Source organism: Pan troglodytes, chromosome 9 (genome assembly GCF_028858775.2).
Source record: "Pan troglodytes isolate AG18354 chromosome 9, NHGRI_mPanTro3-v2.0_pri, whole genome shotgun sequence".
In the NCBI taxonomy this organism is placed as follows: Eukaryota; Metazoa; Chordata; class Mammalia; order Primates; family Hominidae; genus Pan; species Pan troglodytes.
In genome coordinates this window covers 132,311,278-132,375,000 of record NC_072407.2, presented here as the reverse complement: position 1 = coordinate 132,375,000, position 63,723 = coordinate 132,311,278, and the positions used below count along the sequence as shown (strand labels likewise).

At 49.6% G+C, this 63,723-nt stretch overlaps 1 protein-coding gene and 1 long non-coding RNA gene across 3 annotated transcripts; one reads left to right on the top strand and one right to left on the bottom strand.

Annotated features, from left to right (window-relative positions):
• The first annotated feature begins 16,042 nt into the window (after positions 1 to 16,042).
• Positions 16,043 to 39,769, top strand: ADAMTS8 (ADAM metallopeptidase with thrombospondin type 1 motif 8). 2 transcript variants are annotated; one of them, XM_522252.7, is made up of 9 exons: positions 16,043 to 17,082; positions 25,419 to 25,658; positions 27,625 to 27,760; positions 28,345 to 28,512; positions 29,853 to 30,154; positions 33,099 to 33,282; positions 35,745 to 35,917; positions 36,046 to 36,221; positions 38,564 to 39,769. In XM_522252.7, exons 1-9 carry the CDS (start codon positions 16,366 to 16,368, stop codon positions 39,132 to 39,134), a joined length of 2,667 nt encoding a protein of 888 aa, XP_522252.6. In that variant the 5' UTR covers positions 16,043 to 16,365; the 3' UTR covers positions 39,135 to 39,769. The 2 variants fall into 2 exon arrangements, with proteins under 2 accessions (XP_522252.6, XP_009422778.5); XM_009424503.5 differs by lacking the exon at positions 28,345 to 28,512 and having other exon boundaries at positions 16,280 to 17,082.
• On the bottom strand, positions 19,974 to 25,084 carry LOC104001380 (uncharacterized). The gene is made up of 5 exons (XR_008538183.2): positions 24,895 to 25,084; positions 24,269 to 24,450; positions 22,709 to 23,063; positions 21,753 to 22,125; positions 19,974 to 20,567 (listed from the first exon to the last, which is right to left on the bottom strand). It is a non-coding gene; the product is annotated as an uncharacterized LOC104001380 (long non-coding RNA).
• Positions 39,770 to 63,723: the final 23,954 nt, after the last annotated feature.

Sequence of the window (63,723 nt, the reverse complement as noted above, 5' to 3'; positions counted from 1 at the left end):
TGTTATATCTCCCAGGGCCTGACACAGTGCTGGGCTCACAGGGGCGCTCCAAAGATACTGAGCAAATGAATCAACCCAGTTCTAATCCAGCTTGGTCCCTTACAGTCTGTAAAATATTGGACAAGATACTTCATCTCCACAATGAAAATGTGGCTCTCTCATAGAGCGAGTGCCTGACATACTTCTCTCATAATTATGTATTTCTACATCTCTCTGACAAAAACCTTAGCCTGGCACCCTAGTTACCTAGCCCAGTACCCTAGTCACCTAACCCAATACCCCAGTCACCTAGCCTAGTACCCTAGTCACCTAGCCCACTACCTTCATCCCATAGGTGTGGCAGCTGAGGTCCAGAGAAAGGAAGTTACTTGCCTAAGGCTACCCAGCCAGTTTCTCTACTCATCTCATGAAATCGTTTCTCTTTACTCTTCATCTGAAAGCCTGGCCCTAGCTAAATTCATTAGCTTGAGTGCTCCTGCTCAGAAAGTGTTCTTTCAGCATGCGTATTTATGTGAGCCTTTCCTCCCATACAGAATGGCCTCTCAGCCTCATCCATGCCTGCCTATATAATCCTCACTTCCTATAGGAAGCCCCTTGACTTAACTCACACAGCTCCGGTTGCTCTTTTTTGTTAGTTCCTCTGGCATATATGCATCCCATTTCCAGCATAGGCAGAGTCCATTTGAACTTGCTTGCCCTTTGCTAATTGTGTGTTCATCCCTTTTCCCGAGACTGGGCTGCAGCCACACTTGTCTGGAAACTCATCAAAAGCAGGGCTTCCTTTCTTATTATACCAGTCTCCATGACAGTCCCCAGAGGAGGTGTTAACTTCCTGGTCAAGCCAGCTGGATGTGGCAGGTTCCAGGTAGAAGATCAGCTCAAAAAGGTAACTCGCAGAGGCCAGAAGGAGGCAGCCACAAGGATTAGGTTTGGATTTCACTTTTTTTTTTTTTTTTTTTTTTTTTTTTGAGACAGAGTCTTGCTCTGTCGCCCAGGCTAGAGTGCAGTGGCGCAATCTCAGCTCACTGCAACCTCCGCCCCCTGGGTTCAAGCGATTCTTCTGCCTCAGCCTCTCAAGTAGCTGGGATTACAGGTGCCCGCCACCATGCCCAGCTAATTTTTGTATTTTTAGTAAAGACGGGGTTTCACCATCTTGGCCAGGCTGGTCTCGAACTCCTAACCTTGTGATCCACCCGCCTTGGCCTCCCAAAGTGCTGGGATTACAGGCGTGAGCCATCGCGCCTGGCAGATTTCTTCATCACGGGATAAAGTCATCACAGGAGTCATCACAGGATGACTTCTGCCTACCTGTGAAATTGGGCATCCTGCAGGATCTCTTCAAAACAGGAGAAAATAATTAAGGAGAAAAACGGGGTGGAGGGACAAGCACTATGATCTGGGCAAGATTTTAATGGGCAGGGAAATGACTTAGGAAAGTCTCCCAATTCCCCAGATTAGCTATTCTAAATCATTGGCCTACCATGTTAGGACTTAAATCGGTTTTTACACAGCAGCATGAAAACAGATGTACAAATTTATCATGTTTTGAGCTTAGGACTTCATCATTCTTTACCAAAGATCCCTAAAAATCCCAGATGCGTTTAATCTGCTCCTCTTGGAATCTGTGCCACAGAGGTGGGCAAAGCAGGCAAAGTATAGAAAGGCACAGGCTTCAGGAAGCCCCCGGGAAGGCCCAGCGAGTGTTAAATGACTGAGCTGCCATCATCCACTGGCTTCCACAACTGCTGGAGCTCTTGGCTGGTCTTCTCCCAGATGCAGAGACAGCTGAAGCAGCTGGAGATTCATCTAAGGCCCCATCAATTATAGCCATGGCCTGAGTTCATTCTTCATTACTCAGAGGAAATATTTAACTCTGTTTTTTCCCTCTCAGCCACCCACTCTGTTTTTGACTCTGGGGCTAAGCGTTTAAGTAGAAGTCTCTCTGGTGCTAACTCCTGTATTTGTTCTCTTGGATGCTAGGAAATTAGAGCAAAGGGTCTTGATGTGGCTTGGACAAACTCAACAAACAATAGTTCCAGGCTGCCTCCTTTCACCCTGAATCCCCCTTAGACAGTCTTAAATAACAGCTACCCCCCTGAAATCTAGGGCTCCCTGATTCAATCATTTATTTTATAGATTTACACACACGCCCCAGGACAAATTACTTTGGAGCTCTTGGCTATTCTGCATATAGCTGCACTTTTAGCTTTTAGGCTGGTTGAAGGAGAATACCTAAAATAGAGATGAGATGGATGCTAAATCCTCAACTCCTATCCAGGGATTTAGAAAGCAATTAGTTTTTCCTGCCAAAAAGCTTCTATCTCCTCTACTCTTCCCAGTATGCCCCTTTTCCCACCGTCAACAAAGAGTAGCTTCAAGATTGAGCTTGACCTTGAGCCTCAGGCCTCCACCCCATCTCCAGCAAAGGACCACCTCCAGGCTCCTGCAAGCCAGACGAGGTCCCAACACAAAACTGATTGCTCTCCCAGGTAGCATGGTTTCTTCCATTAGCTCATCCTCCCTCCTAATAAAAATACTTGACGTATACAAAATACCATATGATTTGTAAATAAGTTGATATATATTATCATTCCATCCTTACAAAAATACTCGGGGAGGGGAGCGATGGGACAGGAGTTCTTAACATCTCCTTTTTGAGTAAGAAGAACTAAGACTCAGAGTTTAAGTGACTCAACAAAGATCACCTTATCCCTGAGCAGCAGATGTATAGCTGAAACACTCCTCTCCTGTTAAATTCCAGCCCTGGGGACTCCTCTGACCTCAGCTGCCTTTCTTCTGGTAAGACCATCCTATTTCCATTTTTCATTTTCCCATTCTGACTCATACCATGGGTGTACCCCAGTATCATACACTTCCAGCCACACTCAGCTCTCCCCCATCTTCCTCCCCTACACATACTCCTTCTCACACTCCTTGAACACATGCTCACAAGCTAGTTGAAATAGAATTCATGAGAATCCAATGAGTTGCCTTTAAGCTGAGCCTACTCTGGGTCAACAATTAGCTTAATGGCCCTAAAGTGACTTGGCCCACTGTCTTTGGAGCTTCAACAAGAAGCCACGGAAAACACCCATGGAGTATTTTTCCCACTGCGTTCATTTTTACTTTGCTGCCTGTGCACTATGGCATGGATAGGGTTTGGATCTCTGTCCCCACCCAAATCTCATGTCAAATGGTAATTCCCAGTGTTGCAGGTGGGGCCTTGTGGGAGGTGATTGAATCACGGGGGCGGGTTTCCCACTTGGGCTGATCTTGTGACAGTGAGTGAGTTCCTGTGAGAGCTGGCTGTTTGAAAGTGCCTGGCACCTCCCACTTCTCTGTCCCTTGCTCCTGCTCTGGCCACATGATGTATGTGCTTCCCTTTCACATTCCACCATGAGTGTAAGTTTTCTGAGGCCTCCCCAGAAGCAGAGCAGATGCCAGCATCATACTTCCTGTATATTCTGTGGGACCGTGAGCCAATTAAACCTCTTTTTCTTTATAAATTACCCAGTCTCAGGTATTTCTTTACAGCAATGAGAGAACAGACTAATACAGACACTAAAGGAACTCAGCTCACTGGATATTAACATAGATCACGTGGGCTCTAATGCAGCAATCCTTAACCATCCGGATCCTTGGAGAATGCCACAAACACTGTGAAACCTCATCCCTGACAAACACCCAGGCACACGCACACGCAAAATTCTGCCCACAATTTTGGGAGATTTGCAGCCTCTCTGAAGTTCATTCTTTAACTCCCAGAGGCTTAGAAAGACCTGCCCATGCCCAAAGAGGAGGAAAAGTTTCTTCTCTCACTGGGAGTAAGTTGTGAAAACACTTGAAAATCAAAAAGACCATGCCAGGACCTGAGCCTTGTATGACTGAGAGGTCAAGAGCAAGGATCAGTCTAACTCACTGCCAGAATTGCAGGTCAGCAAGCCAGGGCCCAGTCCCGGCCCTATTTGAGGTTGCTTTATTTTGGGGTGCTAGTTAAATGCTTCCTGGAGTTTTGAATCCCCTACTTACAGAAAGAGAAAGAATGGTCTCATTATCATTAGTAATGACACATTGAGCCCACAGAGTGAATAACATTATTTAGGACTCTTGTAATCAGAAAGTATGATACAGTTCCCGTTGCAGGAGCCTGCAATTTATTTGATTTGTTCTGCCAAGAAAAACTGAGGGGAGCTGCAGGCTCTTACTTTCTTCATCTAGGTGAATTTAGGGGGTAGGCAAGTAGCCTGTGGAAACCCAGAGGCAGCAGCCCCTTGTGGTTTACACCCTACTGTCAATTCTCTCCCCCAGCATGCCCGTCTCCCCTGCACCCTCTCCAGTCCCTGTCTGGCCTCCCCCACGCCATGCTTTCTGCTGCTCTCTCTAATTCTTCTCATGCGTCCTCACTCCCATCTCTCAAAATTTGCTACCAGCGTCTTCATTTATCCTAAGGTGAAAATAGCTGATAAAAAGCACATGCACATCAACTGATTCCGTGTACTCACCCTGCTGTCATCCACCAGGCTTCTTTCTGAGCCCAACAGAGCCAGGATGGGAGGACTTCCATTCAGCAAGCTCTCAACCTCAAATTTTTCATCTGGCATCTCATTTAGAAATGTTGTGTGGAATGCTTAGCTCATCTGGCCCTCTCTTTTACCAATGGTCAATGCACATCGCCTCACTTCAGACAGAATGTGTTTCACTCCAGCAGTGGGAGGTGAGTAGGCAATGGGAATGAGCATCACGGCCAGTCAACAAGGCAGCATGGGCCCAAGAGGCAGGTGCACTTTACAACTGAGCCTCCAGGAACCTGATATGCACGAGGCTTATAGATGTGAGTTTTCTCCGATCCTCAAGAACATTGGAAATTAAAGGGCAGACAACTCTGGTATTTAACTAAAGAAGAACATAAAACTAGTGTTTGAGCCTGGCCAGTCACAGAAGAAATCTGCTTCCGGCTGCCCTGGCTCAGGCCCACCTCCCACCTGTACACAGTTCCCAGAGCAGAGCCTGAGGTGCCCAGCAGACCCTGCTGTTCTCCCACCATGGGTTCCCCAGTGCTCTACTGAGGAAACAGATGTTGTCTCCTCCATAAAGGCTTTCCACGCCATGCTTCCCCTCACTCTCTCCTCTCTGCACCTTTGTGCAGCCTCTCATCATCATTGAGAGCCAAGAGATGATAGGGTCCAGTAATGTCACTTCTTAGCCAAGCTGGCAAAAGTGGCCCAGCAACTTGCCCAATGCTTTCAAGCTGTGGTTGGTGAGACTCCAAAAGCCAAGTCACTCCAAGTGAAGATTCTACCCTCCCTCTCCTTTTTCTCCCTCAACTAGCCAGGAACCTCCTCCTTCATGTCGGTACCTCCCACCTTGACATTTTGAATCAGCCAACAGGCCAACCGGAAGACACTTGACCACAGAACCCAACTGAGTAAAAGTCACTGCAATCAGCAAAGGAAAACCAGGGGTGCTTCTTGCTTCCGGAAAGGCCCCAGTTGTGGGGGGAGAGGAGACAGCAAGGAGGGTAACTGACAGGCAGATGTCACCTGTGCTCTAGGAAATGTGGAAAAGGAGAGAAATGGAGGAATGGGGAAAAAAGTCTGTTTCAGGCTAGGTAAGGACCCTCTGGATATCAAGGTGGCAGTGAATATGTGTGATGAAGCTCAGGCAGTGATGGGGACCAGAAAGGCAGATTTGGGAGTCAAGTGCAGACATGTGCAGTTGAAGTGGGAGTGAAAGCATATTGCTCAGCCGGATGCGGTGGCTCACCCCTGTAATCCCAGCACTTCGGGAGGCCAAGGCAGGTGGGTCACTTGAGGTCAGGAGTCCGAGATCAGCCTGGCCAACATGGTGAAACCCTGTATCTACTAAAAATACAAAATTTAGCTGGGCGTGGTGGCACAGGCCTGTAGTCCCAGTTCCTCCGGAAGCTGAGGCAGGAGAATCACTTGAACCCGGGAGGCAGCGGTTGCAGTGAGCCAAGATCTCGTCACTGCACTCCAGCCTGGCGACAGAGCAAGACTCTGTCAAAAAAGAAAGGAAGAAAATGAAAGAAATAAAGAAGAAAGAAAGAGAGAGGGAGAAAGGGAGAAAGAGAGGGAGACAGAGAGGGAGAAAGAAAGAAAGAAAGAGAGAGAGAAAGAAAGAAGGAAAGAAAGAAAGAAAGGGGAAGGGGAATTGAAGGGAAGGGAAGGGGACAAGGAAGGAAGGAAAAGGAAGGAAGGAAGGAAGGAAGAAAGGGAGGGAGGGAGGGAGGGAGGAAGGCAGGCAGGCAGGCAGGCAGGCAGGCAGGCAGGCAAGCACATTGCTCTATGAATATTTGTGAAATTTGGGGTTGTCTTTGTTTCCTTTCAAAATTGTACCAGACTTCTTCCTGCCCCATGCACACACCCAAAGCAATGAGCATGTCCACCTACACCTCTTCCCTGCTGTGTTCCCAGCTAGGCCAGTGGCATATCTCTTCACCTCAGGCCTCCGCTAGGCAGCCTCATCTCTCTCCCCGTGACCACCGCGTTCCTCCCTGCCGCCACTTCTTAGCTGAGGCTACTGCCATCTCCTGAAGTCATGTCCTGACAGGTCTCCATTATCCAATCTCTCCACTAATGCAATCCTGATTCTACATAATTGCTAGAGCTGTCTTTCCAAAGACAAATACGGTCATGTCACTTCCCTGAGTACAAGGCTTCAATGAACCTGCATTGCCCTCTGGGAGAAAGCCCAAAGTCCCCAGGGTGATGAATACCCCCCTTCACATACCGGCCCTGCTGACTGTCCCAGCTGCAAGTCCTGCCATGCCTCAGCAGCCCCTTACACCGCAGACTCAGGGAACTCCTCACTTTCTCAAACATGGCAGACTCTTTAATGTCTTCATGTTTGTGTGTCTGTGTGTGTGCGTGCCTGTGTGTGTGTCCGTGTGTGTGTTGGCGGGGGGCGGGTTTCTCCCTCTAGTGCCTGGTGAACTCCTACTCATTCATTAAAGTCCAACAAAAATATCACTCAAATGGAATCCTTCCCAACCTGCTGCCTGCCCATCAAAACACAGCTATCACTACTTTTTCTAGGTTCTCATAATGTATTACTTCCAACATAATGTATTACTTCCAACAATAGACGTCTACTGAACTACTATTCCGTATACCACGTTTTGTGGCTATAGCTTTATTCTTGTACTTGCAGCATTATATTATATTTATTTGGCTATTTAACTTTCTCTTTTGCCAGACAAAGAGCTGTCATGATGAAAGAGGTGATCAGAACACGGGAACTATCTTTTGCATTTCTTTGCCTCTGGTGTCTAGCACCATTTGTGACATAGAGTAGGTTAATGGAATTACTTACTGGAAATGAAGATACAGAGAATGGGGAGCTGAGGAAGGAAAGGAGGAAAGAAGAAAATCTGGTAAAGTCCAAGGAGAAGAGAGAAGACTAGGGTGGGAGCCCAGAGATGTGAGCAAAAGAGGAAAAATGAGAAAGAGGAGAAACAGAAAGGTGTACCACTTCTCCCAGCACCACCAAAATACATGTGTGTGCACATGTGTGTAGGTGGGTGGGCAGGTTTGATGTGAGTTGGTGTCCATACATACACACAAGGCAAGCTGTGGAAAAAAAGCTTTCAACATTTGAAGCTTCAATGCTAATTAAAATGCTTTTCCATGTACGTGCACAAGGCTACATCTATCCCCTTCCCCTCTTCCTCTCCCACCATGTGGCTGCTCTAAACCTCACCCTCTTCCTAAGTCCTCAGCCCTTCTTACTTTCAACATCATCTTTTGAAGCAATCAGAGGATACCTTCACATTCTTAAATAGTTTTACACAGGGTAAAACACTCCTTTCTAAGTCACTAAATATGGCTAAATTATAGACATTTTGAATTCCTCCATAATAGAAGGCTCTTTTCGTGAAGAAAAAAACAAACATCCCAAAAGAGAGCAGTCTGAATGAATATAACATGGTCCATTGGGTTAGGGAAGATGCCGAACTGTATCAGCACATCCCACCCCACTCCATGGACCCAGATTGAACTGTCAGCCCTGCCTCCAGACAGCCCCGGGACTTGGTCATGTCATGCCCAGATCCTGCTCTTCAGGAGACAGTGGCATTCGAAGTGACATAAAGAGAACAGTGGCTGAGAACCTACATTCTGGCCCTGAATCTCCTGCCAACCAGTTGTGTGACTTTGGTCAAATGACATTTGACCAACAAGGTCTCAATTTCCCCATCAGAAAAGTAAAAGGTTAGAGACAGGGATCTCCTAGGTTCCATTCCCCTCTACTGTCTACGTCTCTCTTTAAAGTTCTCTAATGCCAGTGAGCATGAGGAGACTCCAGACAGAGCGCCTGCCAGAGAGAATGCTCTGACAAAAAGAAAGAACTCCTGTAACCTCAGGAAGTGGGATCAACAGACAGCTGCACAATTTGCAATGGGGGTAGATATCTAAAAGTCAAAACAAAAACAAAACTCTGTGTTTCTTATCCAGAATCCAAATAATCCTCCACTACTCAAGACTATTTGAAGATTAGGCCCAGCAAGGTGGCACGTGCCTGTAGTCCCAGCTACTCCCAGTGTCTGTAGGCTGAGGCAGGAGGATCACTTGAGCCCAGGAGGGCAAGACCAGTCAGGGCAACGCAGTAAGACCCTTTCTTTAAATCAAGGATAAGTTTTAATTTTTTTTTAATTTTAAAGAACATTTTAAAATTAGAAGGGATGGGTCCTTCAAGGACCTATAATCTCCTGCCCAGTCCTGGTATTCTCTTTTATCACCCTGCAGGTACCCGTGACATTGCTTAAACACTTCCAGGAATGAAAAATATCTCCCTGCGCAAAGTTCTGCAGAGATGCAAGCAGGGACGGGTAGCATAGTTACTTAGGGGCCCTGGCATGTGTCACTGGACCCCAGCCAGATTGCTCCCTCATGCTGGAGCCACAGTGTCTGAAATTCTACTATTAGTCGTTTATTTCTTTTGCTTCCCTTTCCTCGGATCTCTTAAAATTCAAACATTTCTAGTAGTACTTGCTACCAAAACAAAGCGTTCATGACTTATTGGCTTCCCTCCTGTTCATGAGAACAGAAGGTCAGAGGAGAGCCCTAGGTGATTCTAAAAGAAGAGAGACCCTGAGGATGAGGCGAAAGGTGACAAGATACATTTTAAATACTTTGCACCAGGCCAGATGGGAATATATATGATGAGGATAGGATGATGATGATAGAAAACAATAAACATGCCTACTGTGTGCCAGGCAGGCTTCTTAGCACTTCAACTCTAACTCACTGTAAGCACATTTATAAGAACTGGGTAGTTTTTACAAGTTCCTTGTAAAAGGGACTTGTTACAATGGGACTTACATTGGGACTTGCTACAGTGACTTTCAATAAGCAGCTTATCTGCTCGGAGAATGATTTCTCTGAGCACCCCAGATCCTGAAGATCCTGGCTCCTTTCCTGCATTTCTCTTTTCTTTCCTTCTAAAACAAAGATAAATAAGTGTAGTTTTGCAAGTTTGTATAATACATTTACACATATTACATGTATATATAAACTCCGAAGTGGTTAAGTGGCTAGTGAGATGCATTGTTGAGGGCGTTTTCAGACCCTCTCCTTCCAGGACCCATAAAAGGTAAATATGCCAACACTCCCACCTGCTGGTTACAATCAATAGTGAAGATTTGGGAGAAATACATGTTTGCATTAATTAATCGGGGTGTACAGAAACCAAGCCGTCCTCATGATTAAGGTTGACCCCGGCCCTGGAGACATCTCAGCTTTGCAAGCTCTCCCAGCCTGTGAGATAATTAGAGTTGAGAGGCACTGGTGTCATGAAGAGCAGAAATCAAAGTGAAGAAACAAGAATAAATAGGAAGGAGAGACGCACGACTCACGCTAAACAAAGGAACAGGACAGCGCCTCCTTCAACTGGCTCCGGTGATTGGCTATGAGGAATTGCTCTGTGCTTAGATTTTTTGAACAACGTTGAAGGACTGTTTCCTTAGACTGGCATGACACGGTAGTGATGCCTAATTTTTTAGAAAGTTGCGAGACAGAGAGAGAGAGAGCGACCGAGAGCGAGCGACCGAGAGCGAGCGAGAGCGCAAGTTCCAACAGTGCCACCTCCTGGCCATAATGTGGTGAGACAGGCATGACCTATGTCGGTTCTCATGGTGGCAATTGTTACTGCTTATAATACTAAAATGTACAAGTAACTCTTACTGGCCAGGTACTGTAGTAAGCACAGATTATAATCATGGATGCATTCCACATGGAGTCTTGGGCAACCTTTTACGAGTTTCTTGCTAGACTCCTCCACAAGACTGTATCTTGGGAGAACGGGAACCATCTCTTTTGCAACTTTGGGAACCCAATACTTGGCAGTTAGTCACTAAAAATACAAATGGCAGGAACAGAAAGGGCTGTTTGTGAATTTGTTTCTCAGTGTATTAAAATCAATTAAAATCTCATTAGCAAGCAATACAATGTCAATATCGCAGTAAAGTTTCTGCTAAATCTGGCTTTCCCTGATATAGATCACAGAATTGGGAGCATGCCTGTTGAGACTGTGAACACCAGATGAAGGCAGGAAAAATAATCAGAGTAGCTAGCACTTTACAGGGAATTGAACTTAAAGTGGCCTCAGGGATATGATTTAATGATTTCCAGCCAGGCGTGGTGGCTCACATCTGTAATCCTAGCACTTTGGGAGGCGGAGGGCAGGAGTTCAAGACCAGCCTGGCCAACAGGGTGAAACCCCAACTCAACTAAAATTACAAAAATTAGCCAGGCATAGTGGTGGGTGCCTATAATCCCAGCTACTCAGGAGGCTGAGGCAGGAGTATTGCTTGAACCTGGGAGGCGGAGATTGCAGTGAGCCAAGACCATGCCACTGCACTCCAGCCTGGGTGACAGAGTAAGACTCTGTCTCAAAAAAAAAAAAAAAAAAAAAAAAAAAAAAGATTTTCTAAATACTGAAAAACTTTAAAGGTTCCAAAAAGAGAGACTATCTAGGACTAAGGAAGAATTAAGCAGCACAGACATGCTTCCACACATGCAGGTGGCAGTCACAGAAACCTGCAGGCCAAAGGGAATACAAGGCGACTGTCAGCACAAAAGTGATGCCAAAAATCAGACATTGCCTGCCTGGGATGTGTGCTCAGTGATATGATAGAGGAGGACAAGGAAATCCTTTATTACAGGCAATGTGGAGTCACAGCCATTGCACAATAGCCACACTTACAGAAAATGGACGTGAATTGTAGCACAAATGGTATTACTTTGTTTAGAAAGAAAGAACTCTGTTTATATTTAAGTGCTAGCACAGGCTTTTGAGAGAAGCTGTTTATTCCCTTCTTTGAGATTTTTAAAGGAGGGCCATTCTCCCAAGAAATCTCCAACGACAGGCCCAATGAACACCTGGAGTCTCTTCCAGCTCTGTAATACCATGATGTAATCCTTGGTTCTGCTCAAAGGAACACTAATTCAGTGTACCACAATCTCACCAGAAAACTGTCGTATTCAATTTCCAGTTTATGATTTCCACCTTGGTTAAGAATTCTGTCTCTGCTGCTTATTAGCTAGGTGACCATAAGCAAGTTCTCTAACCTCTCCAGCCTATTTCTTTACCTGTCTGTAAGATGTCTTTTTCAGAGGATGTCATGATGATTAAATGAGATAAGAGTTGTGAGCTGCTCAGCACAGTGCCTAGTGCACAGCAAGCACTCAAAAGATGGAAGCTATTATTACTGAGGATTGAACGAAAATTAAATTAAAATAAGTGCGTTCAGGCGCGGTGGCTCACGCCTGTAACCCCAGCACTTTGGGAGACCGAGGCGGGCAGATCACGAAGTCAAGAGATCGAGACCATCCTGGCTAACATGGTAAAACCCTGTCTCTACTAAAAATACAAAAATTAGCTGGGCGTGGTGGCATGCGCCTGTAGTCCCAGCTACTCGGGAGGCTGAGGCAGGGGAAGCACTTGAACCCAGGAGGCAGAGGTTGCAGTGAACCGAGATGGCGCCATTGCACTTCAGCCTGGCGACAGAGCAAGACTCTGTCTTAAAAAAAAAAAAAAAAAAAAAAAGTGCTCAGAACAATGCCCAGGCCCATAGTAAACACTAAACTTTACTGAAAATGTACGAATTGTAAATGAAGTTCTAAAGCAAAACAATTTTTTTATCTTCATGTACAGGATACGATAGTATTTTGGGAAAAAAAATTCATCACTAGTTATGTCATTTTGGGTAAGTCACTGAAACCTCTGAATTTCTGTTTCTTCTCTGCAAAATGTGAGTGGCAGTGGATTAGATGATCACCACTGTTTCTTCCCATTTTAAGGAGTCTGGAATTCTAAAGAATACCAGAACTTATATACACTAAAAATGTATCATATATACCATATAAAACTGTAGTTATAAACTAAGAAATAAGCAGTCACTAATAATGTAAGTTGATTAAAAACTTAAAAATCACTATAGGCCTACAGTATAACATAAAAATCTTTTAATTATTAAGGATGGATTAAATAATAAGCAACTATTAGATACAGAATTAAAGACAAAACAAAGATATTTTCATTTTTTATATAATTTCCTTTTCACATTCAGAGCAAGCAATTATTTTGAGCTTCCTATTCCATAAGAATGGCATATAGCGAGCTTAAGTAATCCCAGATTCCAAATTTAAGGAATCCAAATTAATGCTCTTTTACATTCAGGAGGCAGCAAACTTTTCTGCAAAGAGCCAGATAGCAAATATTTTAGGCTTACTCAACCCTTCCCTCGCAGCTCAAGAGCAAAGAATGCGTACATGAATGGCTGTGGCTGCCTTCCAATAAACTTTATTTATGGACACAAATTTGAATTTCATACCATTTTCAAGTGTCAAGAAATTTTAATATTCTTTCTAATTTTTTTAATTTACCACTTAAACATATAAAAACTATTCTTAGCTTGTAGAGTGCAAAAAAACAAGCAGTGTGCAGCAATTAGCCCACGGGCCGTAGTTTGGCAACCCTGCCGTAATTATATATTTTGGGAAATAAAGTAGTAATGTAAGAAATCCGGAATTGGCAGAATGCCGTTATGGGATTTTCACGGGTTGGTTTGTTGATGTTTGTTTTGCTGTACTGTTTTCACCTGCCACTCCTCTAAGAGCCGCCACTACAAACCACCCACCCTTTCTCTCTCCCTGTGGCAAGGGTCCTGGGTTTAACATAGCCAAGGTAAGCCTGACACCTTGTGGTTGCATTGCGAACGGCAGGAGCTACCTTGGAAGTTAGCAGCACTGCACATCTGGGGAAGGGGAAATCCAGGAGGGAGCGGGGACTGCGGGGCCAGTCAATGACCCAGTCAGCAGGTGGTGGCGGCGGCGGCGGCGGCGGTGGGTGGTGGGGGTGGTGGTGATGTTGTTGTTGTTGAAATGAGGAAGGATAAGGTCCAGAACTCACTATCTGACTTCTCTCTCCAAAGAGAACTTCCAAAATGCTACCTATGGGGGCACTTCATCCTATTTAAAAAATGAAGCAGCAGTGGCTGGGCTCGGTGGCTCACGCCTGTAATCCCAGTACTTTGGGAGGCCAAGGTGGGAGAATCACCTGACGTCAGGAGTTCAAGACCAGCCTGACCAACATGGTGAAACCCTGTCTCCACTAAAAAAAAAAACAAACAAACATTAGCCGGGCATGGTGGCGGGAGCCTGTAATCCCAGCTGCTTGGGAGGCTGAGGCAAGAGAATCACTTGAACTCTGGAGGCGGTTTCAGTGAGCCGAGATCTCGCCATTGCACTCCAGCCTGGGTAACAAGAGCGAAAAGCCATCTCAAAAAATTAAAAAATAAAATAAAAATGAAGCAGCAACTTCCAGAGCCTTCACAACCAAAGTCTCCATGGACACTCAAGACTTTCCTTGGTTCAGCTAAATCTCCCACTTCTAGCCCTTAGCATTCGGGCGGGAGAAAGGGAAACTGGGCACGCTCCTCACTCCCACTCCTCCCAGATGCTTACACTCGAGAAAGAAGGAAAACCCACAGGACCTAACTGCTACTGAAAATCAGGAGTTAGCTGGCGCAGTAGCTCACACCTATAATCCCAGCACTTTGGGAGGTTGAGGCAGGCGGATCACCTGAGGTCAGGAGTTGGAGACCAGCCTGGCCAAAATGGTGAAACCCCATCTCTACTGAAAGTACAAAAGTTAGCCAGGTGTGGCGGTGCCTGCCTGCAGTCTCAGCTACTTGAGAGGCTGAGGCAGGAGAATCTCTTGAACCTGAGAGGGAGAAGTTGCTGTGAGCCAAGACCGCACCATTGCACTCCAGCCTGGGTGACAAACTGAGACTGTGTCTCAAAAAGAGAAAATCAGGAGTTGTACTCTGGGAAACAGCAAATAAGGGGCTTCAAGGAGGTAAAAACCAATCATTGAACTGTTACAACAGCCCTGAGGCAACACAGAGTTGTATTCATTGCTTGCCCAGGTCAGACTGTCCCAAGCACTGTACAGGATGTCCCAAGCACTGTACACTGTGCTAGGACGAAGTGTTTTGCTTGTTTTGAGAAAAGGGTTGAAGAGACCATTCTTTCCATTGTCCTTCCTCTAGAAGTGTTTCCCCAAAACATTCTAGACTCAAGTTATTCCTATCCTATAAATTATGCAGGAAAGGAGGTTCTGCACCATGCTAGGTTGGGAAGTTCATCCTTGCATCTAATTCACAGCTGTCCCTCTGTGTTCCTGAGAAAGCAAACAGAGGGGGGATACTTAGAGGGAATTTGGCAGCACTTTACCCTGGGCAAGAGCCTCCTCTTTGGAGGTAACAAGCCCTAAGAGTCTCAGATGCATGCTGAACCACCACAGCTGCAGGAGGGGGTCAGATGGGCTGAAAAGAATCAGCGATGACCTCGACTGTCAACATCCCCAGCATAAGCACAGAGCTGGGTACCTGGGGCAGGTGAATTGGCAAAGGATTTAAAGGCCCTGATCCCAGCGGTTCCTAATGCATCACCCACATTGACAACTCAGAGAAAGGCACAGTTGGTGGATGAGTCTAGAGTTTGTAGGTAGAGAACAGGGCCCTCCACCCAATCCAGACCTGTGTCATTGAGACTGGGATGGGATGCAGTTTTGTGGTCTTGAGACCATGTCATCCCTCTCTTCCTGAATACTACCCCCTTCCCTAGGGGGCAGTGGTGACATGGGACAGAATGAATTCACCTCATACACATTTGTTCCTGGGGCTGTGGCAACGCAGTGAAACGGCCTGCCACCTTACTTGAAGTCCCGGGCAACTAGCAGTATCCAGAAGAGAAGACCTTTTTCAGGGACTGGAGGTCTGTTTCCCTCTTGGGGAAATGCTAACTTCCAACCTCAGTGCTGGTAACTTACCACTGTGCTGGCCTCTGCCCCACCTGCCCTCTAACATGACAGTGAGAGTCCCTCTTAGGGTTAACCAGGTGGGTTGTTTTTTGTTTTGTTTTTGTTTTCCCCATCTTCAGTTTGGAGTGAAAGTTAGGAAGGCTGTGCAGTAGTGATGAGAGGAGGGCATGATTTTAGCATGACCTTTTCCCCCTCTCCCTTTAAGCTTTACAGTGAAAAGCTCTGGAACCTTCTCCCCACACAGTCGGATCTCCGGAGGCATCTGCAGCGATCCCAACAGTGTCGGGCTCTGCAGACGGACTCTGCAGGGATATGAACAGGGTCGCTGAGACCAGTGCACGAGCCTCTTCGGAAGATGCATCCTGGACTCTTGGCCGCAGAGGAGGAAGCGGTTGGGGTCTCCCAGGGACTCTTTCTAAAGGGTCAGTCCAGCATGGTAGGGGTTAACGTGGGTCCACGCGTAAAGGGAAAGGAAAGAAGTTGTAGTTGACACTTCAGGGGGGCGGGTGGCGGACGGGTCTCGCTGCCTGATTGGTTTTGCATCTCATCCCAATTTTTTTTTCTCCACTCTCTCTCCCTCTTTTCAGTTTCTCTCTCTGATCCCAGGGGAGGGGAAACGGGAATAGTGAGAGATCAAAAATAAACCTCTTATGTCAAGCCGGGAAGGAAGTATAAATAAGAAGGGCTCGGCAGCCCACTCGGTGCTTCCCGGGGCGGGGAGGAGGCAGGAGGCGGCTGCGCGGGGCTGGCGCGGGCAGGGACGGAGGACGGGCGCACGCGGGCCGGGGCCAGCTGCTCGCGCTCGGCTCGGGGGCGGCGGCGCGGGAGGAGCGGGCTGCGCCAGCCAGAGGGGCCGCCGGGGGAGCGCTCCCGCCGCCGGGCCCCGCGGGCCGAGTCGGCCTCGCATCCGATTGATTCCGCTTTTCCTGGAGAGAGCGGCCGGGCCGCGCTCGGGCCGCCAGCACCTGCCCGCGCCTGGCGGGCTTCTTCCCTCTCCTGCGCGCAGTCACCGCCGCAGCCCCCATGCTCCCCGCCCCCGCCGCCCCCCGGTGGCCTCCGCTCCTGCTGCTGCTGCTGCTGCTGCCGCTGGCCCGCGGCGCCCCGGCCCGGCCCGCAGCTGGGGGGCAGGCCTCGGAGCTGGTGGTGCCCACGCGGTTGCCCGGCAGCGCGGGCGAGCTCGCGCTCCACCTGTCCGCCTTCGGCAAGGGCTTCGTGCTGCGCCTGGCGCCCGACGACAGCTTCCTGGCGCCCGAGTTCAAGATCGAGCGCCTCGGGGGCTCCGGCCGGGCGACCGGGGGCGAGCGGGGGCTGCGCGGCTGCTTCTTCTCCGGCACCGTGAATGGGGAGCCCGAGTCGCTGGCGGCGGTCAGCCTGTGCCGCGGGCTGAGCGGCTCCTTCCTGCTGGACGGCGAGGAGTTCACCATCCAGCCGCAGGGCGCGGGGGGCTCCCTGGGTCAGCCGCACCGCCTGCAGCGCTGGGGTCCCGCCGGAGCCCGCCCCCTCCCGCGAGGACCCGAGTGGGAGGTGGAGACGGGAGAGGGTCAGAGGCAGGAGAGAGGAGACAACGAGGAGGACAGCGAGGAGGAGAGCCAAGAAGAGGAGGCAGAAGGCGCTAGCGAGCTGCCACCGCCCCTGGGGGCCACGAGTAGGACCAAGCGGTTTGTGTCTGAGGCGCGCTTCGTGGAGACGCTGCTGGTGGCCGATGCGTCCATGGCTGCCTTCTACGGGGCCGACCTGCAGGTAGGACTGAGAGCCTCCTCCAGCCGCCGTGCCCGGAGGCCCCCCAGACGCCTCCCAGCGTCTCTAAAATCTCCCCTTCCAATCCCTCTGAGAAAAAAAAAAAAAAAAAAAAAGCCCTCCCCACTCATCTTCTCCAGCCTTACCCCAAACGAGATTCTCTCCTGTCTGAGAAAGAGCAGTAACTCTTTTCTGAACTTCTGCCACCCTGGCTCCCTGCGCCGCCACCCCCAGGTCCCTTCCAGTTTAGAGTGGGGCTGCCGACGCCCATCCCTCTCATCCGAATCTCCCGCGGCACGTGGCGCACTGACCCGAAAGTGGGTATCAACGCATTCCCCGGCACCTGCCTCTCCCAGCAGAGATGAAAATTGAGCGTTTACGAATAGCTCCCACTCCCACCCCTCAGCCCTCTGCTGCCTCCAGATCTGAGAGGCTCCCAGGGAAAGGCAGATGGGATGGAAAGAGATGGCTGTCTGATTCCCTTGGGTATGGAGGTCGCCATAAGCAAAAGACATTGTTTGAAAGGAGCTGAACCTGGAGAGGGGCTGCCCAACTTCTGTGCAGCCAGCTGGTTGTGATCAATGGGGCATGGACTACCTTGCCAACCTGGCGCTCGGCCCCGGCAGAACTTGGCAATGCCAGCACAAGAGGGAGGGGCAGAGAACTTCTGCCTGGGGGCTCAGCCCAGGAACTGAAGCTTTGGTGGAAACGCGAGGGGCGCAGGGGCTGGAACGAGCTCTTTGGGTGAATGTCTCTAGTAAAGCCAGACCCACACCTGGTCCACCCAGCTGCCCTTAGCCCAGACACAGCTCTTACCTAAACAGGGGAGAAAAACAGAGTCCAGGGGATGGCTACCTAACCAGACCATTTCTAACCAGATGCAAAGATGGTGCTGACTCAGCAGGAGGTGTCTGTGTTGCCCTAAACCCCAATTTCTCCCCTAAAGACCAGGTGAAGGCTTTTCCAGGAGGAAAAGAGGGTAAGGCTTCCAGGAGAAGGGTGCTCTTTGCCCCTAGGGAGCACAGAACCAGAGATGTGCCAGGGAAGGAAGAACTGACCTGCCCAGACGTCATAGTTCCCTGAAACAGGGATCCTGGCAATGCAGCAGCTAAGCTGACACTTTGTGGTGATGGCATCCTTGGCCGGGACCCAATACTAGGCTCAGTCTGTGCCCGACTGCTGGGGGCCCCAAGGGCATAGGCATTCCCTGTGCAGAATAGTCCAGACAAGGAGGCAATCAGCCTTCTGTTTCTCACCCCATCTTTCCCACCCTCTATCACTGGGAAAGGCAGGGTAGGAAAGACCCAGGGAGAAACAGATGCATAGGATGGGAAGTGCTGTGGATGAGAGTCCACGTGGCTGCCCCTCTGGCTACTGCAGGTGCTGACTTCACCCCAGGGACGCACCCCTGCAAGCCCTTGTGGTATTTGCTTCCCCAAAAGCAGGGCAGAGCAGCTTTGGGTCACGCTGATTTAACACCTGTTTCCCTGCCTGTCCTGAGAGCAGGGAGCGGTGGGAGCACCAGCCCTCTCCTCTGACTCCTTTCTTTAAGCAAGTACTAGAGAGTGTGGCAGGAGAGGGGTGAGAAGAGGGCTTCTCCCATCTCTTTAGGACCCCCACACCTGGCTCCTAGGGGGCTCCACCAGAAAGAAGCTAAGATGGCCGGGCACGGTGGCTCACGCCTGTAATCCCAGCACTTTAGGAGGCCGAGGTGGGCAGATCGCAAGCTCAGGAGATCAAGACCATCCTGGCTAACACGGTGAAACCCCGTCTCTACTAAAAATACAAAAAAAATAGCCAGGCGTGGTGGTGGGCGCCTGTAGTCCCAGCTACTCGGGAGGCTGAGGCAGGAGAATGGTGTCAACTCAGGAGGCGGAGCTTGCAGTGAGCGGAGACCGCGCCACTGCACTCCAGCCTGGGTGACAGAGCAAGACTCCATCTTAAAAAAAAAAAAAAAAGAAAAAAGAAACAAAAAAAAAGTAAGAAGCTAAGATGCACCCATTGCAAACCCAGAGCGGGGTGCTACACCCCTCTACCCCCACACATGGAACAGATTCTGACATCTACCTAAGAACCAAAACATAGGAAAGCCAAGAGAACTCCGTGCCAGCAGAGAAAGTCCGTTTTTCAGCCTTCAGGGCCAGACTGTCTCACTCTCTCAGCTGATTACCTGGACGCTGGAGATAACTGAGTATTTGCCTCAGGGACATACTCGCATCTCCAGACATCCTAGCTATCTAGAGGCAGACATGCTCTGAGGCCCGACCCCAGGATGCCCGGGCTGCTGAAGCAGGAGACTCTGCTTGGGTTTGCACCCGATTTTGTTCCCTTCAGCTTAAAGTCCAGGTTTGCTGCCCCAGACAATTCGGCTTTCTCTGTGCCGGAGACACCCAGGCATTGCCATCCTCATGAGACTCCTGACCAGGCGGTCTGGCTCCTGCTTGCCCCGCTCCCCATCCCCCACAAACATGCATTTCTGGACCTTTCCCAGCTGCACATTGGCACCTGCACACCCAGCCAGCCCACCTGGACCAGGAGAGCGCAGCAAAACAGGCATCGGGCACCTCTGAAGGCTGAGTTCCTCTCCCTAGGGGGTTGACTTCTGAGTCTCACCTGGAAGAAAAGTCTTCCCTCAGGGAGACTAGCCCCGCCACCTCCACCCTGGGTCTCATGTCCCATCCCACCTGTGCTCCTGCTGCCACCGTGGCGGGTGGGGGAGGGGCTGAGGTACAGCTGTGTCCAGGACCACCCTCAGGCCCCTCTGCTATGATAAGCTGACCAGCCTCGGAGATGCTGCAGGACAGGCGTGACTGTCTCAGCTCAGTCCCCTGCGCTTCCGAAAACAGATCCATGAGCCCAGCTGAGAGAAGAATGAAAATCAAGTTCCCGTGCCTCAAGACCTTGGCTGCCCACACCCACCTCCTGCAAATGGAAGCCAGTCCTTTATGTGGAGACCTCGTTCACACAGAGGGAAGGCACTCTGGGGTGATTACTCTTGGTAATCAGGGGTGTGGAGGATGAGAAGAGCCTTTACCTCTCTAGGGCTTAGAGTTCCTCATCTGTGAAGCAGGACACCTGGACTAGGTGATCAATCCCGGTCTGAGCACCTCTGTGGCTGCTTCATGATGAGCCGGTCTTCTGGAAGGTTTAGCCACTCTCTGAGCGTGTTCAATTCACAGCGTGGTTGTACACACATCACCTCCATGAAAATACCAGTGAGGGGGGCGAGGGAGACTGCACAGCTCACAGAGGACATGTGGCTTCCTCAGGATCAGACAGCACCGATCAGGATCAGTAAGTGGCAGGGCTGGGCCTGCAGACCAAGTCTCCCAAAGCCGAATCCTGTGCACTGTTATCCCACCAGGCGGCCTCTGTCTCAGGACTAGGGTCTGTGGCTCTGCCGACCCTCTGACGCTTGCTTATGTTGTGAGAGTGGGACTTTAAATCCAGCAGTTCAAAGCCGTCCAGGCCCACCGTGAGGCCCTGTCCTGCAAAGAAACCACCGTGGAGCAGTTCAAAGCCGCCCAGGCCCACCGTGAGGCCCTGTCCTGCAGAGAAACCACCGTGGAGGCTGAGAGAAAGAACGCACCACTGCCAAGGCTGGTCTCACTATGTTAAGCGACAATGAAGTTTTCCAGAGCTCTGTCAATTGAGTTCATTTAATCCCATGACAAAAGGGGCCCCTGTCTCCCACCTTCTTATCTGGTTTCGGAGTTAAGGAGCTCAGACAGAGGGGCCTTTCTGAAAGGAGGGACCACCTGGGAAGACTCCATTAGCTCTGTCTACATCCAGCTGCTGCTCACTGTCCCCTGTGTGAACCCGGGGCGAGATGGAGTGAGGGGCAGCATGGCAGTGCCCACTCTCGCCAGCCTGGGACGCCTGTCCCGCCAGTGCTTCTGCAGTGAGCAGAGTTTTCGAGTCCTCTTCTTAGCAGAGAGGGTCCGAAAAGTGGCACTCATCTTCCCAAAGTCCAGCAGAACACTCGCAGGAGGTCAGATTCTGGGGACTGACTTCAGGGACGGCTGTCACAGCCATCTCCATGCCCCCTTACCTGCATGCTGTGGGGAAAATGTCTTCCACAAGACACTAAAGCGGGCATGCAGCCTAGGTTGTCCAGCAGCATCCCAGTTTCTACCTGTTCTGGCATAATTATTAATACTACCGTCTTTCCCTCTCAAGGGTGTCCCGGTTTGGATGACAACAGAAACAGATTCATGTCCCCCCCTGCTCTGTGGCTACCAGGGAGAAAGACAAGTGTTATATGTGCGTGATGTCCTTCCCATTGGCAAAAGAATGCATCTTTTCCATCCCTTATGTCTGCTGCAGTCAGAATGATCAAAGATATGGAGTATTTCCCAAAGAAAATGTCTCAGTGTCCAAAGATCGCCCCTTCCCCATCTCCCAGGAGGTGGGGTGTGCATAGGCAATGACAGGCGGACTTGCTGCTTGCAAGCCTTGGGTTCACTTTGGCTAGGCTGCAGTTTTCCTTACAGCAGCAAAGATGGGTGGCAGTTAGTACAGAGACTAAGAACACAAACTTTGGAATGAAATCGAAATAATGTAGTGTCCTTGAGCAAGTCACCTATTTCTGTGTACCTCGATTATTTCAGGTAGGAGCAGTTATACCAATGTCCTAGCCTTGTCTTGAGGATGTAAGAAAATATGGAACTCACCTGACCTCGTGCCTGGTCCAGATGACATACTCAGCAAGGCGTGGCTATTACTAGAGTTGCCTTCGGTGATGGAAACCATTTGTTAGAGTGGGGAGGATGGGCTGGCCCATGCCATCAGAGTGCCGGCCACCGCTGTTTCAGCTTTGCTGTTCCACACGGCAGAGGAACCTTCTCTTTCAGCTTGCCCATGCTCAGTGGTGAAGGCTGACTTGTAGTTCAGCGTCAGTGTATGCTTTCAAGGGGCAACACTGCTCTTTGCTGCTTGCAGAACAAGAGGAGATGAAGCATATGATGCAGGTTGCTCTTTTCTCCTCTCACTTCTTTCCTCTTGCTTTGCTTCTCCATCTCCACACCCCCAGCTCAGTCTCAGGCCCTAGAGACGTCAGATAGGAAGAGGGAATGCAAGAGCTTCCCGGGGCCACTTTTCCTCACCTGACCTCCCCCCGGGCGCGCCGCGAGGGAAAGCTGTGGAGCCACCGGTGAAGCGCAAACCGGCTGGATGTAATGATGACATCGGGGCGGGAGGAGGCCGGCCCGTCCCCATCACCCACCGCAGCTGGCTTCGGCTACCACAGAAGCTCTGAGGAAGGAATCTCCTTGTTCGTATCTCAAAGAACCAAAAGGGGCTCTGGCCCACCCAACTGGCCAGGGTGTTGTTATTTTTTTTTTAATTCTTTTTTTTTTTTAATAGAGACAGGATCTCACTATGTTTCCCAGGCTGGTCTCAAGTGATTCTCCCACCTTGGCCTTCCAAAGTGCTGGGGTTACAGACATGAGCCACCCTGACTGGCCTGATGTTCATCTCTACTCCAGGTCCTGGGGTCACTCATGCACTAGCAGACTCCCTAAAAAGTGCCGCCTCTCCCTAACAAAAGTGAAGAGTATGGGATCCCCAAGTCATTCAAGAGCAGGTTGTTTGACCACCCTGGCTGGGCTGACCGTGGGCTCCCTCCTACCTGCCATGGTTTGGGGGGCGGCTGCTGTGCTGATGCCTCTGCTCCTCATGGGGGCCAGGACCCCGTTCACATTCTTCACATGCAGCCTGCCTTGGTGTGGGGAGCAGGGAGGTGTAAATCGGCACCAGGTGGTGGAGCAAGCCATCTGACTTCCTCCTTGACCAGCCGCAGGCCTGATCCCCACAGGACTCTCAGTCAGGCCTGTCCTTTGAACCCAGGATATTGGGGGAGAATCAAAGGCTCACAGCCCTGAGGTCCCCCACCTCACCCAGGCTCAGTGGTCCTTCTCCGTAGGGAACTGTGAGATGCACCGCATATATAAGGCATTCCTCTGGTCATTTCTCAGAAGAGCAGACTGGGAGGGGAAAATCAAAAACTCAGTAGAACAAGAGATAAGGAGAGATCAGTGGGATCGGGATCTGGGATTTTAAAGGGAACACTGGACCACAGAATCCTCCTAGCCTTCTTGAAAATGAAAAGTATCTTCTGAGACAGCGGCCAGAAGGACCTTCAGATGTCCTCAAGTCCAGCCCACCCCTCGAAGCTAAATGGCTCTGAAGCCGGCCCTGCCTGACAGCTATGCACTATCTGGAGAAGACAATGATATGAGCATCCCAAGCTGCAAAGAAGGAGGCTCCCTGGGAACCTGAGGGCTGGGAAGCTCCTTGTGCTGTCTTGCCCTGATCTTCAAGCAGCAGTTTATTCTGCATGAAAATCAGGGGTTAACCCTCACCTTCCTCCGGTCTTCACTGAGGATGTGAGCACTGCCTCATCTCTCACTCAGCCTCCCTCCGATCTGCTCAACGTGGGCACACAGACTTGCCCCAACCTCCTGTCTTTAGCTCCTTGTGCTGAGCTGTCTCGGCCCCGAAGCTTAGCAGCTGGTGTTCCCTAGCTTTACACCTTCCTTGTGCGACCTCATCTTCCCCATTTTGAGATTGTGAAACTGGGACTCAGCGGGAAGAAATCTTGTGATGACGGTTGCAGTTTGCCTCAGAAGAAATTCCAGGGGTTGGTCCCTGGCCCATCAGACCCTGGTCCTTCTTAGAGAGATCAGGATACTGTTGGCCTCCTGGAAGCAGCAAAGACCCGGCCAGGAGTTCGTCTCGGCAAGCCACCATTCCTCAGCGCTCACCCCCGGTTGCATAATGATGTGATTGCTTTTTTTCCCTCCAGAATCCAACTCCAGGAGCAAGCGCCAAGTTTCAGGCTTGTTGATAAGATGTTTACATCAGCCTAAACATTGCTGGAGTGCTTGACACGCCAAGTAACCTGCCAACCCCTGCTTGTAGGGCTAACAAAATACCTGGCTCATTGCCTGCGAGGTGAACAGACAGATCCCATTCACAAATAATGGGATTCATCTGGAACGCCCACACATGGCCTCACCCAATGGAATGTCCCTCTCTACCCTTTCCTTTCTCCTCCTTCCACTCCCACCTTCCAGACCACAGGAGGAGAGGAAGAGGGGATCCCAAGAGGTGGTGATCTAGGGATCGGAGAGGCAGGGCAAGCAGGTGCTGCCCAGCTGACCACACTCCAGGCTCAAGGAACACCCACCTCTGCCTCTGTGTCTCCTCTTCCACGAAATGCTCAAAGAGGGCCACTTCAAGGGGTCGCTGAGGCAGGAGAGCGAGTTCCCATCTGGCCTTCTCTCCAAGCCTTGGAATCCAGCAGGGGAGCAGTTGGCAGCCCAGGGACAAGACAGAGGCCAAGCAGTGATGTATGCTCTGTTGGCCAGCCTGGGTGGAAGGGAGAGCAGGTGAGATCCTAAGCACATGGGTCCTCTTAGGCCCACGGGATCCTCTCAAGCCCCAGTCAGGAGGGAATGAACCCTTCGGGGCTGTCCAGGCAGACACCAGGAAGCCACGCCCTGGGAAACCTAATGAGAGCACGGTGGACCTCAGAGACAGGCACACCTGGGCTGGCCTCCTGGTTTCAATAGCTGCGTGACCTTCAACAAGTTAATTTGCATGACCTTCCTCATTCGTGAAATGGAATTACAGCACCTTCTTCACAGAGTTATTGTGAGAATTGAATGAGGTAATGTGGCAGAGTAGCTGTCGTTAGGAGTGATTATCACAGCAAAGTTTTCAGTGTTAACAATTCCCACCCCGAAGAGTAGAGTTACCCCAACAGACAACAGGAAAATGTTCAGCTGGATTCTAAGGGGGAATTCTACTAACCTTGAGCGCTCAGAACTTTGCTTCTGGGCTGAGGCCGGGGACGGGTGGGGGTGGTTGGCAAGGAGATGGTGTCAGGATTAAGGCAGAATAAGCCATGCCGTCCGGTAGAACTTTCTATCTGCACATTCCAGTGCAGTAGCCATGAGCCATATATGACTATTGAAGCACTAGAAATGTGGCCTGTGCCGCGCTGTAAGTTTAAGGTTTTGGATTTTAATGAATTTGGATTTAGGTCATCCCCCGAAGCTGTCCTGGATGTTAGACACACAAGTTCGGAGCAAGGCAGGTCTGGGTTCAAAGACTGCTGTTCATGCATCAGCTTTGTGACCTCGTGCAGGTTCTTGAGCCTGTTTTCTCACATGCAAAATGAAGGGAGTAACACGGAGACCTCGGAGGTATTGTGAGGCTTTGGTAGGAATCTGATGCTCAGCCCCATAACAAGAGGTGATGGCAGCGGACAGGCCAGGCCAAGGGCCCTGAGACTTAACCCTTCACTCTGCCTCTTGTCTCCTCCTTCCTGACAGAACCACATCCTGACGTTAATGTCTGTGGCAGCCCGAATCTACAAGCACCCCAGCATCAAGAATTCCGTCAACCTGATGGTGGTAAAAGTGCTGATCGTAGAAGATGAAAAATGGGGCCCAGAGGTGTCCGACAACGGGGGGCTTACACTGCGTAACTTCTGCAACTGGCAGCGGCGTTTCAACCAGCCCAGTGACCGCCACCCAGAGCACTACGACACGGCCATCCTGCTCACCAGACAGGTCCGCGCCTGGCTCCGGAAGCCCTGGGGGGGAAGGGAGATGGGATGGGCAGATCAAAGGGAGGACCACGAGGCCTGCCCAAACATGGGAAACGTCTCCCTGCTGGCCCCAGCTGGACGCCAGAGCCTCATGCCCGGAATGATGAGGAGGAGGTCATGAGGACAAGTGTGAGGTATTTGCAAGGGAAGGAGAAGAATCTTGTAAGGGCTCTCTTCCAAAAGTTTGTGACCAGCTGTCTCCTGAGGTCACACATAACAAGAAGAAATGGGCTCAGGCTGCCCAGTGAGAGATCTGGGCTTGGAATGAAGAGAGTAGTTCTAGCTGCAGTGGTTGTAAAACACAGGGGCAGGTAGCCAGGGGGTCCCCTCAAGATCTGCCCACAGCAGGAGGGCTGCCCACCTACACGGCATGACTTAAACAGACAGCTTCCTGAAAGCAAGAGAGTGATCCTGTGTGCCAGGCCCTGTCTGCTCCTTCAGTCTCATCAGGGCCCCACCGGGCAGGCCCTGGTGTTATCCCCATTTTGTAACAGAGAAAACTGAGGCACAGAGTGGCCACACAGCTCTCGTGCCACATAGCGGCAGCGCCCATAGTCCAGCCAAGACAGTGCTGCTGTAGAGTCATGTTCTGAATGACTGTGCTGTCCTGTCCCCACAAAAAGCCTTTGAAGTCCCAGCCAGCCCTAGGATGCAGCCAGCCCTAGGACGCAGCCAGCCCTAGGATACAGCCAGCCTGTAACATAGAACAGGCTCCCTTACATGAGTGGCTGATGTCAAGACAGACGGAGATTTCCCGATCTTGTCACTCAGAAATCCATCTTGATAGCCTTTGTATTTTATACTCTTTTTGGTTTTTAATTTTGTTTTGTTTTGTTTGAGACAAGGTCTCGCTCTGTCACCCGGGCTGGAGTTCAATGGCACAATCACAGCTCACTGCAGCCTCTGCCTGCTAGGTCCAAATGATCCACCCACCTCAGCCTCCTGAGTAGCTGAGATGACAAGCGCAAGCCACCTTGCCCAGCTAAATTTTTTTTTTTTTTTTTGCTTTTTGTAGGAACAGGGTTTCACTATATTGCCCAGCCTGGTCTCCAGCTCCTGGACTCAAGCAATCTACCTGCCTCGTCCTCTCAAAATGCTGAGATTACAGACTGTTTTTATTTTTTAACAAAAGGAAATTTCACAGGTTACTCTCCAATTTAGAAAGATGGGGGATGGGTGAACTGGCTTGACCATAAACACAAAAAGAACCAATAAAGCGAGGCCACTAGGTGGGATATCCAGACACGTTGAAACTGCCGTTGCGTCCTCCTCCTTAAAAAAGCTCAGCCAGGCACGTGGCAAGCGGCTGTAGTCCCAGCTACTTGGGAGGCTGAGGTGAGAGAATTACTTGTGCTCAGGAGTTTGAGGCTAAGTGAGCTACAATTACTCCTGTGAATAGCCACTGCATTCCAGCCTGGGCAACATAGCCAGACCTCGCCTCTAAAATGTAATTTAGGCCGGGCACGGTGGCTCACGCCTGTAATCCCAGCACTTTGGGAGGCCGAAGGAGCCGGATTGTCCGAGGTCAGGAGTTTGAGACCAGCCTGGATAACATGGTGAAACCCTGTCTCTACTAAAAATACAAAAATTAGCCAGGTGTGGTGGTGCACGCCTGTAGTCCTAACTACTTGGGAGGCTGAGGTGGGAGAATCACCTCAACCCCATAAGCAGAGGATGCAGTGAGCTGAGATCGTGCCACTGCACTCCAGCCTGGATGACAGAGCAAGACTGCATCTCAAAAAAATAATAATAATAATAATTTAATTTAAAAGCTCGATAAATGCAGGTGATGCACAGGCCAGCAAGCATGTTATGGGACGCTCAGTGGTCCACTCCCACGTGCACGCTGGCCACACCCGGCCCTGCAGGCCTGCAGCGCAACCCACACACACACTGATGCACTCTCTTGCTCTCTCCCCGCCACGCAGAACTTCTGTGGGCAGGAGGGGCTGTGTGACACCCTGGGTGTGGCAGACATCGGGACCATTTGTGACCCCAACAAAAGCTGCTCCGTGATCGAGGATGAGGGGCTCCAGGCGGCCCACACCCTGGCCCATGAACTAGGTAAGATTTGCTGTGCCAAAGCCCACTTTACTCTTCCAGATCCGAGGTTGCATAGATCCTAAGGAACATGCGGCCCTTGCTTAGGAATAGCCCCTCCTAATTTTGACAGGGTGACTGTACACAAACAGATACCGCGCTTGACAGCGCTGAACACAACTCCGCTCCCACCCCGAGCACATGGCCAAAATACAAAAGCAGCATCCCACACGATTATCACAGGTCACCGGGCAAATGCCAGGACACCAGACACGTGCTGGGGTGGAGGCGTGGAGCTGTGCACAAGCTAAGCCGTGGGATCTGGGGGAAGAACAACGGTCCAGGGACTGTCATGTAAGAGGGCAAATAATAGAGCTAGATCCAAATTCAGGACGGGCTGAGGCAGAAAATAAAGGGGTATCCGCGTTTCTCAGTCATCTGAGAACGCGTCCTGGAAGAGCAAAGCGCAGGGGAAAGCTCTACGCAGAGATCTTCGGAGAGTGAGGGGGTGGCTGCTCCCCTGAGGAGCTCCATCTCTGTCCCTAGCTGGGCCGGGTGGGGCGCCCTCAGGCAGGACAGGGCGGAGTGGACCAGGCCTCTCTCCCCAGGGCACGTCCTCAGCATGCCCCACGACGACTCCAAGCCCTGCACGCGGCTCTTCGGGCCCATGGGCAAGCACCACGTGATGGCACCGCTGTTCGTCCACCTGAACCAGACGCTGCCCTGGTCCCCCTGCAGCGCCATGTATCTCACGGAGCTTCTGGACGGCGGGCACGGTAGGCACCGGCGGCCCCGCCCTACTTGTCCCCGTGGGCCTCCTTCCACTGGTGCTGGCGCAGAGACCCCTCCAGCTGTGCCTCCTCACAGGGCCCTTAGAGCTGAGTTCCCGGCCAGCCTCCCATGCTGGGGCATTCACACCACCCCCGAAGTCTGCTCTTCCTGGCCCCATCTTCCAGCAGCCGAGTTCTGCGCTAATTTAGATTAGTCACAAGGCAGGGGGAAGTCATCCGAGAAGGTTGTCTGAAGGAGGAGGGTTTGAGCAGCGCTTGAAGGAATAGAAGCACGTAGCACAGAGGAGAGACGAACCTACAACAACAGCTCAGGTGTGACAGAGGCAGTGACTGCGTCCTGTGAGAGCAAGAGGGCGGGGAGCTGGTTCAAAGGACTGGAGCCAGGCATGGGGTGCGCACCTGTGGTCCCAGATACTCAGGAGGCTGAGGCAGGAGGATCACTTGAGCCCAGGAGGTCAAGGCTACCAGTAAGCTGTGATCATGCCACTGACTCCAGCCTGGGTGACAGAAAGAGACGCTATCTCTTTAAAAAAAAAAAAAAAAAAAGGGGGCCGGGTGCAGTGGCTTCCGCCTGTAATCTCAGCACTTTGGGAGGCTGAGGCAGGTGGATCACAAGGTCAGGAGTTCGAGACCAGCCCGTCCAACATGGTGAAATCCCATCTCTACTAAAGATACAAAAAATTAGCCGGGCGTGTTAGCACACGCCTGTAGTCCTAGCTACTCAGGAGGCTGAGGCAGAAGAATCGCTTGAACCCGGGAGGTGGAGGTTGCGGTGAGCCGAGATCGAGCCACTGCACTCCAGCCTGGGCAACAGAGCTAGACTTCATCTCAAAAAATAAAATTGCTTCTCAGAAGAGGGGATTAAAGAAAAAACAATTTTAAGTGGTTGGAATTGTTGGTAAAGTAATGAAATATTCTAGATCCTTCTCACTGAGGGAGACAGGGACATGTATGATGCAAAAATAAGATGATCCAGACAGCATTAGTTGGTCTTCATTTGCATGCTGTGGCTCTCAGGAGCACGGTTAGGTTGTGATATGGATGAATATTGTGTTAGCTGGCATTCACTGGGTACACAGAATGTCGGGGGCAATGCTTCCTAGATGTTCAGGACAGCAAAGGAAAGTCGGTCCTGAAGAGCGTTTGCAACCGATAGTCAAAAATTAGGCATGCTCTCACTAGATCATCAAGTGGTGACAGCTTTTAGTTGGAGGTCAAGAAGTCGTGACACCTAGACCTTCAGTGCCATCCATCACAGGCCATGAAGAGCTGAGAGGGCGGCAGCCCTGTGCACGTTCTTACACCCCTGCTTCCTCTTTTCCCAGGAGACTGTCTCCTGGACGCCCCTGCCGCGGCCCTGCCCCTCCCCACAGGCCTCCCGGGCCGCATGGCCCTGTACCAGCTGGACCAGCAGTGCAGGCAGATCTTTGGGCCGGATTTCCGCCACTGCCCCAACACCTCTGCTCAGGACGTCTGCGCCCAGCTTTGGTGCCACACTGATGGGGCTGAGCCCCTGTGCCACACGAAGAATGGCAGCCTGCCCTGGGCTGACGGCACGCCGTGCGGGCCTGGGCACCTCTGCTCAGAAGGCAGCTGTCTACCTGAGGAGGAAGTGGAAAGGCCCAAGGTGAGGGACAGCCCCTGAGGATAGCGGGGAGGAGAAAGGAGAAACAAAAGGAAATGGGGAGGACTGAGGGCTGTTCTCAAGGAGGAAACCACACTTGAGAGTCATGAACCGAGAGACAGCCAGGCAGAGCGGCTCACACTGGAATCCCAGCACTTTGGGAAGCTGAGGCAGAAGGATCACTTGAACCGAGACCAGCCTGGGCAACATAGTGAGATCCTGTCTGTACAAAAAAATAAAAAATAAGTCGGGCATGGTGACTCACACTTGTAGTCCCAGCTACTCAGAAGGCGGAGGCAGGGAGATCACTTGATCTCAGGAGTTTGGGGCTGCAGTGAACCATGATCATGCCACTGCGCTCTAGCCTGGGCAACAGGGAGACCCTGTCTCCAAAAAAAAAAAAAAAGAAAAGAAACTTCGGGCCAGGCTGCAACATAGGACTTCTAGGTAAAATCACTCATCTTTTAACAAACAAACCAAAGCATATTTATCCACACAGTGAGGAGCCCGTGAAGGCTATCCCCTCGGTCAGTGGGTTGACACTGCCGTGGCTCCAGACATTAGGGAGCTGCTTTGGGGCTGACTCAGGGCTGGTGCAGATGCAGATTGGTGAGAGGGGTGGAGACAGGAAGGTGGGCACACAACAGACTGGAGCCACTGTCAATTCCGTCATGAACACACAGAGACACGTGGAATAAATTCCATCAAGAATTGAGTGAAAAGTATTCATAGCCTGCCCGTGCTTGAACTGAATGCATAATTACAGGTTGGGAGAATAAGAGCAGTTGTGGGAATTCCGTACTCAGAGAGGAGGAGAGGAGACAGATTCAGAGCTGCCTCTGGCCAGGCAGAAAAAAACTTGGCCCAGGAGAGAGTAAACTCACAAGAAAAACCAAGGCAGTGCCAGTGAGGGTTTTTAAATGATTCACTTCTTTGCCCTGCTCTGAATACATCCAAACTGTGAGGCTGATTGCATTTCTCTTACTGTGACTCATGGAGCCATCACTATGAAACAGCATCCACTGAGTTTCACAGCCCGGTCCCCACCAGCGCTGAATCGCCAGGGTGGCCCGAGCACTCCTCAGTGCATGTCTTTTGCACTGAGCCTTGGGAGCCTGCCTGCACCAGGTAAGCTCCGTACTCTTGTCCTAAGCCTGAGCTGGTGCAGGATTCATGGACTGATCCTCAGCCACCTCCCATTCACCCTGTTCATTCTCATCACATGTTATTGAGGGGAGAGCAGAGAGATCTGCCACCAATCCCGGAGCACAGCCGAGCTAAGTGCAGGGAGAGGTTGACGTGAAATGATCATGCAATGATGTGTGGCCTCTATTTTTAAGAAGTCAGATCAGAAAATACATATTTATAGAATCAGGCCGGGTGCTGTAATCCCAGCACTTTGGGAGGCCGAGGCGGGTGGATCACCTGAGGTCAGGAGTTCGAGACCAGCCTCAGCAACATGGTGAAACCCTGTCTCTACTAAAAATACAACAATTAGCCAGGTGTGGTGACAGGTGCCTGTAATCCCAGCTACTCCAGAGGCCAAGACAGGAGAATCACTTGAACCCAGGAGGCGGCAGTTGCAGTGAGCCAAGATCACACCACTGCACTCTGGCCTGGGCGACAGAGCAAGACTTTCAAGAAAGAAAGAAAGTGAGAAAGAAAGAGAGAAAGAGAGAGAGAAAGAAAGTGAGAAAGAGAGAAAGAATATATACATAGAATCATATCTTTTGTAAAATAAAAGCATTGCATTTTTATGATGATATATTCAGAGCAAAAGTATGAAAAATATTGGTGAAAATCATGTTAATGGTTTTATCTGGGTAGTGGTGTTTTAAAGAAGTGTTAATTTCTTTTTTACACTTTTCTGCATTTTTTTATTTGTCGTATGAGCAGCTATTACTTTTATAACTTTTAAAAATTATTTTCATTTTGAATACTCTATGAACTTTTGGGCATACAGCATTCCAAAGGGCAAAGCTTTGTTCTCATAGGTCAGTTGTAAAATGGGAAGCAGGGCCAGGCATGGTGGCTCACACTTGTAATCCCAGTACTTTGGGAGGCCGAGGCGGGTTGATCACTTGAGGTCAGGAGTTCAAGACCAGCATGGCCAACATGGTGAAACCCCATCTCTACTAAAAATACAAAAATTAGCCAAGCATGGAGGTGTGCACTGTAATCCCAGCTATTCGGGAGGCCGAGGCACAAGAATCGCTTGAACCCAGGAGGCGGAGGTTGCAGTGAGCCGAGATCACGCCTTTGAACTCCAGCCTTGGCAACAGAGCAAAACTCTGTCACAAAAAAAAAAAAAAAAAAAGAGGAAGCAATTCTGTTTCTTTCCCAAGCATTATCCTATCACTGGAACCAGTGGCTGGTAGACTATGGCGACACCTCCCAGGGATGTTTCCTTTAGACAAGAGTTCCTCTACCTTGGCACTAGGGACACTTGGGACTGGATAATTGTTACCGTGGGGCCTGTGCATTGCTGCATGTTGAGCAGCATCCCTGGCCTCTACCCACTAGATGTGGTCACGTACACCCTCCACAGCTGCAGCCACCAGAATATCTCCAGACATTGCCAAATGTGCCCTGGAGGGCAGAATTCGCCCCAACGGAGAACCACTGCATTATATGCAACCTTATTCCCATAAAAGGGTGTCATTCATTCATTCATTCAGCAGATAGCCTATTGAGCACCTTACTAAGCATAAGGCACTGTTTTAGACACTGAGGAGTCCGTAGTGAATGAGTCCAGCCTGGTCTCTGTGCTCACAAAGCCATGCAGGCCACACAGTCATTAAACAAATGATTGAGGCAGTTTACGGTGCTCCATGCACCAAGATGAGAATGACTAGATGAGGAAGCCAGGGCTTTGGCCACCCAGTGACACAGATACTGAAGCCTCCTGGCCTTTGCTCCTCATTCAGTGTGCCATTGTACGTTGCAGCTCGTGGTAGATGGAGGCTGGGCACCGTGGGGACCCTGGGGAGAATGTTCTCGGACCTGTGGAGGAGGAGTACAGTTTTCACACCGTGAGTGCAAGGGCCCCGAGCCTCAGAATGGAGGAAGATACTGCCTGGGTCGGAGAGCCAAGTACCAGTCATGCCACACGGAGGAATGCCCCCCTGACGGTAACTACCACTCAGCAGCTACTATCATTGCTATGACGCATCCCCAGAGGATGTGTAAAGTGGGAGTGAAGTGGGTGTCCCGGGATATAGAGTTACTCCCAGAGGGGAGTAAAGTGGGTCTCCTGGGATGTAGAGTTTTGCCTGTGATCTCCACCTAAATGGGCTCTGCAAGGTTCCAATCCCAGGGGCAGCTCTCAGGGACCCAGGACAGCTCTCATAATGTTCAGAGAGCCTGGCAAAGTCAAGGAGAGAAATTACGCTCATCTTCCAAGATGTGGAGAGGAGGACATCACTCCCAACCAAACTTATTGGGGAGGAGCCTCTGCAGAGGGGCTGGTGTCTAGGAAACTAATCCTCCTGGAGGCATAGGAACCCTCATCTGTGTGCAGAATGGAAGCATTTTCCAAAGCAAGTGTCAGAGCCAAACCTCCAAGATCTTTCTAGCCAAAATTCAGCCCAGGGCAGAGGGAGGATTTCTGAATCTGATTCCTGTTCACATTCCTTCTGAGAAGAGTTGCCCATCTTCCCTTGGGGCCATGGCAACTGTTTGACAGAATCTTCCCAGGAAGTAATACTACCTCTCCCTCCCCTTGGCATATTCCTATCCCCAGTACCTGCTGGAAACCACAAACATTAACTTAGAGGCAGTAAAGGGGCAGCAGCAAACTCGTGAGAGGGAAATCATTACAAGGTTTTTCCCCACCATCCCATCCAACTGCCCAGTGTGCAGCTCCAGGAAGGATTGGCAGGCAAGAAAAATCAGGCAGAGCCTTAGGAGAGATTCAACCACGGGAAAAGACACTGGCATTGGGTTGATGTCTCATAGGAGAATCTGTAGGCTTTGCGGTTTCACAAGACAAGAAGGATCCACAATGGTTTGAGGCTCTAGAAACTTTGCCCTGGAATTGTGTGAGAGTTTGCCTGGCATACAGGGTGAGACGTTGCTGGGAAAGGGGGAGGACGAGAATGAATATAGGGTGCAAGGTAGGTGTGGACGAAAAGTGATGTCATGATGTCAGATGCACCAAAGTCTGCCATTACTGTCGAGTATTTTTTAGTATTTTTTGTGTGTCTAGGACTATAAAAATGTATGAAAATGTAAAAGGCATGGTCTCTGTCCTTAAGGAGCTTGTAGTCCAATTAGAGACCCAAATCCCTTTAACACAGCCATTACGTTTCAATGGATGAGTCACAGACCCTAGGTTGGTGAGGGGCTCGGAGAAAGGAAAGGCTGGGTGAGCGGAAGCTTTGAAAGGAGTTAGGACTGAGCAGAGTCTGGAGGACTGAGATGGGGTGAGGTGTGAGGGGACCTGCCAGGGTGGAGGAAAGGTGTGAGAAGGGCCCTCATTCACTTAGGTGGAATCAAGCAAAGCACACCACTATGTCAAGGCCAGACCACAGAGGTCCTTGAAGGCTGACACAGTATCTGGGGGTTATCTGTGCCACCTGTCCCATTAAGTCACCTGGAAGCTCCTGCAGACACATCCCAGACCCCCTCAGCTGCACTGACTCAGAGTCTCAGGCGTGGAGTGTGGCATCTGCCTTGGCAAAGTCTCCCCAGGCATTCAGATGCACAGTTTGGGCGGGGAACCTTGGCAGGAAGAACAGCTTTAATTTTAGGATTTGGGGGTGGAAAGCAACCCACATCTAGCTTCAGATGGGTTGGTCTGGCAGCGGCACGTGGCAGGATGGAGAGGAGGCAGGCACAGGTCCCCATGAAGCCAGCAGGCCTGGGCTTGTGGTGGTGAGAGTGGGATGCCATCGTTTTAAATCACAGATTGTCCTGAATATAGTGTGGGTCTTTGTGACAGTTTGGAAATAGCAGATAGAGATGCTCAAATGTTCGGGAGATACCAGGATACCAGTCTCAGACTTGGGCATGGTAAGATCAGCAAATGAAAGTCAAGACAGTTCATGGAAGGACCATCGGGAGCTTGGCCATGCTGAGTTGGAGGTAATCGTAGTACATACAAACGGAGCTCCCCAGAGACACCCAGAATTACGGAATGTGGGTGTAGGGGCAAGATCAGAGCTAGACATGTAGATTTAGGAGTCTTTGGATTCATGTCTGGTGTCACTGAGGAAATCGATACTGCACAATTAGTAGTGTCCTGAGAATATAGCTCCACGTGCCATTCTGTGCCTTCCAAGCTTACTGAATTGTTCCCTGTTGCTCCCTGAGTTTATTCACCTGTAGAGTACAATGAGTCTCTTTCCCTAACGGAAAGTGCATTTATCCTAGACAGCCCAGCATGCGGCTGGAGGCTCCTTTCCTTGCCCTTTTGAGTAAGGGTCACACATGCGTCTAGGAATGTTGTGCCCAGAAGACACTGGCCCCGGGCGCCTGGGTTGAGTTCAAAACCAAAAGAAAGAAGAAAAGTGCTGTAAATTCAGGATTTCTCCACCGGATGCTCCTGCTTCCGCATGGGTGTCACCTCCATGCCGTTTCTTCCTCTTTCTAGGGAAAAGCTTCAGGGAGCAGCAGTGTGAGAAGTATAATGCCTACAATTACACTGACATGGACGGGAATCTCCTGCAGTGGGTCCCCAAGTATGCTGGGGTGTCCCCCCGGGACCGCTGCAAGTTGTTCTGCCGAGCCCGGGGGAGGAGCGAGTTCAAAGTGTTCGAGGCCAAGGTGAGAATCACCCTGGGACTCAGATCCAGAGATGGGGAGGAAGGTCGCCTCTCCCCACACCCCCGCCCCCCGGCAGGCTGCTTCTGTGCTCAACACGCCCTCCCTCACCTTCCCTTTCCCCGTTGTAGGTGATCGATGGCACCCTGTGTGGGCCAGAAACACTGGCCATCTGTGTCCGTGGCCAGTGTGTCAAGGCCGGCTGTGACCATGTGGTGGACTCGCCTCGGAAGCTGGACAAATGCGGGGTGTGTGGGGGCAAAGGCAACTCCTGCAGGAAGGTCTCCGGGTCCCTCACCCCCACCAGGTGAGTCTCCCCAGAAGTTCTGTACCTTGCTTGGTAGAAGAGCATAATAGGCTTTGCACTCTGCTAGGCTCAAATTGAACTGTGGCTGCTACTTAATGGCTGTGAGGGTTGGGCAAGTTATTTAAACTCTCCGAGCTTCAGTTTCTTTATAAAATGTCAGCAGTATCTCTATCTCAGAGTCGTCGTAAGGATTTCCTGAGATGGGATGTGCACTTGGCAGTGTCGAGCTCATAGAAAAGATAGAACACAGGGCAGCCGTGACTTTTACGAGGGCTGGAGGCCCTGTGGATAGGGAGCTGTCATCTCTGAGTCAGTCGAGCCACACTGAGTAACCTGGACCTCTGCCAGAAAACAGCTCTCCCAGGCCTGTTTTGGGAAGGACGTCTCACCCTAAGCCTGGCAGGCCCTGTCCTTTCTGCAGATGGATCTTCAGAGAAGGGGGTTACCAAAAAGGGGCCCTGGCAGCCTCAGGGCTTTCATGAATCTGAGAACTCCAGACACTTTGTTCTCATCCTAATGCCCCACATTCATAAAACTCCAAGGATTTTCCAAAGCGCTTTCATTTCCATGGTCTCATTTGATTTGTAAAATAAGTCCATGAGGTGAGCAAGGCCAATACTATTCCTCATTTTGCAGAGGAAGAAATTAAGGCACAGAAAGATTAAATGACTTTTCTAAGGTCACATTGATGGTTAATGGCGGCCAGAAGAGAACCTAGGAACCTAGCTTTCCTAAGTCCTGGATGACTTTTGTCTCCCATTCCATGTACTTCCTGCAGAGTAAGGGCAAGGTCGGGTGTTTTATATGGGCCACACTCTGCCTGTCTGCCTCCAGTACATCAATGTGTCCTAGGGGTTATGTGAGCATCCACCTGTCCAACCACTTCCCCCACTCACGGTCTCAGAGTTTTTGAGAAGTGTTCACTGTATTGTATTCTACCTAGTGAAGCTCGCAAACCCTGCCCCATTCTGTGTGTGTGTGTCTGTCTGTCTGTCTGTCTGTCTCTACATCTCTCATCTCACCAGTCTGAGAAAACAGAATCAGCCTACAGCAGGCAACTTGGGACTGTTTTCTTTTTTTTTTTTTTTTTTTTTTGTTATTTTGAGACAGAGTCTCACTCTGTTACCTAGGCTGGAGTGCGGTGGCACCATCTTGGCTCACTGCAACCTGCTTCCCAGGTTCAAGCAATTCTCCTGCCTCAGCTTCCCAGGTAGCTGGGATTACAGGCATGCACCACCACACCCAGCTAATTTTTGTATTTTTAGTAGAGACTGGGTTTCGCCATGTTGGCCAGGCTGGTCATGAACTCCTGGCTTCAAGTGATCTGCCCTCCTTGGCCTCCCAAAGTGCTGGGATTGTGGGTATGAGCCACTGCACCCTGCCTTGGAATTCTTTTTACATTTAAGCTCAAAAGACATAGAAAAAGAGAAGCAGACACTATTCAGATACTGGGTCCCTTGGCCACTTTCCCTCAGGCTTTAGACAGATGGGCCTGTGGACACTCTAAGAGTCTGAGACTAAGCAGCTAGCCCCAGCTGGACATATGGTAAGAAGAGCAAAAAGCCCGCCTGACCACTCGCCTCACTTTCTCCCCAGCCTATGGAACCCAGATTTCCAGAAAAGAACAAACAACTAATCTTTCTTCATCCTACCTAAAGCCCTAAGCCTATAATGGACTGGAAACAGTTTCCCAAAACTGCTTCCTATCATTCCAGAAGCACAGTGCTCATGGTGCCTGGGCACTCCCAGAAGGTGGCTTCAAAGAAGCGGAGGCTTAAACCCCCAACTCCCAACCCCACCCTCATCCCACCCCAGGGCCATATTCATCAAATACTAGGAGCCGACTGACTCAGTGAGGTGGTGTGAAATTTCCCTCCTGTTCACGTGCTGGAAGGGGTGTGTGGAACAGTTTTTTCCATGTGGGTTTGAGCTCTGGGTGTGGAGGTGGCCGATCAAAGTTGTATACCAGTGCAAGGAACTAGAGGTATTTGAGATCACATTTGACAGGTGCCAGGTTTGGCTACACCAGTGCAGCTTTCCACATCCTTCTGGGTTCTCCTCATCTCTATGCTGTTCTCAACACCCACATACCTCAACTCCTCAACCACACTTTTGAAATAGAGTTGCCAGATGAAGCAAACACCCTTGAAAATCCCAACGTACAGACATTTCTGTCTGCCTAAACAGCTAATTTATTGAGAACTTTGAGGCAACTTGCTTAATTACTTGCTTTGTTTTTTTCGTGTCTGCCACCTGGGGTGCCCACTTCAGTCTCCAAGGCATCATCGTGACCTGGGCTGGGCAGCCAGTGGTCTAAGGGTGTCCTTCTGTTTCTATCACAGTTATGGCTACAATGACATTGTCACCATCCCAGCTGGTGCCACTAATATTGACGTGAAGCAGCGGAGCCACCCAGGTGTGCAGAACGATGGGAACTACCTGGCGCTGAAGACGGCTGATGGGCAGTACCTGCTCAACGGCAACCTGGCCATCTCTGCCATAGAGCAGGACATCTTGGTGAAGGGGACCATCCTGAAGTACAGCGGCTCCATCGCCACCCTGGAGCGCCTGCAGAGCTTCCGGCCCTTGCCAGAGCCTCTGACAGTGCAGCTCCTGACAGTCCCTGGCGAGGTCTTCCCCCCAAAAGTCAAATACACCTTCTTTGTTCCTAATGACGTGGACTTCAGCATGCAGAGCAGCAAAGAGAGAGCAACCACCAACATCATCCAGCCGCTGCTCCACGCACAGTGGGTGCTGGGGGACTGGTCTGAGTGCTCCAGCACCTGCGGGGCCGGCTGGCAGAGGCGAACTGTAGAGTGCAGGGACCCCTCCGGCCAGGCCTCTGCCACCTGCAACAAGGCTCTGAAACCCGAGGATGCCAAGCCCTGCGAAAGCCAGCTGTGCCCCCTGTGATTCAGGGGGGCAGGGGCCAGTCTTGTGCTCCTGGACGTGCGGTACTGAGGTGCAGACAAGGGTCTCCACTGTGGTGACTGGGTCCCTTGGCCATATCAAGGCAGCACGGCCCACCCAGGCCTCCCATTGCCGCAACCCCTCCAGTATTGCACAAATTCCTAAGGGGGAAGAGGAGAGGGTATGGGGCGGCAGACCCTATCATCAACTGTCCAGTGGACTGGACCTTGCTCGGGTTCAAGTAGAGGGCATAGGTTAAAAGGTAAAAGTGCACTTATTGACTCAGACAGGACACTCAGCGTCAGTCTGTTTGCAAAGGACTAGCAAACTTAAATGAAAAAAAAAATTCTATCTGGTTTCCCCGATAAATAATCTACCTCACAGGGGAAAAAATTAGTACAAGAGAGGCGTGGGGCAGGGAGTCAATGGTGAATGTCAAAGCAGGCTCCAAAGCTGGACCCCAAGCTGTCTTCAAGAATGACCACGACTGTCTTCAGTGTTAAAATCCATCACCTAAAGGGCCGCAGCGTCGCAGGGTTTGGAGAGCCACATGTTCTCAGGCTGCCACCTGCAGGGGTGGATCCATTTCAAGTATTTATGCAAATGTGTCTCTGAACTAAAGTGTGATCTTATGCCAATGCAGTGGTCTGGTCTGATTCATTGTTTCTTTGGAAAGGGCAGGGACCTAGAACCCAGGGATGGAGGCTGAAACTAGGTCAGCTCATGTTGAACTCGTGCTGGGTAGCTGGCTCCCTGCCTGCTCTGGGTCCTCACAGGCCTGCAGAATCCAGCTCATTCGGGCAAATTTCATTTGCAGGATCTAGACCAGTGGTTCCCAAGGTTTCATTAGGATCATCTAGAGGGCTGTGAAAACAGATTGTGAGGCTGGGCACAGTGGCTCACACCTGTCATTCCAGCACTTTGGGAGGCTGAGGCAGGAGGATTGCCTGAGCCCAGGAGTTCAAGACCAGCCATGACAATATGGCGAGACCCTGTTTCTACAAAAAATTAAAAAACAAAATCAGTCGGTCATGGTGGTACAGGCCTGTAGTCCCAGCTGCTCAGGAGGCTGAGGTGGGAGGGTCACTTGAGCCCAGGAGGTTGAGGCTTCAGTGAGCCATTTTCGTGCCACTGCACTCCAGCCTGGATGACACAGTGAGACCCTGTCTCAAAAAAAAAAAAAGAAAGAAAAAAAGAAAAGAAAACACAGATTGTGGGGCCCCATCCCCAGAGTTTCTGATCTAATGGTTGGGGTGGCCTGAGAATCTGCATTTCTAACAAGTTCCCAGTGACTGACATGGAGGCTGCTGGTTTGGGAGCCACACTGTGAACGCCTGTGCTCCAGCTGGGAGATCACAATTGTTATGCGATGCCTTTGGGCTCGTCATTCTTGAGAAAGAATATCCCCTTCCTCTCTGTGAGCTACCCCATCATCCTCTTACATGCTGCCTGCCTCCTTTTAGTTTAGCTGGGGGCACCAGATCCTCAGCCCCTACTCCGCTCCATAGCTCCTCATCTCTCCTGTGGCTCAGAGGAACTCTGGCTCAGTCTTCCACCTGGTCTGGTGCAGAGGGAACTTACTTAGTCCCTAATCACAAATGGGTGACCAGAAACGACATCAAGAAATGACATTCTAGCAAAAGAAGGAAAATACCCAAATGTGCATCTTGGTTTTTTTCACCACCTGTGCCCCCTTTGTCCTCCCATTCAGATATCTGGCACCATGGGCAGAGAGGATGCTGTAGGGGCACTAGGCAAGGCCATGAGATTCCAGCCCCACTGTTCCCCTTAGCTGCTCTCTACACAATGACAGCTGACACAGAGTTGGTCACTCCTTCTTGTCTGCCTACTCTTTTCAGCGAGTGGGAGGCTGGGCTTACCTAAGCATAAACAGGCACACACACAGGCATGTTGTTGATGACTAGCAAAACCAGATTGTTTCCCTGCTGTGCACCAGTTTTGTGGAGGCTGATGTATGCTTCCACAACTCTTCATCGCCTTCCATTTCTCGCTGTCCCCCAAATAAGGCCAAGTGTGTCCCCCTTAACGGCCTAAGCCAGGCCAGCTGTGCCATCCCTGCTGCCTGCATCATTACCAGGCACAGCTTTTGCCCTGGAGTTCAGCTGGCAGCAGAGCTGCTGATGTGCAAAGCAGAATGGAATCCAGCTTGGCTCTCCCGGCTGTGTGGGCTCGGCGAGGCTCTCAGAACGCATACTTGTTTGTGTCTGGAAATTCAACAGCTGCAGCCCAGGGACTCAGAAACCAGATCTGCAGAGGAAGACCACACCATTATCTGCCCCAGCCAACCATGACCACTCTGTTCACCCAGAGAAGGAGAGAAGACTGTATTTCCTCTGCTGAAAGATTGTGTTTTCCAGCTAGTGCTCCTAATGGAAACTGGTACTCTCTTCTAATGGGAGGCCCTGACTTGGCAGGTAATTTGGTCATTAATCTGAATCCTCCAGGCACCTGCCAGAAATACTTCGAAGGTGGTACAGTAGCATAAAGTTAATTTCCAACCTTTCATTTTTAAGATAAGTGAATCTTTATGTGGGGTTTATCCTCTGCCCTTTATTCCTCTATCACAGATCAGAGGGTTTTGTGAATTTACAAAAGTATGCAATATTACTATTCCCAGTCCACTCCAGCAGACCACCCCTCTCCCAGGAACATATTCCAGGGGTGGCAGGACCCATCTCACTAGATCCGCATCTGTTCTCTGATGACATCCACCTGCTTCTACATCCTTTGTGCTTGAACTTTTTAACCAAGTGACCCTCTTAGTGAGGACTCTTCCTCTTTTCTGGTGTCCACACATGTCACCCTTCCTGTTTTCCTCTGGAGTGTGCTCCGGAGTTGTTTCAAACCACCCCTCCCTCCCCACACCCCCCAAAAAACAAAACTACAAATGACAAGAACAATTGGAAAGTTCTTAAGGGATATTGGCTTTTGCTTTGTCTTGATATTTTCCACTTGTGGTCCAGGGCAGATAAAGAGGGAGGCCTTGTCAGCCCTGCGCTATGGCATCTGCAGCGTTGAGCAGCTGCGTGTACTGGGCTTTCCTGCGTAGTGCAGACTCCCCTGCCCAGGTGCCCCTGGTCCCAGGAGGGGAGGCTCGTGAACCCCACAGCAATCTCGACTCCGTGTGCTCTGCCCCCAGATCACCAGGTCCCTCCAGGAACCTGCAGCATTTCCTTTGCTGTTTGGGAATTCAAAATGGTTTCTCGAAAAATGTGAACAGGAAGGCAGAATTTACCAAAGAGGACTAGATGTAGCACGACCCTTGGATTCCCAGATTTCTGCTGCCACGGACTCATCACTTCTTTTTGCCCCTATGATGAGTTGAAGCTACATTTCGGAACACATGGCCCCAAAAAACAGGAGACGGGGTGAACAGCATGAGGACGGTGACGACGTCTTCTATAAGCCTAGGTTACTGGCCCTGAGACGTGTCCTCTGCCCTCCTCCACTCCCACTCTGCCCTGTGTGATGTGGGAGGGAATTCCTCAGGTGAAGACAGGCTCGTCCCTGTCCAGAATTTCCCATCCTAGCTGCACCGCGGGTTAGACACTCAGCTTCCCCAAGCCCCGCGCGTGCACCATCAGTAAGTACCGGGACAGGAAGCAGAGGAAGGGAAGGATGCAGCCGCATTCAGTCCCAGAGAACAGCAGGCCCGGGTTACTCCTCTTTGGTGGCCGGGGCTGAAGGACAGTCTGTCTTATGGGGAAAACTCTCCTCCCCACGTTTTTCTGGGGGCCTCCGCTGAGCTCGCATTGGGAGAGCTGCATGTGGAATGTGGGAAAGAAGAAGTCACCCACCTAAGTCAGCATCTTCATTGGCTCAATGTTGGTGATCACTAATGTGACAAATACTGTGGTTGTATTGACCGTACATATGACAACATTCTAAACAACACAGGAGAACACAACAAGCAACAGTAAAAACTGGAGTGTCCCGCGAACGGAGTGGGTGGGCTGTGACTCCCACACTTTCCCTGCCCCTGGCCAGCCCCTCCTAAGCACCTGTGTGCTTTCCAGGTCAACACTGCAGAATGACCTGGCCAGACGTAGCCAATAGGTGTGGTCCTAAACAGCTGGTACCACACTTCCCTGGCTCGTTCTTCTTCAGGTGGGGAGTTTTTCTGACCTTCCACTTTGGAAAGAGCAGGACTTGCTTAAAACTGAGTGCCGGCCAGCCCACACCCCCTGAAATAGATCAAGGGACTCATCACAGCCACTGCTCAAGTATTGGGAAGAGACATGACACCAGTGCACAAGTGCATTCTGAACCGTAATGACAAGCAGAGAGCAAGAAAGCCACCTGTCTCTTTAGAACATACTTTCCCTCAGGCCTGGGGCTCAGTAGAAAGAGACAGGAAGGTTCCGGCTGGCCTTCCAGCTCCCAGAGCTGCCCAGCCCAGCCCTGGCAGATGCGAATCGCCCCAGGAAAGGAGAGAGGAAAGAAGCCTTCCCCAGACCTCACCGTTCCTCATTCCAAACATCTTGTAAGTCCCAGGGGCACTGAGAGAGTTTGTCCGCAGCCAAACACAACTTCCTGTTTCTAAGAAAGGGAAGAAAAAAAATAGTTGAAAGGGTTTTTGGACACTGGAGATTTCAAGTTTCTGTAAACGCGAATGAATCAGACACATGTGGAATGAATTTCTCCGGAAGTAAGAAAAGATGCTGTGAGTTCCTCTTGCTGGACCAGAAAATAGGAAAAGGGTAGCTGCAGGGGAGGTGCGTCAGAGGCTGCGAGGAGAGAAGCCATGTGGACATGGGATGGAAGAGAGGGTCCCATCAGTGACAAGGTTCAACGAGGCTGCCCTGAAGCCACGTTCTGAAGCTGCTCATTACTCAGAACTGCTCCACCTCTGAAGTCCTACATCAAATCTCCTCCTCCCCAACCACAACCTCCCATCTTCCCAGATCTTTCCCATAAATGCATCCTTCCCCATGCCCTGACCACCTCCGCTCGTGTCCTTCCCCCATCCATCTTTCCTGCTCCTCTGTCTCCAGCTTTCCCTGAGCTGCTTGGACTCCACGTTCAGCGCCTCCACCTCAATCTTGCCAGTGTTCTCACTGCCCTTGCCCCACAGACTCTCTGAGCTGCTCAGCAGGCAGAGCCTCACACGGCACCCATTCCCCTCTCCCCACCTCTCACCTCTGACGTCATCCTGCTACAGGCAGATCGACACCCCGGGGGAATCCCAGCCCTGAGCACACTGGTGCCACCATAAAATTACAGCGTTTGATGGAAACTGTCCAGCAACCCGAGCAGACCCCCTCTCAGCTCTACCCATGGTCGTCCACAGAACTATTCTGCGCTTCCCATGCTCCTCCAGCTCATCCCCCTGCCACGCTTCGCTGTGAGTGAACAAACTCACCTCCACTGCTAAGTGGAGCCCAGTACCGTATCTCTTATCATGGAAGGGAGAGGGGACACCAGCTCACCATTAACGGGCCACGTATAGACACTAATCTAGAGGAACATTATAACTCTCTCTTATTTTGGATTCAACAGGCATGTTTCAATCTCTGTCAAGTCCATAGGAGAGTGAAGACTCAGAAGATAACTCCTCCCCCTGATTAAATTAATCCTCCAGCTCTCTGAAGGGCACAGTACATCATGAGATTTAAACCCCTAGGTCTAAAACAAAAAAAAACAAAGAAAAAGAAAAATACGCCGGGCACAGTGACTCATGCCGGGAATTCCAGCATCTGGGGAGGCTGAGGCAGGCAAATCACTTGAGGACGAGAGTTTGAGACCAGCCTGGAAAACATGGTAAGACCTCGTTTCTATAAAACATATAAAAAACTTAGCCAGGGCTGTTCCAGCTACCCAGGAGGCTGAGGTGGGAGGATCACCTGAGCCCAGGGAGGTCGAGGCTGCAGTGAGCTGTGATCCTACCACTGCACTTCAGCCTGGGTGACAGAGCCAGACTCCTTCTCAAAAGTAAATAAATCAATACACACCCAGGCTCCCTCATGGCCCAGCTTCTCTACCTCATCCTCCTTGTTGACCCCTCAGTTTCCACCACTGTTTGGAGTCCTGGGTGTGGCCCTGACATGGTCTGTCAGTCCCTCGGTTCTTTCTAGTTTCACTGTTAGATGGAGATGGTTCTTCAGATCCCAAAGGTGGGTGAGGGGAAGGGGGAAAATCTCTCACAGGGACAGGACCAAGGACAGCATACCTAAGAGAGTAGGCTTTGCACAGTACTAACTGTGGCCTCCTGCTAGCCTATCCCTGGTGCATTAGGATGTGAAAAATGTCTCCCTCTTCTCCATCTGGAGTTACATTACCGAAAGCCTAGCCTACAAATGTGTCAGATCTCAGGAAGCAGGACAGGGTGAGGAAAAAAAAAAAAAAAAACACAAGAAAATGAAATCGTAATTTTAAAAACCCTGTTCGTTTCTTACCACCAATCCTGAAATCTTGCTGGTAGCTACGGATGCGCCTCAATTTACACGGAGTTACATCCCCGATAAACCCATGGTAATATCGTAAGACTAAAATGCGTTTAATATCCCAATAAATCCATTGTAAAGTCAAAAATGTGTAAGTTGAATCGTCCTAAGCCCAGACGCTCCTCCACTTACAATCGGGTTACATTGGGATAAACCCATCGAACAGTCAAACAATTGATTGTAAGCTGAACCATCATAAATTGAAAACCATTGTATATCCATCCTTTTTAAAATCTATCCTTTCTCCTTCTGTTTCTGTTACATGAGAGGTATTTTCCCACTGTCAAAACTAATCCCTTCTCAATACTGCAGCCCTCCACCCTCTCAAGGCGCTCAGCCCCTCCACCATCCCTCCCTTCCCAAAGACTCAGCCCCTCCCTCTCTGCTGACAGACAGCTCCCCATCGGTGTTCGCAGGTGCTGTGTCTTTTCACTCCCACATTTCACAGCTATGTCTCTCCACTCTCCCCTCGCTCCCTGAATTCCTGCTGCTCTTCCAAAGCACACAACTTCTCTCTCCAAACATCACATATACTCTTCCCTCTTCCGGAAATGTTCCTTTTCCTCTTTCTTCTCTCCCCACTTTAACATAGTCCTACTTATTCTTCAGGTCACAGATTAAAGGTCACACCCTCAACGAAACCCTCAGGTTAGGTTAAGCACCCTCATGTTGCTGTGCACTTAGCTTTTTTTTTGACAGAGTCTGGTTTTGTTGCCCAGGCTGGAGTGCAGCGGCACGATCTCAGCTCACTGCAACCTCCGCCTCCCGGGTTCAAGTGATCCTCCTGCCTCAGCCTCCTGAGTAGCTGGTATTACAGGCTCCCGCCACCATACCCAACTAATTTTTGTATTTTTAGTAGAGATAAGGTTTCACCATGTTGGCCAGGCTGGTCTCAAACTCCTGACCTCAAGTGATCCTCCCGCCTCACGGCCTCCCAAAGTGCTGGGATTGTAGGCATGGGCCACCATGCCCTGCCTGCACTTCACTTTTCAAACACTCGGCACCCTTCCTTCTGTCTTTGCTGCTGGACCATACACTGTGAGTCCCAGGCCACATCTCATCTTCATTTGCATCACTCGTGTCTAGCTGACAGCCTGCCATAAAGCAGGCAGAGAAAAAAAATGATCACGTTCCCTTTCCCCTTTGAAAAATATGTTCCACTTCCCCATATTTCTCTCTGCTACCTCTGTGCACCTTCCACAGTCATACTTGAGAGAACTGCTCCCTTCCTCACGCCCTAACAAGCCAGCTCCCCACACCACTGCCCACAGGACTGTGTTGCCAAGGTCATCGATGACCTTGTGCTAAGTCCAACAGACCTGCCTCAGTCCTGTGCCTGCATCCTGGCCTCCTCTGCATGCCCTCTCCCTCTTGTTATCCCTAAGTTGTTGAGTTCCTCTGGGTTCTGTTCACTCTTCCTGGCTGATCCCATCCACCCCCATGGTTTCCATTTTTTCCTATCTGCTGATTACTCCCAAATATAAATCCAGAGGCTGTGTGTCTGCGGCCCCCATGCCTACCTCATGTTTGGAGGTTCTCTGGAAGGGCTCCTAGGACTCAGCACACAGCTGTGCTCATGGCGAGGCTTTATCCTTTTGCTGTGGTGAGGACACACGCTGGATCATAAGGGGTCAAGGCACAGGCAGAGTCTAGAGGAACCCATGCCAGGCTTCCTTATGCTCTTTCCGACCACCAGGGTCCCACAGAGCCCACTGTCCCTCCATAAAAATGCAGCAACACACGTGTAACATTTCTGCCTGGGGAAGCCCAGTACCGACTTAGTGCCCAAAGGTCTTAACTGGGGTCTGGTCACATGGGCACCCTCTGCCTAGCAAAATCCTAGACTCTCAAATGGAAAGTAGGTGTTTGGCATAAATTGTGTTGTCTGCACAGACAGTCTAGCCATGGGGAACCACCTTATCAGTTAACTGTTAACTAGGGATGCTCTGAGAGCCAAGTTCCCAGACGCCAGCCAAGGGCCAACCTTGCAGACAGGTGTTTCTATGAACAGCAGTGTCAGGCCCGCTGTGATAACTCCTTTCTGCACAGGCTGGGTATGTTTCCAACTTCCCACCTGACTCAATTTGCTCAAAGTCAAACTCACTCTCTTCCTCCCAGCTGTTACACCTATAACCTATCTTTTTTTTTTTTTTTAAGAGACAGAGTCTTGCTCTGTCACCTAGGCTGGAGTGTGGTGGTGCAATCATAGTTCACTGCAACTCCTAGGCTCCAGTGATGCTCCTGCCTCAGCCTTCCAATGTGCTAGGATTTCAGGCATGAGCCACTGTGCCTGGCCAGGACCTATCTTCTGTTTCCCCTTCTTCTCCACCCCTCCTATCCACTGGCCCTCAAATGCAAACTCCTCCTCCGTCTCCATTGCTGCTGCCTTCATGGGGGCTCTCCATCCCCTCACCCAGCATGGCTTCAACAGCCCTGTCCCATTTCACTTCATATCCCTCTAATCCCATCCTCACATTACTCAGTGATCTTTTAAACATGAAAATTGGGGCTGGGCACGGTGGCTCATGCCTGTAATCCCAGCACTTTGGGAGGCTGAGGCAGGCAGATTACCTGAGGTCAAGAGTTCGAGACCAGACTGGCCAACATGGTGAATCCCCATCTCTACTAAAAATACAAAAATTAGCCAGGCGTGGTGGCACACGCCTGTAATCCCAGCTACTTGGGAGGCTGAGGCAGGAGAATTGCTTGAGCCAGGGAGGCAGAGGTTGCAGTGAGCCGAGATCATGCCACTGCACTCCAGCCTAGCTGACAGAGTGAGACTCTGCCTCAAAAAAAGAAAAGAAAAGAAAAGAAAATTGGATCATTTCACTTCTCCATTGAAAACCCTTTGAAACCCTTTAATGGCTTCCAAATGCACTAAGAATTTTTTTAAAAAATCCAAACCTCTTAACAAGCCCTACAAGTTCTTCTGTGGACTGCCACCTACTAGCTCCCAGTCTTATTTTATGTCACTCTATCCCCCTGGTGACACTTTCTTTTGTCACTTGCTCACCAAGCCCTTTCTCACTTAGCGGATTCCCACATGCCAGTCCCAAGCCTGGGATGCTCTCTCTCGCGCTCCCCCATGGCTTTCCCAACTCATCCTTAGGGTCTCAGGTTGACAATCACAGCCTAAGAAAGTCCTCTCCTATCTCCTCCAATCTAAGTGAGGTCCCTGTAACTCTCATAATTAACAATTCTATGTATCTCACATTGACTGTTCTTTTGTTTGTTTGTTTTGAGACAGTTTCGTTCTTGTTGCCCAGGCTAGAGTGCAATGATGAGCCTTAGCTCACTGCAACCTCTGCCTCCCGGGTTCAAGAGATTCTCCTGCCTCAGCCTCCCGAGTAGCTGGGATTACAGGCACGTGCCAGCACCCCTGGCTAATTTTTGTATGTTTAGTAGAAACAGGGTTTCGCCATGTTGGCCAGGCTGGTGTCAAACTCCTGACCTCAGGTGATCCGCCCGCCTTGTCTTCCCAGAGTGTTGGGATTAATACTGTTCATTTAATGCTTCCCCCTCCACCCCACTAGACTGCAAGCTCCATGAGGGGAAGGACTCTTTGTTCACTGATGGATATTTGGAGCCAACCTAGTGCTGGCCATGTGGTAATGCACTGTTTCAGTTAGCTTGGGCTGCTGTAACAAAATGCCACTGACTGCATGGCCTATACAACAGAAATGTATTTTCACAGTTCTGGAGGCTGGAAGTTTGAGCTCAGGGAGTCTGTATGGCTGAGTTCTGGTGAGCACTCTCTTCCTGGACTGCAGATGGCTGCCTTCTCACTGTGTGCTCATACAGCCTTTCCTCCATGCACGTGTGTGGAGAAGAGATAGGGAGCTCTCTGCAGTTTCTTCTTATAAGAGCACTAATCCCATCCCAAGTGCCCCACCCTCAGGATCTCATTAAACCTAATTGTCTCCCAAAGGCCCCAGCTGCAAATACTGTCACATTGGAAGTCAGGGCTTCAACATATGGATTTTGGGGAGACACAAGTCAGTCCATAGCTAACGATCTCAGTGTTCCGAGAAAAAATGAGTGAATTGCTGACAGAGAAGTATTTCTAAAATGTAGTCTAATCTTGTCACTTCTTTCCTGAAGGTTTTTCAATAATTCCCACTGCCTATAGAAGAAGTCCTAAAGCCCTCAGCTCAGCATCTGGGCCTGTGATAACCCAGCCCTGGGTTACCATGGGGACACTCAGCAGTGCCCCTGGAAAGTATGGCTTTCTCTTTCAGGAGCATGCCCAGAGTTCATGCCTGTTCAATAGCCCCTGCCTCCCAGGGGGCTGCTCAGCTGTCTGCAGCATTGGTGCCGCTGAACCTCGTCCACAGCTCCCTCGAAGCATGCTCTCTGCAGCCCGAGTAGTACATCCAAGCATCAGAGTGAACAGATGCAGAAAACTGCCAGAAACATGTGCTCCCAGAGCTGAGAAGCTGCTGCAAAGAAGCCTCATCCTGACAGAGGCAGAGCCACACACACACGGAATTGGGCCTGAGTCTCTGGAGAGAAGAGGCTGTTCTGAGATGAGCCCAGAACCTATCCCTCAGCACTGGGCATCACCACTTATGAAGCCCCTTGCCCACCCTTGAGAATGTCCCCCATCTGCTGGGCAGAGCACCACAAGACCGGTGTGAACTGGCACAGCCTTGGCCTATCTCTGTGAGTGTCCTTCCCAAGTTCTGGGAGTGATTAATGGGTCAGCACGGCCCATAGTGGACGCTCCGTAAATGCGCATTCCTTTCCTCGCTCCCTGTTGCCCAGCTTGTAAGCCTACGCCTTGACCTCCACATCAAGCATGTGCTTTTAGGTCAGAGGCTTCCAGTCCTGGCCCTCCTCTCCAACACACTTTCTCCTGCTCCGTGGACAACTGGCATTGCCCTGATTAGGTTACGCGCTATCCCAGTGGCTCACTGTGGATGTATTGGTCCTTAATTCCCAATAGCCTCGCCCTATCTGGTGATGAAAATAAAATCTGGAGGCAAATTTGCTAGAACTTCAGCCTCCCACCATATTGCAAATTGAGAGCTGACTTTGACGTCATATATATGCTAAAGGATCAGCACGTGTTAGAAAAGGAACAGGCGGAGAGTTAGATGGCCTGGTTTTGAGTTTTGTCTTCGCCATTCACCAATTAGGTGACCTTGGGCAAGCCATTCAGTCAGTTCCTCTGAGCCTCAGTTTCTTCATCTAGAAGATGTCCTACCAACCTCAAAAAATGTATGCAAAAATCAAATGAAAGAATGCTGTGTGACGGTGGTTTGCAAATTACAACACACTACATGAATGTAGGAAATTCAATACCTTATATCCTTAGGAGACTGGGGGCATCACTTGCTGGAATAGTATTTTGCTTACCACCAGATCCCCGGGTTGGAAGAGGGCCTAGGCAGAGAAAGATAAAGAAAAGCATAAAATTACCTAATTTAGTGAACACCAAAATTGGTAGCATAAATTCTGTGCATGCTGGCAAGTTGGAGGGAATTAAGGGGAACAAAAAAGCAGACCTGGATGTGTTTGGCTCAGTGGTGTGGAACTTCAAATCCCGTGCCAGGCTTGGCAGAGATGTGCAGTGTAGACCACACTCCTCTCTCCTCTGAGTCCTAAGCCTTTGGGAAATAAACACAAGATGTGAGGATCAAAATGTCAGCTTTATTTTTTATAATAGCAAAAGATTGGGAACAACCTGATGCCCATCTGCACGGGACTAGTTAGATAAATTACGGAAATTCTTTCAACGAAATACTATGCAGCCATGGCTGGGCATGGTGGCTCATGCCTGTAATCCCAGCACTTTGGGAGGCCAAGGTGGGTGGATCATGTGAGGTCAGGAGTTCAAGACCAGCCAGGCCAACATGGTGAAACCCCATCTCTACTAAAGATACAAAAAATTAGCCAGGCGTGGTGGTGTGTACTTGTAATCCCAGCTACTAAGGAGGCTGAGGCAGGAGAATCTCTTGATTTTCCTGAACCCGGAGGCGGAGGTTGCAGTGAGCCAAGATCGTGCCATTACACTCCAACCTGGGCAACAAGAGCGAAACTCCATCTCAAAAAAAGAAAAAAAATACTGTGCAGCCATTTTAAAAAGTGAAAAACAGCAAGGTGTTGAACCATATCTATGGTATGCCACCGATTGTGGAAGAAATATGTGAGTGTAAGCACATATTTGTCTGAATGTGTATAAAACACGCCCGGAAGAGGAGATGCTTAAACACAGGTGCCTCTGCTGAGGAGAACTAAGAAGCTAGGGGAAAACAAAGGGGAGAACATTCACTCTCTGCCTTTTTGCACCTTTTGAATTTTGAACTGTGTAACCATAAGACTGCATTATCGTATGCACGCATGTACCTGTGCATGTGTGCGTGAATCCGCTTTACTGGACTCGATAAACATCTTGGACTTAAAGCCAGTGGGCTCCCTGCTTCCTAATACTCAGCTATCCACCGGAAGTTCAGACTGTGTGACCTGCTCGTGAGGAAGTTAAATCCAGACAGCAAGATGAAGTACCAGAGTCACAGAAGGCGTGCTGTCGGCCCCTGCAACAGAGAACCAAGGGGCCGCGACAGCAGCATCCTTCTCCCACTCCTGACACGGGAAGAGAGAAACTGGCGGTTTCTCCAACCGGACCTCCTCGTCCTGCTGCGGCAGAGTGAAGAGACAGAGGATGAGGACGCTTCAGAACAGTACGGGAAATGTTAGCAACAAGTGGGCGAAGAAAAGATGGGGCAGGTGTGGAACAGTGCGGCTGGGGAGGGGAAACTGACAAGAGGCTGTGAGGCAGGGCTGATGGGTGATGAGAAGGAAGAGAGGTGTCAGGGCCTCGAGGATCACACACCTTCACGGGGGCCAGGAAATGAGAGGGTGCTGCTGGGTGCAACCCAAATACCGTGTTCATTAGTGAGACTGGAGAGCGAAAGGATGCAACCTTTGATCTTGCACAGTGAGTGAGGATGCGGATATGATGGGGCCGTGACAGACTTTCACCAGGGCGTAATTCAGCCCGATTCTAAGGAGGTCCCTCCCTCTCCTGATCCCTCACTGTCCTCTGCCCATTCCCAGCCCCCACATTTAGCAAAACCACTCCGCTTGGCGTTCCAATGTTCTGTTTTACATTTGGCTTTGTTCAGCAGCAGCCTCTGTTTAGCCAGTTTCTGCTTGGGAGCCAAAGCGCCAAGAAACTACACAAGAAGAGCAGAGCCTGGACAGGATCAGAAAATGCCAGAGATTTTGCCACCAAGCCTGCTCCGCCGAGACTGCCAGGAGAGCTTTGCAAATGGAATCAATCTGAACGTAGCTGATGAGAAACATCTGAATGGAGGAAGCCAGGACAAACAGAAATCACTAAGTTTCCCACTGCAGTGGGCTGGAGTGGCTTCCCCAAGACTTCTAGTTGTGCGCATTTACCTTTCTATCATGAAGAAGACTCATGCTACTTCTTGGAAACCTATCCAGTTCACAATGACGGACCCTGACCTCACGAACTCCGCTTTCTCTCCAGTCTCCAAGCCCTTGCGCCCCCCAGTCTGCAGGTGATTCTTTGGCTTTGTTGCTGTGTTTGATACATTTTGATAGCAGACGGGTCAGAGGTAGATTTTGGTCACATTGTATGGTGTCTCCTTTTCTCCAGAATTTGAGAACATCAGGAAGCCTCACCCACTGCCCAGATATGTCCTTACCACCCCCAATTAAAAGCCCAAGATACCTCCCAAATGTAGTTAAGGAATTTGGGGTGTGCTCCTGCAGTTTCCTCAGGGACACATACCCGAAGCCAAGCAAGTGGTGGCCTTATTCATTGTGACATGTCTCAGATGATGCTATAATAATGGAGCGTGCTTGGCTGACTAGAGCTCATAAGGAAAAGAGTTCAATCCAAAACAGGGACAGTGGTTACCTAGCACATTTCGAGGGAGAGAACACTCCGATTCCGACTAATACGTGCTCTTGGATCCTAGACCACTTTGTCTTCAGAGTGGAAAATCGGAATACTCTCACGAGATACTAACTTTAGGCCAGGTGCACTGGCTCATGCACTTTGGGAGGCTGAGGTGGGAGGATAGCTTTAGCCCAGGAATTCGAGACCAGCCTGGGCAACATAGCAAAACCACATCTCTACAAAAATGAAAAAACTTAGCTAGATGTGGTGGCATGCACCTGTAGGCCCAGCTACTTGAGAGGCTGAGGCAAGAGGATTGCTTGAACCCAGGAGGTGGAGGCTGCAGTGAGCCAGGATTGTGCCACTGCACTCCAGCCTGGGTGAAAGAGTAAGACCCTGTCTCAAAAATTGTAAAAAAGAGACATATCAACCAATAGATAAACATTGATTCAGCAGTGTCCGGCTTCCTTCCCCTGCCTGCATATCCACCACTCAACATTCTCAATGTTAATGCGGAGCAGCTGGCCAGCTGCAATTACCTGAGCAGACAGTGGCATTCAACACCCGGACATGGTGCTTTATCAGCCGGACACTTGACGTTTAGCTGGCGCAAATCTGGGTAAATGCCAAGTTGAGATCTGGCATCTGCAAAGCTTTGGCCCAGGACTGGGACTGAAGGTGATTGATGGTTCTATAATTGTATAGTTAGCAAACCCTGAGTTTAGGAACATGAGTGACGCGTCCAGAAACAATTAAACCATTGGTCAGGGAGTTGCCCTGCTTCTTGCGTTCTTTGAAGAATAACTTAGCTATGTGTTACTCTGAGCATAAACATTACGCTGACCTTGATCCAGGAATTTAAACAGTGTCATGTAATGTAAACGCTACAAATACCTTCTTGCTGAAATGGTCTGTTTTCAGGATGGGTTAGGGTTTCTTCTCTTCAAAAGTACTTTGGGGCACTGGATTTAAAATTCACAGTCAGATCTGCATTTTTCTCCCATTTACATTGCGTGGCCTTCAAGCATTCTCACCAGCTTCTAAGGTTGAGGGAGCCCTCTACTGATGGCACGGCTGTAATTTCACAGCACATAGCAAGGAAAACTGGATGACGTCTAAAGAACTCCTGGATCTGAGAACGGTAACCAGTCTCGAAACCTAGAGCAGACAGAGCTCTGTTTCTAGAGCCTATGAAAAGCCAGGCTCTAGAAACATCCTTGGTTTCCTCAAACTATCCACATTATTTCAGGTTTTATACTTTCAGGCAATAGAAGAAAGAAAGGTCTGAAAGGAAAGTCGTGTTCTATGTATTGAAAGCCTACATATTTCTGTGTGCACATGCACACGCATGCCCCTATACACATGTGCATGCACATGCACACACACACGTATGCGTGCACTTCTGCTTTTACAAATATACACACGCCTACACATACACTTACATACTCTGCAATTGCAGCATCATGGCCCACTACAGGAAGACTTTGCTCTGTGTGTGCGTGTCCTGGAGGAAAGGCGTGGGAGGTACATAAGTATACATAGAATTCCAGAATTGTGGGACTGGATGGAACATTCACCCTTTGTGGCATGTTCAGAGGACAACTCTGACGAGGCCACAGCTTGAGAAAAGAATTCTCCCCAGCGGCTGTGGCCTTGATGCTGGAGGTTAACAGCTTAACACCAGGGTGTGGTGCCCAATTCTGAACTCAGGAAATTAATGACGATAAGGGTGGGCTGCCTGCCAAGGCCCGCGGTGTGAATCCCAAGAGAAGCACCTTCTATTTTGAGACCTCCTCCGACCACGGCATGCTTTCCTCTGCTCTGATGCACGTCCCACCTCTCTGTCTGTGTGCTGCTTTCCTCGACTCTTTTATTCCTAAACTTTCCTGGGTTTCCAACCCATGGACAGTGAGAGCAACTTATTTCCTCGCCCATTGATTCATCAAAAAGAATAATCATGTGGTATTAGGAATCAAATACCTGACACAGATGTCAATAGGAAGATGTCAATGGTATAACTCTTCCCTTGCCAAGAACATCAAAGGGAAGAGAGGGGAAATGGCAAACAGAGGATCAAACTACGGCTGGACAAAAGGAGATAAAAGCACAATAATGTTCTCTTCCTTGAGAGGGCTCCCCTGGAAAGGAGAAGTAAAAGCACAGTCTCGCACCACATCATATAACCGATGCTACCAGGTAACCGCACACGCCAAAGGAGCCAGCCCTGGAAAATCAAAAGATCAAAAGACGCCACTCCTCTGCTCAAAAAGCTTCAGTGACTCCCGTTGCCCGTAGAAAATCTACAGTCTTTAAGAGGACATTCAAGGTTCTTTGCTTTTCCTGCCACAGTTCCTACCCACCCCCAACACGTGTAGCTCACTCTCATGTTAGCCCGTAGACCACTGTCACCTCATGGCTTTCCTGCTACTGTTCCTTTCTTCTCTGTGTGTGTGGGGCCCACCCGTCCTTCAAGAGTCAGCTCAGATGTCACCCTCTGCATGAAGCTTTCTCCTGCTCTCCCAGGCAGAATGTATTTCTCTTTCTCCTGTGTACCCACAGGATTTTGTTTACGCCTCCCTCCCCCACCACCATAACACTTACGGACAGCCTTCATAGTTGGGTCTCCTCTACCATTTATACATTGTGGTCAAGCCCACATCTTATTCACGTTTGCATCTCTCTTGAGTTCCCACCCCGACCATGTCACTCCATGCCCACCACTGATCCTTCTCTCCTCATTCCCCATCCTCATTCCTCCTGCCAGGGACCTACCATAGCATCTCCCATACAATCAATTCTTAATACTGTACATTGCCTGTTCCATGAAACTAAATTAACACCTAAGATTAGGGGAAAATATAGTTCACTCCAAAGACAGAAAAAAGGCAAGTGAGATATTGTGTCAGATCCTAAGTAATACAAAGTCTCCAGCATGGGCAACACAGGGATATCCCATCTCTACAAAATAAAAACATTTTTTTAAAACCTAGCCAGGTGTGATGGTAAGCACCCATGGTTCCAGCTACTCAGGAGGCTGAGGTAGGAGGATTGCTTGAGCCCCAGGAGATTGAGGCTGCAGTGAGCCGTGATGGTGGCACTGCACTCCAGCCTAGGTAACAGTGCGATACCCTGTCTTAAAAAAACAGAGAAGGCCGAGTGAGGTGGCTCATGCCTGTAACCCCAGCACTTTGGGAGGCTGAGGCAGGTGGATCACGAGGTCAGGAGTTCGAGACCAGCCTGGCCAACATAGTGAAACCCTGTCTCTACTGAAAATACAAAAAAATTAGGCAGGCGTGGTCACAGGCACCTGTAATCCCAGCTACTTGGGAGGCTGAGGCAGGAGAATCGCGTGAATGCTGGAGGCGGAGGTTGCAGTGAGCGGAGATCGCACCACTGCACTCCAGCCCAAGCGACAGAGTGAGACTCCATCTCAAGAAAAAAAAAAAGAAAGAAAGAAAGAAAGAACTCTCATTTGTCAGTTCCAACACGGCTCGTCTAAAAGCTTCTCAAGGCTGGGTGAGGTGGCTCAAGCCTGTAATCCCAGCACTTTGGGAGGCCGAGGTGGGTGGATCACCTGAGGTCAGAAGTTCGTGACCAGCCTGACCAACATGGTGAAACCCCGTCTCTACTAAAAATACAAAAATGAGCCAGGCGTGGTGGTGCACCTGTAGTCCCAGCTACTCAGGAGGCTGAGACAAGAGAATCACTTGAACCCAGGAGGCAAAGGTTGCAGTGAGCCGAGATCGTGCCACTGCACTCCAGCCTGGGCAACAAGAGCGAAACTCCATCTCAAAAAAATAAATAAATAAAGTAAAAGCTTCTCAAGGTTTTGAATCCCTCCAGTTTCAGGGCCCTGCCTTCTACAGGTGACCGTGGCGCACTGAGACCAACTTTCAACTTTTGAGCAACTGTGAATTAAAGACCTCCCCTTCCTCAAGACACTTTAGTGTGGTCTGCTAGAAATTTGTCATAAAAACTATCCAAATATGCTAGGAGCAGGAGATGAGTGACACCTCCTGGGGTTGTACAATGAACAGCCCTAAGTGGCCTTAAGAATACTAAGTTGAACACAACCAGTCAGTGTTTGTCCTTCAAGGTGGGCACCACAGTGGTGCATGGACCTTGGAGTGTGAGAAATCTGAGTTCACATCTTGGATAACCATCCTAACCATTAGCTTCCAGGCCTCTAAAATGTAGCTCATCAAAAAACCTCTTCACAGGGTTACTTTTAGGATTACACAAGATTTTAAATATCGAGTGCTTAAGGACTCACAACAAATGTTCAGTCAGTGAAAGCCACTATTATTACGGCAATGCTCCTAAAATTCAGTACATTTCTGAAAGGCATCTTTCCAAATTACCATCAAAGCCCTTTTATAAGCCACATGCAAAAATCATGGGGTTTTATTTTGTGTGTGTGTGTGTGTGTTTCTTGCTTTTTTTAAGACAGAGTGTCACTTTGTCGCCCAGGCTGGAGTGCAGTGGCGCCATCTCGGCTCACTGCAAACTCAGCCTCCCGGGTCCAAGCGATTCTCCCTTCTCAGCCTTCAGAGTAGCTGGGATTACAGGCGTACACCACCACATCTGGCTAATTTTGTATTTTTAGTAGAGATGGGGTTTCACCACGTTGGTCAGGCTGGTCTCGAACTCCTGACCTCAAGTTATCTGCCCGCCTCAGCCTCCCAAAGTGCTGGGATTACAGGCATGAGCCACTGTGCCTGGTTTATTGCTTTTGCTAAAATGATATTATTGTATCTGAGTCTCCATTTTATTAATCAGATATAGCTAAAATGATATTTAGATGTTTATAAAAGTCAAATTTGTTGTTTTAAAAAAAAAGGTTTGCAGCCACTGACTATATGTTTCAGTTACTTAAAGAATTCCAAAGGCATTGGTCAAAACCAAAATTTTTTATAAAAAGCATTCACATCTTATACAAATATCCCAGGTATGCCAGGCATGGCGGCTCACGCCTGTAATCCCAACACTCTGGGCAGCCAATGGGGGGTGGATTGCTTGAGCCCAGGAGTTCAAGACCAGCCTAGGCAACACAGCAAAACCCGGTCTCTGCAAAAAATACAAAAAAAATAGCCAGACATAGTGGCAAATGCTTGTAGTCCCAGCTACATGGGAGGCTTAGGTAGGAGGATCTCTTGAGCATGGGAGGTCAAGGCTGCAGTGAGCTAAGATCACACCATTGTACTCCAGCCTGGGTGACAGAGTGAGACCCTGTATTTAAAAAATAATAATAAATAAATATATATCTCTCCCAGGCATTCTCCACAATATCTAGCAGAAAGTTAGACACAGTTGTTCCTTCCTTAATACAAATTATCAACTACTTATTGAGGGATGATAATTGTAAAAATCAGGTCTTCTGAGTTCATAGCATAGAATCCAAGAAACCTACAGTTTTGGAAGTAACCCAACCTGTAAGGTCAGTTAAACTGACATTCTGGATGGCTCCAGGGGATGTCAGGAGAGTAACATTCTCTGGGTTCCCTTCTGGACCTGAGAATAACTTTAATTACTACTTCATATTCCAGTTTTCCAGTGCTTAGCCAGAGAATGTCCTTGAAGGGTCACTTGATTCACTAATAAATACTGCCAACTCTGCTTTTTCAAGAGTGGATTATGATTAATTCAATCAGCAAGCACTTTCCAACCCCTCTCATGTGTAGAACAGAACACTTGACACTGTACGAGTTACCAAGCACATAGCACATGCATGACCCCTGACCTCACGGGGTTTCCAATCTAGGGGAGACTAGAATCTAGAATTCCAATCTAAAATCTTTCAATTGTAGTCAGTATATACAACAATAAAGTATGGATTATGATACAATTACTTGTTGACTAAATAGTAGAAATAATGCATGCTATAGAAAGACACCTGCGGATGAGAGTCGTTATGGAGGCCCTAGAATCAAACTCAGCCCCAGTAGACAGAAAAGCTTTCACTAGGCAGAGAGAATGGGAGCCAATCTAGGCGAAGAGACCACTACAATAATGACAAATGGTACAAGGCGCATTGGAAAATGGAAAGTAGACCAATCCACTTACATAGAAGTTAAAGTAAGGGTGCAGTGGCTATAAGATCAAAAAGACAGTTTGGAGGCTGGGCATGGTGGCTGTTGTCTGTAACCCCAAAACTTCGGGAGGCCAAGGTGGGTGGATGCCTTGAGCCTAGGAGTTTGAGACCACCGTGGGCAACATGGTGAAACCCCATCGCTACAAAAAAATACAAAATTAGCTGGGTGTGATGGCGTGCACCTGTAGTCCCAGGTACTTGGAAGGCTGAGATGGGAGGATCACCTGAGCCTGGGGAGGTGGAGGCTGCAGTAAGCCATGATTGCACCACTGCACTCCAGCCTGAGCAACAGAGCAAGACCCTATCTCAAAAAAAAAAAAAAAGAAAGAAAAAGAAAGGTAGTTTGGGACTACATTGTGAGGAATCTGAATGGCAGAAGCAGGAATTCATACTGTATCCTGTATAGACTAGGAAGTGATGCTCTCACATGGCACATTGTAGAAAGTTGGGCAAAGATACAGAAATGCTGAACAACTGGTTGTTTTTTGTTTGTTTGTTTGTTTGTTTGTTTTTAATCGAGACAGAGTCTTGCTCTGTTGCCCTGGCTGGAGTGCAGTGGTCCGATCATAGCTCATGGCAGCTTCAACTTCCCAGGCTCAAGTGATCGTACCACCTCAGCCTCCAGTGTAGCTGGGACTGCAGGCACATGCCACCATGCCCAGGTACTTTTTGTATTTTTTGTAGAGGTGGAGTTTTGCCATGTTGCACAGGCTGGTCTCAAAGTCCTGGGCTCAAGCAATCCGCCTGCCTTGGCCTCCCAAAATGCTGGGAGTACAGGCGTGAGCCACCGCGCCTGGCTGAAATGCTGAACTTTTAATGGCCCTTCTTGGTTCATGGCCGAGAACAAAAAAAAAGAAAAAAAGATCAACCAGCTCTTCTGACATCAGCTCTGTAGTCAAAAGTATTCACAGGGGAGTGAATCTAAATCTTCTGGCAAAAAAAAAAAAAAGACTACAACTTGGGGATTAGCTGTCCACTTCAGCCTTCCATGTGCACTCTGGCCTGTCTGACCCAGAGTCATCAGCAATGAGCAGCTGAAGCAGGAAAAGCAGCAGAAACTCAGAGCTGCTGGTGGCTGGAAAGAAATTGTTCCTGGCAGTGAAATCTGCCCCATCTATGCCTGGGATCAAGCAGTGGGATTAGGTGGTTTGCTGGGCCCCACAGCATGGTCTGCGGTGCTGTCAGCAGCCTTTAATCAAAACATGACTGTGTAGCACGCAGTGGTGGCCGGTTTATGTTCTAGATATTAAACGCAGGCTTACGCATCCCTCTATTTATACATGCACCCAGACCTGCTGGATAACTGCCATTCCATTCAAGGGACGTGAAATAAAACCCTCCTGTGCAGCACACTGAGACACACAGCACACATTCCTGGAAGCAGCAGGCAGGAAAGAATTTGACCTCCAACCACAAAAAGGAATCCCGTAGGGGAAACCACACAGTGGCCTAACAGACCACAAACAGAAATCCATTTCAGAGTGAGGAAAGCTAGTCTTGGTGAAGTAGTAGGTGGGATTTTGAACAAGTCACACCAAGTTAGAAGCACAGGAAGGCAACACAAAGGGCACAGCGGGCACCACCTGTCTGCATTTGCATCAGCTTCATTGTCAAACGTCGGTCTTGACAAAATCCTGCCCTTGGGAGACCACCTAGGTCTAACTTCATTCCCCAACTCATCGGGCTCATCTGCCAACAGTCCTTCCCCAGAGACTGACGGTTTCAACCCAAGTAGAAAAGCAGACTGCAGAGGCCAACAAGGTGGGTTGTGTGGGAACTTGCTAAACTGAGTTTGACAGCCCCTACCAAGACAACTGGCTGGCAGCTTATGCTGACAAAATTCACTGCTACATAGACCTTTAGTTCCAAACCACCCACCTCCTGTTGCTTTCTGATTCCCCACCTGTGAGCATCTATAGACAGACCATATTTTATTTTCTTTGTCACCTCTTTCCTAATGCTTTCCCAGATTATCGGAACTGAATGTTTTCTTTTTTTTTTTTTTCTTTTTTTTTTTTTTCTTTTTTGAGACAGGGTCTCACTCTGTTTCTCAAGCTGGAGTGCAGTGGCGCCGTCTCGGCACACTGCAACCTTGACCTCCCATGCTCAAGGAATCCTCCCACCTCAGCCTCCTGAATAGCTGGGACTACAGGTGTGTGACACCATGGCCAGCTAATTTTTGTATTTTTTGTGCCAATCAGAAAATCTTTGAATCCACCTATGACCTGTAAGCCCCACCCCATTTCAAGTTGTCCTGCTTTTCCAGACCAAACCAATATATACCTCACATGTATTGATTGATGTCTTATGTCTCCCTAAAATGCATAAAACTAAGCTGTGCCCAACCACCCTGGGCACATGTTCTCAGGACCTCTTGAAACTGCGTCTCAGGCCCTGGTCACTCACAGTTGGCTCGGAATAAATCTCTTCAAATATTTTACAGAGCTGGGCTCTTTTCATAGAAAATGTAATATGCCCTCAATGAAAACTTGTTGAGTGAACGAATGTACAAATCAACGAGTACATAAAGCAATAGTGAATGAGTGAATGGATGGTTAGATTGTCAGTATTGCCCAGATTTAAAGAAAAGGAAAGTCACTCCAGATATTGATCAGGTTGAACCTCTTGCCTTTACTTAGGTTAGTCATTATTTAGTCTTATTTTACAGAGGAGCCAACCAAGGCCAATGTGGACTAAACACCTTGAAAAGGCCATAGTGCTCATCTCCTAATGTAGAGCTCTTTACTCTATACCATTCTGCACAATACTGCTATCTGGTTTGGGTGCTTTCAGTATCTGGTACATATATCATGGGATTACCTTCAAGAAGACCAGGAAAAATACCCTACTTCTTTTTATCCTCTTCTTATTAACCCCTTCTTAATTTCTTGTCTTTATAGAGAGCAGAGATGAACATATACTTATAACAGGAAGATGCTCGACTGTGTTGTTGTTGTTTGTTGTTGTTGCTGTTGCTGTTGCTGTTGAGGTAGAGTCTCACTCTGTCACCCAGGCTGGAGTGCAGTGAGTGGCTAGATCCTGGTTCACTGCAACCTCTGCCTCCTGGGTTCAATCAATTCTCCTGCCTCAGCCTCCCAAGTAGCCGGGATTACAGGCGCCCGCCACCAGCCCGGCTAATTTTCATATTTTTAGTAAAGATAGGGTTTCACCACGTTGGCCAGGCTGGTCTCAAACTCCTGACCTCAAGTGATCCACCCACCTCAGCCTCCCAAAGTGCTGGGAATACAGGTGTGAGCCACTGCACTAAACCAGAAGATGCCCCACTCTATAAACAAGGCAGACATGGTCCAAACAAGTCCAAAATGCAAAAGTCTTTCAACATCAAACATAATTCCCAGATGTGAGTCCACAGACATGGCAAGGAGGAAACTTTAATCAAAAGAAATTGCCAAATCGTGTGAATGTGAGAAATGAGTCCATCACAGGTGCTTCATCAGTTCAGCTGGCAGGGCCGGGAAAATAGCTGCCTGCAAGTATACCTGTCTCCTCTAGCCAAACCACCACCAGGATTTCCATGGCAAGTAGCTCCCTGGACTTGATTCAGAGCCTACAAATGGAAATTCTCAGGGCAAGCCTAGCCTTCTTGCCGCTGGCAAAGTGCCACAGAAACGTTGCCACCCCCTCCTCTCCTGGGCTCCACCAGAGACACAGGCATCAAATGGAAAGAGCAGAGCTTCTAAGGACACAATGGACTCAGGCTTGGTAGTGGCCACAGGCCTCAAGCAATGCAATCGCCACCATTAAACATGCCCGTTCTGATGCTGCAGGAAGAGTGAAGCCTGGGCTCCAGGGAAATTTCTGGCAAATGTTCTCACAGTTTGATTTGTGAGAACAGCAGTTCCTGATAAGAGCTTCAGAAAGAAGATAGTAGCTATTAACACCTCTTGGGCTGAACCCTGCAAGTCCTTTGACAGTCTCTCAGCATGTTAGACAAAGGTGTGCAGAAAGTCAGAAAGATTTACTGGATGGTGGGGGTGAGAGAGCAGCCTGGAGGCAGGAGATAGTTCTCGCCCAGCCTTTGGAAGAGGTCAAAAGCTAAATGGTTTTCTGCCTTTATTTCCGTAACTGTAAAATAGGGGTGACCCAGGGTTTGGACTGTTGTGCTTGTATGTAAAATGCCTAATCTACATTCTGTGAGTGTAG

What these genes read in the sequence shown, in the direction of transcription:
- ADAMTS8 (XM_522252.7), top strand. Translation starts at nt 16,366, where the DNA reads ATGCTCCCCGCCCCCGCCGCCCCCCGGTGGCCTCCGCTCCTGCTGCTG. An exon ending in AGGAAGTGGAAAGGCCCAAG is followed by an intron (nt 30,155 to 33,098) that starts GTGAGGGACAGC and finishes TGTACGTTGCAG; the next exon opens with CTCGTGGTAGATGGAGGCTG. An exon ending in GGGTCCCTCACCCCCACCAG is followed by an intron (nt 36,222 to 38,563) that starts GTGAGTCTCCCC and finishes TTTCTATCACAG; the next exon opens with TTATGGCTACAATGACATTG.